At 51.4% G+C, this 66992-nt stretch overlaps 6 protein-coding genes across 10 annotated transcripts; 2 read left to right on the top strand and 4 right to left on the bottom strand.

Moving 5' to 3' along the window:
- Positions 1–3013: 3013 nt before the first annotated feature.
- On the bottom strand, positions 3014–10647 carry CRYGS (crystallin gamma S; the record flags this gene model as incomplete). The annotated part of the gene is made up of 3 exons (XM_082319060.1): positions 10615–10647; positions 5298–5540; positions 3014–3286 (listed from the first exon to the last, which is right to left on the bottom strand). Exons 1-3 carry the CDS (start codon positions 10633–10635, stop codon positions 3014–3016), a joined length of 537 nt encoding a protein of 178 aa, XP_082175186.1. The 5' UTR covers positions 10636–10647.
- On the bottom strand, positions 5523–21470 carry TBCCD1 (TBCC domain containing 1). 2 transcript variants are annotated; one of them, XM_082319104.1, is made up of 7 exons: positions 21035–21470; positions 20804–20953; positions 18692–19058; positions 17523–17709; positions 16875–17372; positions 13633–13796; positions 5523–5540 (listed from the first exon to the last, which is right to left on the bottom strand). In XM_082319104.1, exons 1-6 carry the CDS (start codon positions 21368–21370, stop codon positions 13667–13669), a joined length of 1668 nt encoding a protein of 555 aa, XP_082175230.1. In that variant the 5' UTR covers positions 21371–21470; the 3' UTR covers positions 5523–5540; positions 13633–13666. The 2 variants fall into 2 exon arrangements, with proteins under 2 accessions (XP_082175230.1, XP_082175229.1); XM_082319103.1 differs by lacking the exon at positions 5523–5540 and adding an exon at positions 12900–13037.
- A 313-nt stretch (positions 21471–21783) lies between these two features.
- Positions 21784–36028, top strand: DNAJB11 (DnaJ heat shock protein family (Hsp40) member B11). The gene is made up of 10 exons (XM_082320242.1): positions 21784–21968; positions 22106–22262; positions 25866–25963; positions 27076–27208; positions 28093–28235; positions 28790–28872; positions 29483–29540; positions 30115–30226; positions 30636–30795; positions 35102–36028. Exons 1-10 carry the CDS (start codon positions 21799–21801, stop codon positions 35164–35166), a joined length of 1179 nt encoding a protein of 392 aa, XP_082176368.1. The 5' UTR covers positions 21784–21798; the 3' UTR covers positions 35167–36028.
- Positions 36029–42797: 6769 nt separating this feature from the next.
- On the bottom strand, positions 42798–45037 carry PROCR (protein C receptor). Its single transcript, XM_082320926.1, has 4 exons — positions 44946–45037; positions 44595–44831; positions 43325–43591; positions 42798–43238 (listed from the first exon to the last, which is right to left on the bottom strand). The coding sequence occupies exons 1-4, from the start codon at positions 44998–45000 to the stop codon at positions 43126–43128; spliced, it is 672 nt and encodes a 223-aa protein (XP_082177052.1). The 5' UTR covers positions 45001–45037; the 3' UTR covers positions 42798–43125.
- An 848-nt stretch (positions 45038–45885) lies between these two features.
- On the top strand, positions 45886–52376 carry PFKL (phosphofructokinase, liver type). Of its 3 annotated transcripts, XM_082320749.1 has the most exons (22): positions 45886–45979; positions 46365–46438; positions 46532–46609; positions 46696–46885; positions 47087–47252; positions 47335–47379; positions 47471–47579; positions 47901–47996; positions 48089–48181; positions 48553–48678; positions 48783–48847; positions 49005–49068; positions 49155–49301; positions 49415–49485; positions 49601–49688; positions 49835–49987; positions 50170–50334; positions 50548–50609; positions 50972–51083; positions 51164–51263; positions 51394–51499; positions 51592–52376. In XM_082320749.1, exons 1-22 carry the CDS (start codon positions 45895–45897, stop codon positions 51737–51739), a joined length of 2343 nt encoding a protein of 780 aa, XP_082176875.1. In that variant the 5' UTR covers positions 45886–45894; the 3' UTR covers positions 51740–52376. The 3 variants fall into 3 exon arrangements, with proteins under 3 accessions (XP_082176875.1, XP_082176876.1, XP_082176877.1); XM_082320750.1 differs by lacking the exons at positions 50548–50609; positions 50972–51083; XM_082320751.1 differs by lacking the exons at positions 50972–51083; positions 51592–52376 and having other exon boundaries at positions 51394–51498.
- A 2618-nt stretch (positions 52377–54994) lies between these two features.
- Positions 54995–61202, bottom strand: CFAP410 (cilia and flagella associated protein 410). Of its 2 annotated transcripts, XM_082320701.1 has the most exons (8): positions 61115–61202; positions 60750–60768; positions 59968–60014; positions 59292–59330; positions 58919–59148; positions 58115–58286; positions 57353–57446; positions 54995–56283 (listed from the first exon to the last, which is right to left on the bottom strand). In XM_082320701.1, exons 1-8 carry the CDS (start codon positions 61189–61191, stop codon positions 56158–56160), a joined length of 804 nt encoding a protein of 267 aa, XP_082176827.1. In that variant the 5' UTR covers positions 61192–61202; the 3' UTR covers positions 54995–56157. The 2 variants fall into 2 exon arrangements, with proteins under 2 accessions (XP_082176827.1, XP_082176828.1); XM_082320702.1 differs by lacking the exon at positions 59292–59330.
- Between the last annotated feature and the right edge of the window lie 5790 nt (positions 61203–66992).

Below are 66992 nucleotides of genomic sequence, written 5' to 3' on the forward strand. Positions count from 1 at the left end.
GCAGCTGGAGAAAAAGTTTGGAGAAGAGTGGCGCGGAGAGGAAAAGAGGGAAAAACAGCGGTGAGTCTTTGGGCACCAAGGGGATGGAAACGAAGGTGGCTTCAAGATTTCAAAGCCAGCCTGTGCCCCTCGGTCATGGCCAGCACCGGACGGGCTGAGACACACGCCTGCCCAGCAGTCTGCTTCCAGAAGTCTTCCACACCCGCCAGATTACAGATGATGGAGAGGAATGCCTTACACCAATTAATTCCCAAAGTGTAATTAACATCTGGGCCAGCTCCGTGTGATCCCCAGCTGCTAATGAAGCATGGCACCGCTTTAATTCCTGCTACGCTGCACCATCTTCTTATTAAATCCAGAAGTGTGTTCCATCACATTTCCCTTAAAGGGAAAAAGGAAAGAGAGAGAAATGGAGCAGGATTTGTCTCAATGAAATATGATAGATTAGAGTTTGCCGGATAAAGAAAGTAGGAGTGGGGGGAGGGCACAAAATGTGAAATTTCGTAGGTGTGTGCGTGTGTGCGGGCATCTGTATATTCTCTCTTGCAATGACCTCCTTACGCCCCATCCATCAGCCTGGGGTTGGCTTATTCTAACTAGCAGAGTCTTTTCTCGTGTCTAACAGGCCCATCAGACACAATCTGCATGCCAATTACCAGAGCAGACCCCCTGATACTGAAAAATGGAAATTAGCTGTCAAGCAAAAAACGGCATCAGCAGGCTGGGTTTGGATTGCCTGCGCTCCCCGCTCGCTCTCGCCGCTTCTCATATCCATATGCACTCTGCTTGGCGTGCAGCCGTGACAAGGGAGCCCCCAATGGAAAAAGTAATCTAGAATAATAATAAAATAAAAAATAATAAAAAAACCCACCCAACTAGCATATTTTATTGTTATTTGCATTGGTTGCCAACGTTTGGGGCACAATGCAAAATTCACCAGAGGGCAAGAGCCAGCCAGAGCGGGGGGGGGGGGGGGGGGGAATTGGGATAATTGCATTTTCGCAGTGGGTAGATCAAGCAATGTAAGGGAAGGACGCGGGGAGGAAATGTTACAGTAAGGGCAAACTGGAATCAGGTCTGGTTCCTCTGCTGCTCCAGAGTGGCCATACGCCCACAGCCACGGGGCTGTAGCACCCCAAACCCGCCCGCTGCAGCTCCAGCACCTGCTGCAGGGTGGGACAAATCCCACTGCAGGGGACGTAGGATGAGGAAGCACACTGCCCAGGCAGACACTCCCCAAAATCAGGGTGGGAGGTGGGTGGAAATGCACTGGCCAGAGTATGCCTACCTGCAGGAGATTCTCCTTCCAAAACGGGGACAGCAACAGGCTCCCCACAAAAAATGTCGGCCAGGCAATGCTCGAACTGGTACATTGCACAGTCAGGAGCCGGCAGCCCTCGGAGGCACTTGGAGAGCTTTGCTGAGAGCCAAGGGGAAAAGGGGAGTTGGAGCTGGGTGCTGGCAGGGCTGGTTGATCCTGGGGAAATATTTTGGGGGAAAATGCACTGAGACACAACCATAATGCCGAATCATCTGCATCCTGCTGACCCGTTTTGGAGAGGTGATGGAGGAGAAAGGCAAGGCGGGACAGAAGCTGGTCAAGAAGATGCATCACCCTGTGCAGCAAAGGGCTGAAACAGGGCAGGGGGCCAAGGCTGGAGCGGTGCGGGGTCACAGCAGGAGGAGGAAGATGAGAAGGAGGAAGGTGACTCTCTTCAGCCCACCTTCATACTGGGGGAAGCCCGCAGGGCCGGAGCTGCCCCTCTCGGCAGCCCCTTCCCACTCCCCGCCAGCAGCTACCTTCTCAGGGGGTTGCGGCACCGTGGCTTGACGAGCATCACTTAACCTGCCTCCCTGCTCTGTAATAACCTCATACATCAACCGGGAAGAGACCGCAGAGCATGGCTAGAAGGGCTCTGCATCTACATCCAGCGTCATTATCCCCAGGCCCCTTGGCTCGATATGCAAACGGGCTGCAGGTCCCCGGGGCGCCCGGGAGGAGAGCGCCCTGCGCAGCGGACATCACTTATTCCTGCGCGTCCGGGCGCGGGCCCAGCCTGACACCTAGCGGCACTGGGCAAAATGGGGTGCTCCAGCTGCTGGCAAACTGGGCTGAGTGGGAGCCCTGGGGAGCCCAACAGCCCCCTCTCCTCCCTGCATGTCTCAGGTGCCCAGACAGAGATCTCTTCCTGCCCTTCGAGATCATTCAGCAGCAACCTCGCATCCCCTTACCGCCTCTGTCCACGTCCAGCCTCTTCTTCTTCTCCCAGCTGCCCAGCCTCATGTGGTGCTTAGCCCCATTTTAAGCAGCCGGTCCCCTTGATTCACACCTACAAGTGGCATCCTGAACCTGACACTGTGGGCTGCCGGGGTCCCCAGCATCCCCCATGGAGACTGCAGCCATCTCCCTCCTGCCTGCTCTGGGATCCCTGCCTCTCACCTCCGCTTTCCCCCTAGCTCCATTGCCCCATGCACCATGAGAGGGACGTGCTCTTCCAGCAACAGACGTCTGCTGCCTCCTCAGGCTCCCCGGGGGTGTCTTGCTGCACATGGCATGGATGCAAACCTCATCCCTTCTCCCCAGCCACCAGCAGACCCTTCTCCCGAGCCACCACAGAGCAGCAACACAGCAAGTGGGGACTCCACAGAGTCATGGTAGACTGAGCCACCCACAGCCAGCACTAAAAACTGAAGTCCTGGGGACAGGTGGTCCCACTGCTCCACTGGACTGGCTAAATGCTGGAGCAAAAGCTCCAGCTTTGGGATGGGTTTTCCCTGGAAAGGAGCAGTGGGATGGAGGGGAAGAGATGGGACGAGCCTGGAAGAAGGAAATGACAGCAGAGACGGAGGCAGTCGGGGCTGAAGAAGGGTGTTTTGCTTAGAGAAGGCTCAGCTCCATGCTGGCTCCCCTGGGGCAGGATAACTCACACACAGACCCCAGGAATAAGCAGGACAGGCTGAGCGACTCAGTTGCTTTATTGACGGCCTGTGGCAGCCCAGTCAATGGGCTGCCTCACTTGGAGATGCTGCGGAAGGACTGTACAGCGGGGCTCACCGCTCCCCACTCCACAGGTTTGCGGTACTCCCCCTTGGACAACAGGTACTGCCTGCCCCGGTAGTTGGGATGCTCGTAGAAAATCCAGACACCCTCCAGCACTCTGCAGGCATGGATCTCACGCATGTGCCACTCCTCCATGACAGACGGGCAGTCTTCGGTGGCTTCAAACATCTGCCCACCAAAGTCTCCCTTCTCAAATACCTGGATGTGGCCCCGGCCTCCACTTGGCTAGAAAAAGGGGAGAGAATGACAAAGGGAGGCACCAGCACGTCCCTGGCTCTGACAGTCGCCAGCAGACGGGAGCAGAGCTGAGGCACAGTCAGACTCAGATCAGGTACAAACCGCCCCCCCAGCACACGAGGATAGGGCTGAACAGCTCATGTCAGCCCCTAAAAGTGCAGTGGGGAGGCAGCCAGGGTAACTCTTGACCAAGCATCACGTGCAAAGACGGCACAAAAGCACAGAGCCGGAGCAGAGCAGTTTCAGCTCAAACCCCCACCACAGCCCCAGTTTTGCAGGGAGGAAGGCTGCAGGGAGGAGTAAGGCCAAGTCAGCAAGTGCTGGGCTCTCTATCCCAGGCAGCCTGCCCGTTCCACTGCTAGCTTGAACCCTTCAGCCACTCCACACGAGCATCAGAAGGAGAAACGGACCCCCTCCACTCCCCACTCCTCCGGGCAATGAGGAGTTTAATGAGCTGGTGACCCCAGCTGGGTTGCATTACAGGCGAACACAGCACAGGTATTTTCCACTGTGATTTGAAGTGCTGTGTTGCCCGAAGGCACTGCAGCAGTTTTAATCTGCAGCTGCCTGGACACCGTCTTCCCCCGCCTCCCCCGTTTGCCTGAGCCCACTCACGTTGGCAGCCCCAGCCGAGCTCTGCAGGGATTCGCAGATCCGTGTGCTGCCGCAGCGGCTTCTCCAGGGCACTCTGACCTAACACCTGCAAGCGGCAGGATCCCATGCAACCTCCCCAAGTGCAGGGGGGGAAGCCAGGCACCAGGTGAACCTGCAGGATAAGGCCTCCACATTTCATCTTGATGGAGGAAGCTGTATTGCTGTTATCTCTCCCACATGTTTTGGCTCCATTCCTTATGCCTGATCAGTGCTCTGAACTGGCTGGAAACTCTCCCTGCCCTATGCAAAGGGATTTAGACCTAGCTCAAACCCAGAACAGGCTTAAAGTGGCGTTAGACCTCCAGACATAAAAGCAAAATCCCTTCTCAGCCATGAGACCTGCTCCACACAATGGGAATCCATGGCTGCGCTACTCAAGTCAGCGATGCACAGATCACCAGTGTCTGCCCCACTGCTGGCAAAAACACAGCAGCAGCACCCAGTGTCTCAACCCCAATCCACACTCCATCCACACTCCCATCCCTGCCAGTTTAAAGGGTGCTTCTCCCCACAGGCTTCCCAAAGGGATCTTTCCCTCTGTGCCTTTCTCCCCTCCAGCGCTTCCACAGGGTGTAAACGCTGCTCACTGTCAGTCTGCATTTATCCCATCTCCTGCTGGTGGGTGCAGAAGCATCTCCCCATCATCAGTTAGGAGGGGATGAGCACAGTTCCTGTGCTGCAGTGGGGAGACATGCATTGCCCTATGCTTTTCTAATACCAGGAGACACTGGGCTGCTCCAAGCATGCCCAAGGAGGGCTTCAGGCATCCCCCCAACTCCTGGTCACTCCAGGTCTCCTCCTGGGGCTGTTCTCCCCATGCTCAGAGGGGCTTGGTGATACTGAGATTTGGTTCCCTGTATCAGAAGGGAGCCCTGGCTCGCTAGAGAGGCAAACAAACTGCCTCTCATTCCGAGTGCTCCTGCAAAATCTTCATCCCACTGTTACAAGCCTTGTGCCCACCATCAGATTTCAATCAGTTGGCAGCACACCAGGGGGGAAGGCGAGAGGCAAACCTCGGAGTGACCTGCCCAGATACTGAGATCCCTAGAGGAATGTGCAGATAAAACTACACTGCTGTTCCTATGGAAACTCACCTACAAAGCACTCAAAGGGATCTGCTTTTTCCCATTGCAGTCAAGAGTGGAAGAGATTTACCTTCTCCACTTGCCAGACAAGTGTTGGCCATTCCCAGAGCAGGACTGCAGGATCAAAGCCCCTATAGCCATCCTCTCCAAGGAATCTCCCGTGGGTCCCCAGGAAGATGGGGGCCACCCACGAGCATGCGGAAACCCTTTAATGATAGATGTGTAAATTAAAATGTCCCTTGGGAAGAGGTCACACTTACTATCTCGACAGCTTTGCAGGAGCCGAGGCGGTCGTTGAGGCCCATCCAGTGGTGGTAGTCAGGATACTCCCCATGTGTTAGAACATACATGTTCCCGGAAAAGTTCGGCCTCTCATAGGCCACCCAGGTGCCTCCGTCCACCCGGATGGAGTTGCAGCGGCTCAGGTAGGTGTGAAAATCAGGGCAGTCACTGTCACACTCGTAGCAACGGCCTAGGAAATTCTTGTCTTCATAGAAGGTGACCTGAAACACAAGCAGAGGAAGGAAAGCGGGGAGGTTCCTCATCCCCCAGCACATGCCTACATCCATATTCTAGCCACATCACGGTGTGAAATATCCGAAAACAGAGCCCTCAAGATGTCAAAAAGTCATCAAGCCCAACCATTGAGCAGCTACATCCCAACTAACCCTGGCAGCTGATTCACCAGTCTGGCCCCAACACCTCCAGCTGCTACCAATGTCTTGCCCTTCCCAGCACCTAATTCTGTCCCAATCCAACCCAATGCTCCCTTGGTGAAGTCCCTGTCCTCTTTGCAGCAAAACACTATTAATAAATTTCCCTCCCACCTTCTCTAGATCAGTAGTTACTAAATTATGGCAATGGGAGCCATAAGTAGTCAATCATAGAATTGTTTAGGTTGGAAAAGACCCTTAAGATCATCAAGTCCAACCATTAACTTAGCACTGCCAAGTCCACCACTAAACCACATCCCTAAGCACATGTACCCGTCTTTTAAATACCTCCAGGGATGGGGACTCAACCACTTCCCTGGGCAGCCTGTTCCAGTGCCTGACTACCCTTTCAGTGAAGAAGTTTTTCCTAATACCCAACCTAAACCTTCCCTGGTGCAATGGACTGTACTAAGCAGCATTTCATTTATATGGGCTTGCCAAGTGTTTGCAGTTAGACCTTTACTGATAAGGGGGTGGTGAGGTCATGTCTTCTAGCCCTGCAATCATTCTCTTTGTTCCCAGTCTAATGGTCCAGAGCTTGCTTTCTCAAAAGTCAATGGCAAAAGCTGGACAACACGCAGCTTTACCAGAGCCAAGAAAAACTAAAGGAGCGTTCCATGTACATGGTGGATAGCACAGTTCTTCGGACATCCAAGGATTGCATTTGCGGTTGGCTTCTTCTGCTTTGGTTGCTGCAAGTTTGCAATACAGCTGACAAATTTCAGATCCATCACCACATTTCTTTCCCAAGAGAGCTGCTCTACAGCCAGGCAGCTGACTGCAAAGCACTTTGATTACAGATGCTTTTTCCCTACTTGATCACAACCTGTTTCGAAATGATCTCAAGAGCTGGTGAGCAAATCCCATTCCTCTTGCCCCAGATATCACCAACCCAGCCAGCCCTGGAGAGGCGACATATGCTTTCTTCAAAAAGCCCTTCATGGAAATATTGCCAAGCCCTAGACCCAGACCAGTCCTTTGTACAGCCCCAGTTTTAGATCCTTCCAGATTAAAATTATTCATCAATAGCTGCTCTTCACAATAAGAGTTCCCAAACCATCATGTCTATTTTGTCTATATCCCTTGCTTGCTTATGATACTGTGATGCCAGACCATGCCAAAAATTACATTAGTTTGACCCAAATCGGTCTCAGTAGGTTCCTTTCAGCTGCACCCAATCACCAGCCCATCTTCCATCTTAACAGGAGTTTCATTACTTTACTCCAGTGTCTTCTAGAGCCTTGCACTGAATCAACTAATGTGCAAGTTGATTGATCCAATGCCGTGCATACTCAAGACAACATTTCACCTTTTCCAGCCTTCCAGTATGGCATCAGCCCCATATATGCTGCCGGGTTATTTGGTAGCATTTGAGATTTCTCTCCAGAGCATCTGGGGGAATTGGCTGAGGCATTTTTCTGGCCACAGTGATTTAAACATCTAACATGCAGGACTGTGTAATCCATTTTTCCCATAGTTTTTCCATAGCTTGATTATTAAGAAACACAATCACCTTTTGCTCCTAGCTGGTTGTACTTCACCTGTGTGCTTTGGCTACTTGTACTGATCTAACATCACTGCCGTTAAAAATACTGTTCATTGTCACAGCTTCAACCCAGGAGATAAACTCAAATCTAAGACAACCCGCTCGCTACTTTTTTTCATTCACTTTGTGTTAAAAAATAAGTTAGCCACAGTTTTCCTAGAGCTGGTTGGTCAGTGTGTCCCACCAGCCTGAACAGGTATCTGGGGAGTCAGACTAAACATGCCAGAGGATTTATGTCCTTGGTCTTGTGGCCTGTTAGTAGACCTTTATGAGGATAATGTTATTTCCCTCACATTTTCTTCTTACTTTCAAGAGACTGATCTCCCATTACGAAGTAGTCAGCGCATATAAAGCAACCTGTGCCCACGTCTCTCCCTCCTGAGCAAGCTCTTCCCATCTTCAGTGCAATGGTGAGTTGGGAGATCATTACCGTCTTTCCAGCAAGTGAATAAAGGTTGTAAGAGGTGTGCACTAAAATGTCCAATTCCTGTTTTCCTACACTGCTACTATTGGGTAGTTAACCATGCTGGTCAGCCTTTGCCAGCCACAACCCTGCAGTTGTTTTACAGATCCTGCTTCTGGATCTTTGTCCCTAGAGGTATTACCTGAAAAATCTGCCATCATGAGCCCAGAGGCAACACTGAAAGCCCTGCTCACTGAGGTTTGGCAGTCACTCACCACTAGTAATCCTCTTCTTGAAGCCAGTGGTCAAGGAAGCCACAGCATCCCCGTAAAACCCTCCGCAGGGTGGTACACAGAGGTGCATCTCTTAGCAGCTCAGCCATTACCCTCCACTGGGACAGCTGATTTGCTCTTCCCCTCTTCAACTTCACTCCTCAAGCTCCGCAGCGCCTTCTGATCTGCAGTCCCACTCCTGTCCACACAGTGAGCGTCCAGCACGGTCAATGACGAACTCTGCCTGGTGTCTGTAAGACCACAGGTCTGTGCAGGCAGCACCCCACCCAGGCAGAGGGATGCCTCCCCCTGCCTCACAGCAGAATGATTGGCAGTGGGAAAGGAACAGGTCTCCATCACCTCTGGTCCTGGCTCTGCATAAGCTGCTTTGATTTTGTGGCTGGCATCCAGCAGAATCAGCTCCTCTTGCAATGCCCTATCACAGCAACTGTGCAGGAAGTTGGTTACGTTGGCCATTAATTTTGTACCAGAAAAGAAAAGCTCATTTAATGTTCGTTCCCCACCCAGCCTAACACAACTGAACTTAAATTTGGCAAAGCTACCTGGTGTTCTTAGCAGGCTATTTTCCCTGTACTTATAAAGCCACAAAGCCAAAGAAATCCAACAGCACATTAAGGGTATGGCCATTCCCACAGAACAGTGACCAACTAAAAGTGTTGTTTGTTGTTTAATTCTTAGATCGTTTATAGGAAGACTTAAGGAAAGGGCTCCTGCCCACCCATTCCCCACCACAGGCCTTTGCGCACACCCTCAATTCATTTCAGACCTTCACACTCAGTGCTTCTCAGCTTTCCTCCAATGATTCAGGCGCAAGCAGAGTAGACTGACGTTTTTCACCCCCAGGATAATGACAGGTGAATTACAGATTTCAGTTCCAGATTCGTCAGTTCGTTTCAGTCGCATCTTACTCCAATGCAAATCACCTTCCTTCAGTAAAGCCATCAAATTGCTCTTCTCACAGCACTAACCCGTTAACCGCTTACTGCCCAGACTTTGCTTTTTGGGGGCTTACCTGGCAGATAACAGATTTGCCATAGCAGATCTTCCCTATGGGACTGTAAAACTCTTACTCATTTGGCCACCTCATAGTAGTTATCACATTTCTTCCCAACAGCAGCTGTGTTAGAAGGAAACTTGTAAACAATAACTGTAAGCAATAACCAGTAGTGCCCACTGCTTTGTAAGAAAGCAGCATGGGGGGCAGTGATTCCTTTCCAGGGCAGACCGCTTGCTTAGGTTGTGGGAAATAGTGCCTAATTCTCTCCTTCACCCTTTTCTTCTCCCTGGAATGTGCTAGGCAAGAGCATGGCACAGAGAAAAGATGAGATTTGCACTTTCACTGACTTAACTCCTCTTGGACATTTTGCTGCACCGCAGCAGCACATAATCAACAAATTCCATGTAGCACGCTCACAGGGGACATGGCTTTCAGCAGGGATAAAGGCAGTATATGTTTAAGTCTCTTCAAGCAGACAGGAGACTCAAGCATGAATCAGCTACATTTCCCCAGAACCTTCTTTACACATGGGTACATAAAGACTGTACCACTGCAATCTGACAGCCACCAGGTTAGAAGGAAGCAGCACACCATGTTCAGGTTCTAAAGACTGCCCAGAAATAGCCAAATCACTTTGAGACAAGATCACAGACGAAAGGTGCAGAGGAGCAGAGACTGAATCCAGATCTTCCATAGCATCAGCCAGTGCCTACAAAACCACTCTGCCTCCGAGCGCTCTGCCCCCTTGGGTCTTACAGTCTCCACAGGTTAAAAGGAATGTAACCCAAAAGCAAAACTAACGCAATGGAAAGGTGTACATCTGTCTACAGCCTCTTAACAGTTGTTTAACATTTCACAGGACAAACTGGCCACTAGCCCCAAGTTGTCACCCTCCTTTCCCAGCTGTTTATCCCTGCCCAGTCCCAACCCTGCAACAAGGTCCGCGTGACCAACCAGCTCAGCTCTACTAACTTCAAGACTGAAGAACGCAGCATTAGAGCTGGATCCCCATCTGATGCACGTCACTCTAGCTGAAGTTGACCTTTCTGATCTACCTCCTTCTCCAGTTTAAATTCATCTCTGCCGATTCCACCAAATCACAAGGCCGGTTTGCATCTCTCAGGGAATGCTATTGCCTTCAGCGCTATGGTCATCATTCAGGCATCTTTCTGTCACAGCACACCCTTTGCTCCACCATAGAAGGGGGATGTGGTGGCTGCTGCTGGTGTTAGGACTCAGGTCCTCCCAAGGAAGCCTTCCAGGAGACTCTGCTCTGCAAATGCAGCTTGTCACGTTCACTGCTGGCACAGCAGCCTCTGCCATCAATTTACAAGGCATCAGGTCCTGGTGCATTTTAAAATATCCCCTCACCAGTCACTGTGCTCAACTCTATCCCCTCACAGAGCCACACCTAGAGGAAACAGCCAAGATCTGGGAAAAGACTAGGGAGGGATCAGCTCCAGCTTCCCTCCACTTGAGGAGGGATTTCAAGAATCTCCTCTTGCCGACAGACTGACAGAGGGAGAAGCTGTCAGCAGAACAAAAACAAAAGTTTCTCCATGACTTATCCCTGATAAATTCTGTACTCCTAGCCACAATCACGAATAGGCTGCAAATAAACTTACCTTGGTTCCAGCTCTGGACATTTTCTGTTCCAGCCAAGCTCCCCAGTGCTGGAGGAACGTCAGAAGCTGTTACAAACAGCCAGGATCCGAGGCACCCTTTTTATAGCGGGCTTGTTTTAAACCAGACAGCCGCTTTGTCATGAGAATAGGATCCAAAAATTGAGTCAGTGATTCCGAGGCTATAGCCAGTTTCCAGAAAAGCAAACAGGATTATGGAATAAAGGCAGGCTTCGCCATCCTCCCTTTGTTACCATTTGCTGAGTCAGAACACCAAAACTCTGCCAAACGCAGTTAAAACACGCAGCCCCCTGCCAAGTCCTAGAGGACAGGGGGCCATTTGGCTGCTTTCTCCCTTTCAAGCATGTTAAACAAGAAGGCATCCTCACCAGTTCTAAAAGCCCATCCCCATTTGTAAGGAAGAGACACAATATTTATCAGAGAACATTCCCACGCAGCGAAGGATGCAGCTAGGAAATGGTCAACACGTGCTCAGAGCAGCCACCACAGGCTTGCAAAGAACAACCTCCATGTAGAGGCTCTGCTTCAAAAGCTCCCAATGGAAACATCTGTGTGGCAAAGAGGCCGTGTATTTTTATAGCACACCTTCAGCTTGAGCTATATTGCTCCAAATGGTGCCTGACATAGAGGAAAAGAAGTATGTCTGGCTACACACCCCCAAAGTGAGTGATTTCACACATCAAATAGTAAAGAATGTGCCCAAATTTCTGACAAAATCACAAATTGTGACAAAATCACAAATTCAACTCAAAACTCTTACACCATTGTCTGAGGTTTAAGCAAAAGTCTTTCTTTTAGCCACACTCTGGCCCACTGAGTAGAGAGGGCGAGGATTGCTGGCTTATGTACACTCACACCCCACTGCCCATGCATTATGAAAAAACACCTCTGCAGCTATTCACTGCACCAGCCCAAAGGCTTAGTGAAACAAAGGGAAATTAATTTGGCACAGCAGTGCCTGAAACACACAGACCCTCTTTTCAAATCTGTCAGGACAAGCAGTCTCACAACAGCAGCTCTGCGTGTCACCCCATGTGCACTGCTGCAACTCTGCTAAATACAGTCAGATATGACAGCCTGAGATGGACATGCTCAGCAGCTTCTCATCCTCTTTCCATTTTAGGTGTCTTGAACTGTCTAGTGCTGCTGCTTACAGCTCTTACTGCTAGAAAGCTGTGAGGCCACTTAGATTTTTTTTTTTTTTTTTTTTTTTTTTAAATTCAAATGCTGTCTTATGAAGATCAGAGTCCAACCACAATCTAGGTCCTATTGAAAGGCAAGTCAGCAGGTTCACTAGGACATCTCAAAGCTCCACTGTGGTCACTTTGCACATACCTCCTTTAAAAGTCAGTTAAATATAATAAACTCGCCTTATATTGCATCACCTGCCCCCCCCCCCAGGAGCCAAGAGAGACCTCCAGAAAAATTCTAGCATCACAACAGCTGTGTACACCAGAGCACTAAATGCCCCTGCCTTCCTCTTACTCTCAGGTTGGACAGCTCTTCACAAGTCACATATGGCTGCTGCCCTCAGTCATCCATGCAACACCTTTGCCTATTTTGCCTAGCTTATTTAGGTGCTGAGCTACGAGCACGTCTCCCCAAGACGGGTTCCACTAGCACACAAGAATGGTACTCCTTCAAGTTGATACTCTTTACAAGAAATATTAAAGATAGGAAACAGTGTTTGTATCAAAAAGCTGTGCTAAGGCAGTCTTCAAAACCTTCAACTCCATGGCTTTTAATAGATTAGCACTTTTCTCTCAGCTGACCGGTTCACATTTCATTAAGCAGGAAAGATGTTGTGTCCCTCTAGCACCCACTGTACAGGTAAAACCCTTTCCCTAGGATGTGTGCCAGACTTATCTGAGAACTCTGTTTTATTGACATTTGTCAAAACAATGCAAACGTGTAAGAAAGCTAATTCCATAAAATCACATTGCTTAAGTGCCATCTTTGTATAAAAAAATCCATTGAATTTCATTCATTAAAAAAAAACCCAAACATTTCTTTTTCACATTTATAAAAACAGTGCAGCTGGCTCGTACCATAAAGATGCACGCGATGGCCAGGGCCCTATGCCCAGCTCTGCACCAGGAAGGGCTCCTTTGCTAGATACTTGCACACCACAGACGCTAACCATGATGACAACCTCCCCACTAAAGGATCTGCAACAAGCCGTACTTGTTCATCATCCTCTAGTGACATGCACTTTTTCAGTTACCAACAGAATAGTTACAGCACATTCCTAGGAAAGTGGTAGTGATGAGAAATCCTAAAGCAGACAAACAGTCCAATCCACGCCGAGGCTGGGCATCAAGTCCACATAAAGTATGTTCAGGCAGGATGGCTGCAAATTCTTAATGAAAACTGTTTTCAGTGTATTGCTGCTTGTTCCCAGAACTCTGTAACGAAATAGAGGAGCAAATTTTACTCCCAACACTAGCAAAGAAAAAGCAACTCAAGACTAAAGACAAAGGAAAAAAACCCAACTTTCTAATGGTTTGAAACATGCAATGGCAGAAAAGCATGGTAAGGGCTTGTCTCCAGCTCCTAAACCACTTCTACTTGGGAAGAGAAAGACAACGCAAAGTAAGAATTATTTGAAGTCTCACTTGATTCTCTTAAGCAAGAAGAGAGACAGGTACATAGAGACATTAATACACACAGCCTCTTTGTAAGAGCAGCTGTTCAAATAAGTTTTTACATCAGATTATGTACAATATGCCTATCTGCCTTTAGAGGTGGACACAGATGTCCCTGACAAATCAAACAGAACACCTGCAGAGAACAGGGGAGGTGCTGAGTACACAGGGAACAGATTCAAATTCAGAAGAGGTTTTGACTGCAAAATAAGACCTAAAACCAAATGCAAGGCTCTTGGGACAACGTCCACTGAACAGCCTCCTACTTCTTCCAGCTCTGCCTAGGCTGTGCATACAAACACGGGACAATTCTTCTAGGTAGAGAAGAATCAAGAGAAACAGGCCTTCTACTCACCCTTCCTTTCCTTTTGCAGTACAGGAACATGATGCTATCCTGCTGCTTGCTTGGAGCCTACTGCAGGAGGGACAAGGCTATCTAGCTGCTGACGGTTCCCTGTCTGAACCAGCCATTCGTAGAATTTGTTTTCTACCAGCATCTGGAACTGTTTCCTCTGATCCCTGAAACCAAAAGAAGATCAGTAGGAAAGTGTGTAAAGGTCACATTTATTTATAGTATTATACTTCTAAACCTCACCTTCACTACCAAAACAAGCCTCCATATATATCGGCTAAGAGCTGGGCTTGGTTCATGACCTGCCTGTGCCAGGAAGAGGTTTTTACCACGTGAATATGACTATAATGAACCCCAAAAGCAGAACTCATCATGCAAACTTCCCCATCCCACTAGCACAGCAACCCTGCTCCACAGGGCTGCCTCTGCTTTACTCTTAAGGGCACAGATTAAGAACTGTCTGAAAAGGGAGAAAAAGAAGATTAGTAACCAGCATTTAACACTGAAGACACAAAATTCTGTTCTGACAGCATCTGAAAGAGAGAGGATGGAGATCAGGAAAAAAAATGTGCGTATAAACAGCACTCCTCATACAGTTCCCATTACTGGCAAATAACTTTTGGGGTGTTTTTGGTAAGACCAGCAATAACAGTGTATACCGCTTAGCTCAGGCTCTCTGTCTCTGGCACTGGTTAGGTGTCCAAGAGCAGCGCAGGCTCATGGCAGTATTTCTCCAGAACAGCATCCCAGCCATCTGGGATCAGCTCAGCTCCAGAATTTCTTAAGCCAAAGATGGCAGGAGTATTGAGTAACTCCTGCTGCACTTTTTTTCCTATGAGCTTATGCAATTCCTTTCAGAACCCACGTAAAACATGAACATTTTCAATACCTTGTGGAGATTTTATGTGGTTGTGCTTTGAACTCATTCCTAATTCGATGTGCTGATCCCATCCTGTACTGGGAAAAGCAGCAAATGAGCCCTATTCATTTTTGTGCCACTCTGTTTCAGAGAGGCTCAGCGTACCCAGACCCTTTATTCAAGTTAAAGGCTCTTCTTTGTACTGTTGCTTCCATTTGAGATATTCCCCAGAAAGCAGGGTTCTAGGACAGAAACTAACCTAAATTCCTCTCCCCAGTGAACGTGAACACAAAGGCAGTCACTTCTTTCTTCTCTTAGGGTTTTATCTTCTCCAAGTGCTTTTTATATACCTTGATCTGCTACTGACCCTGAAAGACTTTGTCTGATATGCTCGGAAAATGAATAAACAGGATTTTATGCTTTTGCAAGTTGTTCCTCAAGCTGTCTTATTGGTCCCGTCTTATGGGGTTTTTACTTTCAGTCTGGCAGGATTTACATTCTTTTTTTGCCCCACTTTCCTCATTCAGACAACTTCAACTTCTTGAAAGAGGTCTTCTTATTTCTAACATTCTCTTTCACCTCCCCATTCAAGCATGGCAGCTTTTTTCTTTCTACAAGCCTGATATCCTGTTTGCTCTAAGCTTCCTAGTTGTCTCCCTAGTTGTTTCCCTGCCTGCAGGAGACAGAAACATTTTACACTGTCAGCTCCCCAGTTTCTTTTCAGCAAGCCTCTAAACTTGGCACAGCTTTCCCCCTTTTATGAAATAAGCCACTCCAGTACCGAGCTCTTGCCTCCTGTGACTGCTGTAGAGGATGTTAAATCTAAGCTCATCATCCATATTGCCTCACATTTCTTTAACAGTAAGATCTTGACAGGGTTGAGAAGCAGCAGCCCTGGGAGGACAGTGGCTGGAGGGGGGAAGAAGCACCTTAGATGAGGTTGACAGACACAACGGATGACTCTAGCACAAGGGCTGCAGTTATAACTTTCCTCTCTGCTGCCCTTCAAGACTCAAGGACTGAGTTTTGAAGGTTTTTACACCTCTGTCACCACCACTACTACTCAGCCACCCTCCACCTGTAGCAAAATCCTGTCCCAGAATCCTTTCTCCCTCCCAGTCTAGAGCTCTTTCAAACTGCAAGCTCCTCCATGCTCGGCACAGAGGTGCCTGGATTTCAGAAAGGAACAAGGGAAACAGAGGGAGCTCCCCCAAAACAAGGAACCATCAAATGGACTAGAACCCCTCAGTTTGGTATGATGGGAAGTGTGGACAGTTTGACCCAGGAGGAAGTTTTCATATTCTGTGTTCCCCACGGGATAAACCCCTCCGAGATCACTGCTTATCAGCACCCAGTTACATGCCCATTGCAAGTCATCGACTGAGCACAGAACAGAAAGAAAATCTATACAGCTCAAGCGCAGCTTAGGAAACAAAAGTTGTTCTCATCTCTTCAGGCCTTTAAAGTTTAATATCTGGGTTTCTATCCCCATTCTGTACTTGCAAAGGAAGCCAGGTCCTTCAGGTTGCTGCATCAAAATATTTCACAAAACGATAAATGCAGCTGAACTGAAGTCAGAAGAGATTTGTACCCTTGCCCAGTCTGGCTGGCTGCAGAAGAAAGCACATTGACAAAGGAAGCAAGGTGAACTTTTTCAGAACTCTGCAACAGGCGCTGAGAAAGCAAACAGACGCGCATCAGTACATAGGATGGGCTAGGACAGGCTTAGCTAGCACAGTAAAAGCTGGGCAGAGGATTCGATGTGATATGATAAAGATGACTTTAAAAGCTACTGTCCACGAGGTGCTCTACTGTAATGGTCCACATGCACATTCTTAGCTCACCTCCGCAATGGATGGGACAGTATTTTAAAGCTTCAATCTCAATGTAAAGGTTGGGCTAAGAGTGACCACCAATCAGCTGCAGGCCAATAATTAATTGAGCTGTTGTCCAGGGTACGTGCCCAGATCTCGCCCACGGCAGCATGCGACACTGGAAGCAGAACAGAGACAGCAGACAGAGAGTACCCAGTGTGAGGTAAGCTGTAAACTCTTACTGCCAGGGTGGATCCCTCACCTCAGCCCTCAACAGTATCTAGGCATGCTTCTCCTTGAGTCTTGCAAGCTAAGAAAATACAGTCATGACAAAGCACCTCCTTCAGAGTTAGGATTGTGAGCATTATTCTTCTCACTATATTAATAGCAAAGACCAGGATCCCAAGATTGTTAATTACTAATGCTCTAGAAATGGCATGCAAGACATGGCTCATGCAAATTAACCCATTCTTAAAGCATTTTTGTTGAATCACATCAAATGAATCTTCTGTTTGTATGTCTGAGCTGAGCTTCACGCAGCTCACACATTCCTGTCCAGATGCAGCACTCACTTGGTCAGGCCTGCCTCCTTCACAGTTTTCTGCCAGATCTGCACCTTCTGCTCTCGCTGACTCAGCGCCTTCTGATACGCGTGGGGAAGCCCACCCGGTGTCTCCGTGGTGTCTCCTTCCATCTCAAAAGGAATCACGAAGGTGTAGAAGTCCGAGGGCGGCAGGAGGCGGAAGACACTCGTGTCACTGCTCTCCTTGCACACCAGCATGGGGCTGTCCCAGTAGTTTGGCAGAGTGGCCAAGCCCACCTGAGCCATGTGGTCTTCAAGCATCGGATAATGGGTGTGGAAAGGGGCAAAGCTGACTGCTTGGTTCCCCGAGAGGATGAGAGGCTGGGTAGGCGTGAGAATGTAAAAAGTACAGCCAGCGGTAGAAGAAAGGCATAAACGATGGCAAACCACAATGACCTTGACATTGTCACAGCTGTGGACATGAACAGATGCCTGCACAGGACCAAGGATAAAAGTGCTATTCCGACACTTCTCGATGGTCACAGATCTGAGAAAGAACAAGAGAGTGAGGACACAGTGAGCAGGAAAGAGCAAAACCAGGACTTTTTCACTGCTTAGTCCATCTAACAAGAACTTAGCGCTTGAACAAACTTGCTGAAAAGACATCTAGCTGTGTCCCAGGAGAACAAAAACTCACCGGAGAGGAGAGAGGAGATAAATGAAGGACTCGTTGCAGCGATGAATTCTTACATGAGCCCCCACCAGGGTGTCTGAGCTCTTGGCCAGCGTTTGCTTGTACACTTGACTCATTATCACCATGGGGAACACCTCAGGCACCACACAAGTATTGCAGGCAATCTTTGCTCTCCTGGTTGTTCCTTCAACTGCAAAATAAAGTTCATTAATGCATTTAAAATTACAAAAAGCACAGAAAGCTTTTGTGATTGTGATTCCTACAGGGACACAGACACGATGGGTCACTGTCCACATCACTCAGCAATCCTTCAAGAAAATAATCAGCCCAAAACTTCAAGGGTGGTACCACCAAACTGCGTCACTTCACGCACCAGTCATACCATCCACTGATGCCTACTGGGCAGGTCAGCAGTACGTAGCAGTCAGAAGCTCCATAAGTCAGGGCGCATTGAAAGATCAAAAACACTGCAAGGTTATTCAGGGGCAGCCAAAGCCTCCCACAAGCTACAGACAGCCCTGACCTAGGCATCTCCGTTTCCAGAATTCTGTTCCTGAACACAAGACTTAACTTGGCAGGAAGATCCTTAGGGCAAGTTTTATGTTGAAAGCAGGAACTGTACACTTTAAGACAGTGAAATGCTCCCTCTACAGTACAGTCCTTGAGCAACCTCACTGTCCTACCTAACGCACTGCCACTCGTACGATCATGCAGTCACAGGAAACAAAACAGTCATCTGAATTTTTTTCTCGTAAGGTGGAAGGTGCGTTGGCTCCACTGCCATGTCCCTGCAGGCGAGGGGCTGCAATTCAAGGCAAGGAAACCTAGATCAGTAATCAGCTTTGCCACAAACACATCACATTATCTATTCTCTGCGTCCAGCTGTAAGTGAATAATGAGGATAGTAATACTGACCTCACTCAGAGAGGCCTCTGAAAATGAAGTCACTAATGTTTGCTCACAAAAGTGATCCAAGGACTGGAAAAATACACACAGATGTCATACAGCACCCTCTAGTCCCCCAGATGCCTCTAAGCTGTCATTTTGCCAGTCTCCACTGACAGTAGGAGGAAAAGGAGGCAAGCCCCCACGCCATTGCCAGATCACTGATCAGCAAGAGAAGCTGGGACTGGAAAGTTAGTTCTAAAAATAAAGGCAAGGCCTGCAGCTACCTTGCTGTGCCCATGCGAGCTTCTTCCCGGACTTGAGGCAGGCAGTCATTCCAAAAGGGTTTGTCATCAGGCAAGACCGCAGCCAGCTCTCTAGCTTGGGGAAAGAGAAAGCTTTGGAGACCTTTGAGTAGCCGTTCTGCCCGTGACAGGGCTGCCAGAGGGCAAGCTCGTGCAGAGGATGGACCATCATGGATTTGTTCACGGTCCCTTCAATAAGAAAGCTGAGGGCACAGACAGCTTCATAGGACACCAAGCTACTGTGGGTGGCATGGGAGGAGGCAGTGAGCTGCTCCGGCTCCAGCAGCAGTTCCAGCATATCCGAGAGGTGGCTCTGCACAAAGGCGTGGTGGTCCTGATCATTCCAGTTCTTAGCAGGCAGAAAAACACAGAAGAACGAGGTGAGTTCTCACAGACCTGACAAGCTCCACCGACAGTATACAATGCATCCTTGCTTACACTTGTTCTAAAAGAGGGAAAGCAAGTCAAATGGGGTGCTCTCTCCTGCTTACCGCTTCTGCTCTTCTGCTCTTCCAAAACACAGAAGGGAAACTAGACTTATCAGCAACCTCCCCCCAAAAATAAAAAAACCATTTCATTCTAACTCCAAGTATCAAATATTTCATTCTAGAAAGCAGAAACAGACTCTCCTACAATCTTTCCCACACAAATTCAGCCAGCTGCTGCTGGCAATTGAAGGTAGGAAACAAATCAATAACTGACAGTCAAGGTCTTGCAATTGCTCTATTGGAAAATCGCTGCATCTGTTCCAGACCTTCAGATATGATTAAGTGCCGCCTCCCACACCACGGCGGGGAAAAAGCAGAGGGTCATTTCTTCCTAGTAAGCAGACCAATAAACCAAACGACCTCTGAAAGAATCATTATTTCAAATTCTAAAGGGCTGCATACCAAAAAAAAAAAAAAAGCTGAAGTCTGGAATTATGGCAGACATTAATAAAGACAACCTTCGCTGGCCTGCGAATGGCAGAACAAGCAGTACTCGGCTGTGATTACACATTGGCCTCACCACCTGCATGGGCTGTAGCCCAAGGGGTGTTAACAAGCAGCTGTGAGCATCCTGTCTCGCAGCTGGAGATCCCTGCCCTGTGGCAGAGACCCTCTCACACCGGACAAGCCTCACTACACCATTTCAAAAGGGGACGTGGTTCACATCAGACATTGCTGAAGCTGGGGGAATCTCTCCTGATCGCCCAGGGAAAAGTAACACCAGTGGCAACAGCTCCAGTCCTGCCGGAATCAAAACCTCTGGGAGGCGTACAGCAGCAGCCAAGATGCATCTCCTTCCTGTCCCGAGTTTTATGTAATGGCTACAGTTAAGGAAAACATCAGCTTTTAAATAACACTGGATGCTCCACAGCCACTCAACTCACAGCCCTGTACCAGTTCCTCTCATTTCTTTTTTCATTTGTTCAATCTTTCAGTATAAAGTTACCCAGTCCCCATTTTTCATTATTTCAGGTTGTCCCAAGCTACATTTCACTAGCTCATACAGCTCACAACATCATAGTCGGGACACAAATCCACTGAGCCTTTATAACGATATTGCCAATCTGTAATTCACTCTCAAATACAGAGCTGCCCACAGGCTGCACCAGACACATCTAACTCGCTTCTTTCAAAACACTTCTAAAAGGAAACATCAGCATTTCCACATGGTTGATCTACAGCTGACCAACCAACTCCCCTCTCTGAGATATAACTTAATGCTAGGGACCATCCTGGGATCCTAATACTCTACAGTGGATCAGGGGAAAGCAGCCTCCAACATACAAAAAACTTTCCGTTTGGTTAATAGAAAAAGCAAAGAGGCAGTTCCTTCTTAAAAGGAGAATTGCCGAGACTCTGAGAGAACTCTCACAGTTGGTCTCAGACTCTAGGAAATTCCTGTGGACAACTTTTGCTGGTAAAGCTGCAGAGAATACACCAATTTCATTTAATCTACCATTGAGCAAACTACCTCCAATTTGACTCCAGCTTAGGCTTTACCGTAGGCAAGGTTACACCCTCCCAAGAACAAACCAGCCACTTTTCAACCCACCTCAAGGCAGGACTTTGCAGTTTCCCACAAGGAGAATTCTACAGCCACAAATACCTTATTCTCACTGGTGGATTTTCCGGTCAGGCTGGGAGACTTGGTCCTGGGGCTGGGCCATTCCTCCCCAATCAGGGACGTTCGCAGAGAGACCTTGTTCACCTGCTGGACGTACAGGAAGAGCAGGAACTGCAGAGTGTCTACCGACAGCTAGCCGAAAGGGGAGAAAAACAGGCATTAGGCTAGGCTGGGCTCTCCCCACGCCCGCTCGGCCCGGGATGGGGCTCCTGCCTTGCTCCGCTCCTGCTCCAGCTCGTCGGCGCTGGCGCACGCCGCCTCGGCCTCGGCCCACTCTAGACGACGCGGCGGGTCCCGCCGGAGGAGGCTATGGAAGAGCTCGAAGTAGAGCCAGGCCAGGCCGCGGCCCAGCTGCAGCTTCCCGCAGGCGATGTGCCGCCAGCGGGGCCACCACAGCCGCGGGAAGCAGCCCTCGGCCGCCCGCGCCCGGGCGTACGCCGCCATCTTCCGCAGGTAGTGGGGACTGAGGCGGGCAGGCGGCGGGGCGGGCAGGGCCCCCACCAGGAACGGCTCCGTCTTCACCCACAGCCGCACCGGGGCCGCCGCCATGGCGACCGCCGCCGCCACCCGCTTCCGGTACCCGACGAGGCGCTACGCAGAGCGGCGGCAGCGCGGACCAACGAGACGGCCCTTCCCTCACGCTGTGGAGGACTCCGCCTGCGCGGAGGAGCCGGTTTCGATTGGCTACTTGAGGCATCGCGGAGGCGGGAATAAACGACACGCCCTCTAACTGGCTGCCGCCGGGCCAGCTCGTACTTCTGTGCGGCCTGGAGCAGCGATAGGGCAGGGTGCGGCGTGACGCCCAGAGTCGTGATTGGACCGGCAAGCTCAGAGCCGACGTTCTGGCAGCCGATTGGCTGGCGGCGTCGAACCGGTGGTGAAGTGTGAGCAGCTGATAGGCTGGCGGCACGCAGCGCGCGGGGCTGCGCCGCGCTCCCATTGGCCGGCGGCCGTCGCCGGGCTCTGCTTCGCGTCTAATGGTGGCCGGGCTGGAACGGGCGGCTGCGGCGCTGCGGACCCGCCCGGAGAGCGCCGCTCCCTCTGCCCGCCGCCCCCCGGGCAGGTCCGGCCGCCGCGCCATGGCCCCCGGCTGGCTCGGCCGCCTCTGCCTCCTCCTGCTCTGCCTCTGCGGGGAGGCCGCCGCCGGGTGAGTGCGCTGGGCCGCGCCGCCGGGCCTGTGTTCCCCCTCCCGCCTCAGCGTCGGGCCTGCCCCCCCGGCTCGGCGGCCGCGGCGCTGACGGGGCCCCGCTCCCTTCCCCTCTTTCTCTCGCCCCCCCCCGGCAGGAGGGACTTCTACAAGATCCTGGGGGTGTCCCGCGGCGCTTCCATCAAGGACATTAAGAAGGCCTACCGCAAACTGGCGCTGCAGCTCCACCCCGACAGGAACCCCGACGACCCCCGGGCGCAGGAGAAGTTCCAGGACCTGGGAGCTGCCTACGAGGTGAGGCCGGGGGCCGCGGGCTCCCCCCTGCCCTGCCTGAGCGGCAGCAGTACCTGTGGTGTGGGGCAGGGTGTAGCGAGGCCTGGTGTGGCTGCTGGGAAAGGAGAGGGGTGAAGTCCTGCTGCTTGTTGTAAAGATCTCAGAGAACCTTAAGTTCTCCTATCCCTTTTCAGACTGTGGAGGGTGGATGGGGTTCATGGTAAGACATGCTGAGAGCGTGAAGCTGAGCTTGGCCAACAAGCTGTCTTGTGAGGCTTCCTCCTGTAACACTCAGGGGAACAAGAAAGGAGGGCTTCTAGGAAGTGCAAAGGCCCTTCTGTAAGGTGTAGTTCCTCCTCCCCATGATTATATTGAATTTCAGACATTCTACCAAATGAAAAACAAAGGTAGAGAGGCTGTCAGGCTGATTAGAGAGCTTCTTTGTCAGAGGACAATTAGAGACCTTAGTTCACTTAGCCAGGAGAAAGTGAAGACAGCAAGTTAAAATTATGTCGTATTTATTAAGAATTTTTTGAGGAAGAAATAGAGTTACATCAGCTGTAAGTAGTGGCACAGGAGCAAGTGTGCCTATGTATAGGGCCTGACTGTGACTAAGTCTGATCTAATAGAACATGAAAAGTGTTGGTTTGCCTTTTATATAAGGCATTAAGGTAAGAGAAATGAGTGTTAAGTCACATATACATGAGGATTCCTGTCGTTTCCATGATACTATAGTAGCATACAAATGATACCTGAGACTAATAGCACAGTGCATTATATAAATCACATATAGATTATTTACTTAGCCAAATGTTTTAAGTCAAAGCCTGCTTTCTCTGCCATGTACATACATGTTAATGTATTTTAGGCAGGGTGATGAAATCTGTTTCTTCTACATTCTCTGTCCTTTTTGTCTCCCTTCTGTCACTGTTGGTTTCCATCTGCTCTTGCCGTCCCCTGTGGAGCAGAGAGCCCCCGAGGAAGATGGTGTTGACCAGCAAGAATTCATAGCAGTGGTTCTACCAGGAGCTTGCCTACACCGGTGGGCTGTTTGGGTGGGAGGTTTGTGTCCTCTTTGAGGACCTGAGCCTGAGAAGGAAAGGGTTTGTGTTCCTGCTGCAGTCTGGTGGTGCTGCTCAGCCTGCAGCTGTAGTGTGGCTCCTGCTTCCATCCCTGGTGCTCCTCTGCTCTTCAGATATGCAAATATAAAATGAATGAAGAAGTGAGAGAAACAGTTTTGAACTCATTCCTCTTTGGTGAGGAAAAAAAAAAACACATTAACTTTATTTTTGTATCAGAGCTCGGACCTCTTTTTAGTTCAGACTTATCTATTTTTAAATAAACTGGCTGAACTCTCACAGGTAAACCAGTGAATGTAAAGAATTTTTTTTGTGGAAAAAAGTATTTGTTACCTGTGATTTGCAGCATCTGAAGATTGATGCATGTGGTTTACTGTGAAGCTGTGAGTTTGTCATTTCTGTGAGTTGGGATCTTGTCACGTTTGACAGTATTTTATGCACAGGAAGCATTTCTCTACCTCTTCCCGAAGTCCCAGTTTATTTAAGTCTTTACAATAGTAACAGTTGAGGGTACTTCTTCTATTAAAAGTGTTGGGGAGAAAATGGTTGTAAAATCAAATCAGCAGGGGATGTGGTGGCAGGAGTAGTTAAATGTTAACTTTTACGAGCAGTGACTGAGTCTGTCTCCCCCTAACCAGGGTATTATTGAAGCCCAGCAGTGTCCTTGTTCAACATAAAATGTGGAGTTCTAGTGCTAACACAGACAGTACGAATGCAATGTGCTCTCACTGGGTGAAAATTAAACTAGGAAATCTCCCTTCAAAGTCTTCCCTCGTGTGCTTCTTGCTGAAGAGACATGCATCGGAATATTGAAATCCAGTATTGACATACATGGTTTTGAAAATAGGTTTGGAAGAAGTAACGTTTTGATGTCCTGCAAGGTCTTTGTCTCTTTGGTTAGCCAGTACAGCTTGCAAATCCTTCTGCTAAACTAGCTGTGAGATGCAGTGTGTTGATTTGATTGTTTTGGGCAAAAGGGAGCTAGAATTATTTCCCTTATAAACTAAACCAGGATGTTTTTTGCCATAAAGCAACAGCCTCTGTTAGTAGTACCACTGCTCAGGGTTTGGGTAGCTGACTAACTGTAGCAAAGTCTTCAGAAAAATTGTGGGGAAAGTAGGTTAATGAAACCACTCGGTCTCCTTCATTTTAACAGCCTAAGTGATTTCCACCCTGGAAAACACCCCTAGGTGTGTGGTCTGAACATTGTTTCGCGTAGAAAGGAGACTGATCCCATGTGAGGGAACTGAGACTCCTCTATGTCATTAGTCATTATGTCATTAGTCATTATCACTATGTCATTAGTCTCAGGATGGTTTGGGGGTGGAGTTTCCATAGGCTTTTTTTCTCTAAGCTTATTCATGGTAGTTCCCTTGCTTTCAAGGCAACCTAACATAACAAACGAACTCTCTTCACAGTACTTGAAATTGTGTTCTTCGAGTTGTGTTCTCCAACAGCCTGCAGAAAGAAGGAAACTGAATGGAAAGGCAAATATTTTGTGGTGTTAATTCCTTTCTTATTGCTCATGGTATTGTCAGTACTGTGCAGTACTCTACCAGAAGAATTTTACTCCAACACAAACAGATCACAAAATGGAAAGCTTATCCCTGTTTTAGGAAATGTGTGTTTTAATGCAAAATTTGAAGTGACAAAAGGAGAATTGAACTCTTGCCTACTAGATGACGCTAGTAAAATCACTGTTGTTTTTTTTCCCTGTTGCTAGCATTTATCACTGGTCACAGTTTTAGGCTGGTTTTCATCTTTTAGCCAGCTTCTCCACCTGTTTAGTTGCTTCTTTACCTGTTTCCACTCCTCTCTAGCCTTCTGAAAGCTAACCTGGCACTTTTAACCTTCCAAAATATGATCAACAGGGGAGGAAGGGGAAGGAAGACTAAACATGACTGGAATCTTCTGTATCTCTGGGATAGGAAAGAGCAAAGATCAATACTTAGGAATTAAAATTGAAGCTTTACAGTCTTGAAAGTCATGTGTGTTGGGATGTGTTATTCTGCCTCAGTACTGAAGTTACTTTAACTTTTGCTGCCCTTAGGAATGAAGGCCAGCATTCAAACTGGTGCAGAGTTACCATACTTGTCAGGTTCAGCTTGGTAGGCAAACTTGCCATCATTGCTAAATGTTACAAAATAGTAGGTGGAGAAATATACATTCTGTGTGCTTGAAGAACAAACTGAGAAACAGGGGTGGTGGTATGTGGGTTTTCAGTATGTCCTGCTTTGTAGGAACCAATTTGAATTATTCCTTCTGATTCTTTTTTAATCCTTAAGATAAACTCAGTATTGTATATATTTTCTGTGTTGCTTCTGCTGGTTTAATAAACTAACTGTACTTTTTATGGGTTTAACTGATAAATGTTTAACTTTTCTAGTCCATTGCAGAAAGCAAATTCTAGCCAGTGCTTCTGTAATGTAAAGTATTGCTGTGTGTCCCCAGTGAAGCGTACTTGTGAGCTTCTTCTCAGAGCCTTGTTTAAATAACTCAGCTCAGCTGTGGGTGACTGTCTTATTGGCTTGCATCCCTTTGCCAGGTGCTGTCGGATGAGGAGAAGAGGAAGCAGTATGACACGTATGGTGAGGAGGGATTGAAGGATGGGCACCAGAGCTCCCATGGAGACATCTTCTCACAGTAAGGAGATTTTGCGACTTTAGGCTATTCTGCAGTTGATGCTCTAATTTTGTGATGCTTATGCACATGTTTGATGTGGGCAAATTCTATGTTAAGGTCTTTTACCCAGTCAGTAGGCACTGATCTGAAGTGACAGTTGAGAATTTGAAGAAATACGTTTACAGTGGATATCCCATGTGCAGTTTTCAGTTGTCTGTCTTGCATCAGTCCTTGCTTCAAGAGCAGTGAGTAGGAACCAGTGGTGTCTTCCCACATGGGCAGCTCTTGCTCACTTGGCAAGCTGTGTTGCCAATGTCAGTGATGTGTAGGGTGCTGCAGCTGCATTAAACATGTAGGAACTTTCTTGTGTTATCTGGTACAGGATTGATGTTTAACCTGTTGTCTCAGATCATGTGTGCACTTTGGGGATCGCTTTTTCTTTTGCGAAGTAATGCTGTAGGGACTTATGCTACATTTCAGAGCAACTGTAGAATTTGGGTCATTAAAATCTGAAGGTGCTTGCATGTTGCTCAGAGAACCTGATTTTCTGTTTAAGGCCCCTGTGGTTCTGCTAGGCACAAGTTTACTAAAACAATTCCTGAAGTTGCTCACCTTGTGTAATCCTCTGGGTGAGAACTCATACCATCTGCTGGTCTGTTTTGAGGAAAAATACACAGGCTTGCTAGGAAGTTTTTTCTCATCCCCATTGTCCTCAAACTACTGAAAACCAACCTGCTAGCATTGATGTGCAGTGCCGGAGATGGAGTGCTACTCAGTTTTGCACCTTGTGGTGATGGTGGCTGAGCAGCAGTGCAGTACGGAGAGGACTTCCATTAGGCAGTCATCAGATTTTGAGGTGTTGGCATTCAACTCCTGCTCCAAAACTTGTTTTCTTTGGTACAAAAAACACTTCCGAAGTGACCACTTTATTTGACAGCATTAGCTTGTGTCCTGCAGGAGCAAAAAGAGGTATCTGGATTTACTATGGTGCTTTTGTACTGTAAGGAGGCTGTTCTCTGGGGGACTAGAAGCATTTGCCGAGCAGGACGTTGCTGCTGCCTTGGGTGGCTCTGGTCATCAGAGCCTCATTTGATCAGAATTCCTTCCTGAACTAATTGATGTGCTTACTTCAGCTTCTTTGGGGACTTTGGATTCATGTTTGGAGGTAACCCTCGCCAACAAGACAGGAACATTCCCCGAGGAAGCGACATCATTGTGGACCTGGAGGTTACACTGGAGGAGGTGTATTCAGGAAACTTTGTAGAAGTAAGTTTGACTGCTTGCATGTTCGTCTCTGCAGTGTGTTACCAGGTTTGAGATGCCTGGCCTCTGCTCAGCCTGGTATCTTCTCCCAAAGAATAGAACTAAAATAGGTGCTTGTTTTCTCAGTATCTGGCAGTGACAGTGGAGGATGTTGTGATGCTATTTGCTAGTAGTTAACTGAAGAAACAATACATTTCTTCATCTTTGCCATCTGGCAATTTCTCTATAAAGGGGTGCTTCTTGTGATAATAGCTTATTTATTGGCTGTCAGTGACTAGCTGTAGCTTTTTTTAATTGCAGTACCCCCACTGGAAAGGGTGTAAGTGGTTTGTCTCTAGAATTTAGTTATATTTGATGGCCCATTCATAAGCCTCAAACTCATTTTCCAATTCTTGCAAAACCACACTGAGGATTTTTCATAGCCTTTTTATATGACCAAATATGTCACTGCAAATTTCTGGTGCTGACAGTCCCTGCTATTCTGCATGTTAGAATTTGCATTGATTGAGTCTGTGTTGTGAGTGTCTGGGTAAATGGGGAACTCTGACTAACTTTGCCCATTGTGTGGGACAAACAATCTATCATAACCAAAGTGTGAGGTGTTTCATCGTAGCATTACCTTTCCTATTTAGAAAGGCATGCAGGAAAAAGAAAGGAAATGGTGATAGTGGTGTCAGAGGGAGTTTTCCTGGTATTTAATGTGTGATCAGCAAGACACACAAGGTGAAAACCGTTGTCAGAATGTTTTGCTGAGGCCATTTGGAGCTACTGTGGAGGCAGCACACAAAACCAAATTGTATTCAGGCTGTTTGAGAAATCCAGACCTTTGTGGAGACCCAAGAGTGCTGGCTTGTGTGCTGGTGTCAACCTCTTTCTCTTCCATGCAGGTTGTCAGGAACAAGCCAGTGGCAAGACAGGCACCTGGCAAACGGAAATGCAATTGCCGGCAGGAGATGAGGACCACCCAGTTGGGTCCTGGACGCTTCCAGATGACTCAAGAAGTTGTTTGTGATGAATGTCCAAATGTCAAGTGAGTTTTATGCTCTTTACTGCTATATGGATGTTTGTTCAAAACCTGCCACTAGGTGGAGGAAAGTGCCTGTACTACCAGTAAGACCTGGGGAATTTGGAAAAACGCAACGCAGGTTTCTCATTTCCAAGGAGCCAGTCTTCATTCTTACAGTAGAGATGTCCATCTCTATTAGATGTAGAGCTCCCCAGTTTGCTCTTTCATCCTCTTATTCCTTGAACAATCAGTCATACTACAGCGGAAGTTCCACAACTAAATCTGAATAAAGAAAGTCAAGGAAGCCCACAGTTTCCAGCTGGGAACAGTTGGACATGGAATATGTGTTGTAGTCACACATCCAGATGCTGACTGTGCATTTAGGAGCTTAACTTCATCTTCTCTAGTAGATGAGTATCAGCACACAAGACAGGCAGCACTCACCCTCCAGTTTTAAATGGGAGCAAGGAGGGAGGATGTGTTAACTTGTGGGGGTGTTGTCATTACCCTAGTAATATAAGTAGGTGCTACCACCTACTGTTGAAAACTTAGAGTTTGCTTGCTCTTCCCCTTTGCAGGCTTGTGAATGAGGAGCGAACACTAGAAGTGGAGATAGAGCCAGGTGTGAGGGATGGTATGGAGTATCCCTTCATTGGTGAAGGTATGTATATGGGTGCTGCCCTGCTGCTCAGCTTTGACTTGCTCCTTTTCCATGATGCAAGGCTGGTCTTCATGGCAGTGAAAGTGTCCAAGCCCTGCTTTGGGTAACTGATCAGCACATGTGGTTTTAAGTGCTGTGTCCTCTGCATACTGCTGAAATCCAGGAGCATACTCTTTGCTAAGTCTGGATAACACTCTGAGTTCCACTCCCTTTGCTGGTACTGAGGGCACACACAGGAAAAAAAAAAAGCTCTAAATCTGATGTTTTGGATAACTTTTGAGTAGGAGCATCTGTTCCAGGCCTGAGTATGTGAGGGAATCCCCTCTGCCCAAGGAGATGAAGTCCTTCAACAAGTAAAGGACATCATTAACATGCAGGCAAGTCTTTCAGAACAGCAGAGAGGTATGAGATCATTGAGGCAATACTCAGAAAGTCCTAGCCTCTTTAATAACAAATATGTGTAAGCAGGCTTTTAGTCATGTGAAGATCAACTAGGTTTTTTTTTCCTTTAACATGTGAGCTGCAGATCTCTTGTGTTTAATATGTTCCTTGTTTCTTCAGTTGTAACTAACTAGCTCCTTTAAACAGAGTTTTTCTTTCTTTGTCACAGGTGAACCCCATGTGGATGGAGAGCCAGGTGATTTGCGCTTCCGAATAAAAGTTCTTAAGTAAGTAACTGGCCTAGGTGACCACTCTTTCTGGTTACTATAAAGGAAGCTTGCAAGCAATTTTCTGCCCAGTGTTGCCTGCCTGGCTAGCATGTAGCTTCCCCTTTGGCAGAGTTGGTACAGCCAGGGGTCTGGTACTCAGGGCTGTGCAGGATGTTCAACCCTGATGATGCTAGAGTAGCTGGATTCGCCACTGTTAAGATGCTCTGATAATTCCACTTTTATTTCCTTTGGCTTGAATTCTCACATGAATTAGTAGCTTCTGTGTGAATCACATGAAATATCTCCTTTTTCCATAAACATACTACCTCCCTATTTTAAGGAAATGCACTACTGAGAAGATTGTTTTATGAGTCACAACTTCTTGACACGCCTCACCACTTATTGCCCTAGAAATAGAAAGGTTATTTAGTAGTGCATACCTTGCACAGGAAAATGAAGCTAAATTGCATTCATTCTTCACTTCCTTTCTGACTTGCAAATTCTCTAAGCTCACAAATAGAGGGGAGGAAGCTAGAGGACCTATTTCCCCACTGGGGAAGGAGAAAAGTTCCAATGTCTTTTGTTTCCACAGGCACCCAGTCTTTGAAAGAAGAGGAGATGACTTGTATACAAATGTGACAATCTCGCTGGTCGAGGCACTTACAGGCTTTGAAATGGATTTTGCCCACTTGGATGGGCACAAGGTGAGGCAAGGGTTTGCTTTCTTGCTGTGTGTAAACAAAATTTAACTGCAGCCCTCTGCTGAGGATTAGCTTGCTTGGGGTCTGTGCAGCTTCTGGTTGTATACAGTATCCCCTCTGCTAGAGCCTTCCCGGCCAATTCCCATGGAGCCAAAACAGGCTCTGTACAAGGGGTGCACTGTGTGGGTCTCGGTTCCAGGCTGTCACAGCAGTTACTGCATGTGCTGTCTTGGGTGGTGTTCGTTCTGGCATGTGTCCTGGCAGTAGTAGTGCCTAGACCCCCTGAATATCACTGACTTTGGCAAAGAATCAGTATCAGTTGAAGCTTTCCAGTAGGTTGGGCAAGAGCATTGGAGTCTTGGGGTACGCAAACAGAACACTAGTAACATTCTGAAATTTCTTTTGTCTCTAGGTTCACATTGCTCGGGATAAAATTACGAAACCTGGGGCCAAACTGTGGAAGAAAGGAGAAGGTCTTCCAAATTTTGATAACAATAATATCAAAGGCTCACTAATAATAACATTTGATGTGGAGTTCCCCAAAGAGCAACTGACAAACAAACAGCGGGAAGGTGCGTGTTTTAAAGGTCTGTCATGGCAGCGGGCTGCACAGACCTCTCACCAAAGCTGATACGAAGTTGGAACAACTGAACCAGTGGCCTGTAGCGATCAGGAGGGGCTTTCCTTTCCCCGTGCCCCTTGTACAACATAACACAGTTGGACGATGCCCTGTGATTAGCTTCCATTTCCCTTTGAAGCAAGTGAGCTTGGCTGCTGCAGGTGTAGGGAACCAGATTAGGTTGGGATGTGCCACTGCTGGGATGTAGCACTTGGCAAGTTTGCAGGTGCTTTGTTTTGTAGCTGGCCATCTGTCTGAACTGAAAGACTTGCTGGGCTTAGCCTTTGTCTGCTTTGCCTCTGCTGGAATGAGATCACAAGTCCCTGCTTCTGCTTTCTTGGAGGCAAGACTTATGAAAATCCCTCTACTGTCAAGGGTGAAGAGTGTCATACAGCATCAGAAGGATTGTTCCTATCTACATCTCCTTCTACCCTAAGTTCTTTGTGGCTGTATAGGGAAGAAGGGTACAATGTAGATATTTCACAGGAGAGATCTGCTTCTCAGCTTCAGTGCTCAAATGGAAACTTGATGAACCATGTGGAAATCCTAAAATTGACCAGTGGGTAAATGCTATACTCCTAGCTGGAAATTCCTCTTTGCTTCAGCAGCCTCTGTGGTAGGTTCTGCTGCTCTGCCCAAGGTATCAAGAGTAGGCATCAAGGGTCCCATCCTCTGTTATGGGGCAAAGAAGTTCCTGGCATGTACTAGTGCAGCTCTTCAGAAAATTCACATCCCCAGAACTTCTTCCCGCTGGTCAGGGCTATCATACTTGCTTCTTCTGAAGGTGCCCTTTTAGTGGATTCTGGCAGCTGTCCTGGTAGAATGAGGCAAATGTGCAGCTTTCCTGGACTCTTCAAGCTTGTAAAGGGAAGTCAAGCCCTGAGTCGGCTTTTGTCAGCCCTACGGCACTTACTGCTGTGTTGACAACACTGTGCTAGCTACTACCACTTGGAGCCCAGTCGGTAGCTGCAGCCCCAGGGCTGACTGATGTTCTGGGGCTCTTTCTGCAGCTGTTTGGGCTGTGAGGTCTGTGCCTCTGGGCTGTGCTTTGAATGAACCTGTTTTGTGTTTTGACCCCTGTGCTTTTCTGCTTGTTGCAAGTGTGTTGTGTCCAGTGAGGACTGCAGAGCACAGTGACTGTGTCAGTGTGAAGTCTCATTCCAGGCTCCGCTGCCTTTCTTGAAGCTTTGTAAGGTGACAGCACCTCTCGAACAGGCGTGAGGTTTTTCCAGCTGTTGCTCTTGGCAGTTTGTGAAGAGACTGGGCAAAGAGCAGCAACAGCAGCCTCCACGTTTGTCAGAATTGCTCGCGCACCTTTACGAATATCTGGGGAACAGAGAGGTGATGATACTGGAATGAGTGTGTTTGGGCATGGGGCCTTTGGGTGTTTCACTCCCTCCTAAAGCAATTCCATGCTTCCCAGGGGAAAGTGACTGGGTAGGCAGTCAGATGCATTTCTGTGTGCTAGAATATCTCCAAACATCCAGTGATTTAAGGAGTTTTATGAGGGAATAGGTCTATTCATGTTGTGTGGCAGCAGTTCAGTGTACACATTCAAAGGAAGACTGTAGGCTTCAGAATTCAAAACATCCCTTTTTTTCTTATTGTTGGCGGTGGTCCTAATTTCTTATCTCATAACCATATGTACAGCTCCTGGGGCAGTCAGAAGATACTCTAACCCCGAGAGTACCACTCTGGTCAGTCTAAGCTTTAGAGTCAGAGAAATAATATGCTTTCTTTCCTGCCAGTGTGACATCAGGGAATTTATTGCCTGTTGATAAGAGGTGACTTTCTCTTTGAAATATCTCTCATTCATCTCTACTGACACTTTTTTATTGTCTGTTTTGGAGCTTTGGATCCCATGCTTTAACTCTGGAGTGCTCAGAGAGCAACAGTAGGCAGCAAAGTGCCCAGCTTGTGTTGTAACCTGTCACCTGTTGGTGGTGTCAGAAAAATCTCGAAGTTGGATCTATAAAAAAAAAAAAATGCCTGAGGTGCAATAGCACCAAATGTCAGGGTTTCTGGCTGGAATTCCTGATTGAACATCAGAGATGTGTTGAAATATCCTGCATGCTAATGAGGGTGTCCTTTAGGCCAGCAGGCAGCTGCCTAGAGCTAGCTAGCAGGAAATGAGGTATGGGAATGGTGCTAATCGCACTTTTTTCAGGGTTACTGGAGCACACCTTTCTCAGCCATGTCCTTCCTTTCAAAGAACTACACATCCAGGAGGCATATCCTCTTACCCGTCAGCCAGGAAGTGGCTTTGAGCCTGCTTTGGCTGTGGAGGGGAAGTGAACTTGCCTTGCATCCCCCTGGAGAATGACCTGTCCTTAATGATTAGCAGCTCCTGTATAGGGGCTCACTTTACCCTGCTGTTGAGGACACTTCTGAGTGTAGAAAAGAGTTCAGGATTCTCTGGGCAGCAAGCAAGAGGCGTGAATAGTTCTTGCCTGGCAGAGAGCCATCTCGGTTCCAGTTACTACTTCGAGGACAGTTTTCCAGTATTTTAACAAGGCTACTGTAACCCTTATGCATCAAATCACCAGTCTTAAAGGACAGTAGTATTTGTAGGCAGAATGATTTAAAGGGTAGATAAGCAAGACAAGGCTTGCAGGGAGACATACTCTTTCAGCTGGATTTCCTGAAGAAGGACTTGCATGCCTGAAAGGCTGGGTTTTTTTCTATGCAAGTAAATTGGTTGATTTAATTACTGATCCTCCCTCTCCCTGCCTATTTACCTCACTGAAAGTGGTTAACAACTACTGTGGTATTTTCTAGACAGCCTAATCTGGCCTGTTGTACAAACACGTAAAGCATCCAGACCCCCTTCACCATGACTCTGGCTTCAGTGGAGCAGCAGAGCAAGCTGATCTGAGGCAGGACTGCAATCCTGTATTCTGTCATGTTGAGGTGCAAGCCAGCTGCTTGTGTGCTTTGTTGCAAGACCAGTGCTGTTTTGGAGATATCAAACGGCAGAATTATAGCAGGGGTTTTTTTATTATTATTTGAAAGTTATCCATGGTGTGGGGAGTTTTCCTCTCTGTTTTGGGTCCCGACAGCCCCTCTTCAGGCTCAATGGTCTCTGGTGCTGGCCAGAGCAGAGATGATGCCGTGCCCTGCAGGGCCCCATGGCCAGGGCAGTGGGAGTCCTGCCAGTGTGTGACCAGGCTGACTTTAAAGAGGGAGTCCCCTCTGATTATCTCTGGAAAAAGTGTCACACATCTGTTCTTGCCAGTCCACTTCCTCTGTTTTGTGTGGACTTGCCCTTTGAGTAACAGTGAAGCCCTGCCAGTCTTTCCCTGCTGACCCCAGTAGATGAGTAGTTATGCTTTTAAGGGCTGAGTCACTCTTATCTTGCTCTGATAAGAATTTGATACTGACAGGACCTCAGAGCAGTCAGTTCTTTGAAATGTTTTATGAGTGGGCTTTCAGGGCTGGGGAAGATGGTGTTTGAAAAGTCATCTAGACTCCTTTGTGAAACAGTGGGTTTCAAAAAAACTTAAGATTTTCAGGCCTTCAGTAGGATACTTAAGCCCACAGATAACAAGTTTGCTTCTCTTACTTGCCTGCAGGGACTACTTCTAGTGGACAGTAGTGTCCCAAGGAACCACATACCAGTGTGAAAACCTCTGCTTTCTAATTGCTCATGTGGGTTTCTGTAGCTGGCAAGTCCAGAAGGACTCAAACATAGCCCTCCCAAGCCTGCTGCTAGCAGATTTCTCTTGGGCTGTAGAGGCAGCCTGGGAAGATGAGCTTAGATGAATTAAACTCTGTAAATGCTCAGCAAGTTGTTTGTTGTTGCATTTGTACTTAAGATGACAAAATTGTTGTCAACTTAAACAGCAAAGCAGCTCAGGGAGTCAGCTTTATCCCTTGCAGAGGTGTGAGGATCTTGAGGTGATGCGCTGGGCTTTGAGTCTGTAGCAGAAGAGGCTTTCTCCCCGGAACCACTGGCCTTGTGTGGTCCCAAGAGTGCATGAAAGCACTGTTACAGCATCACTAACTTCAGTCCCATTTTTCCTTTTAGGGATGCTGAAGGAGCAGGAGTAAAGCTGTCGCATCACTGGGTTTGGGGGGATTTTTCTTTCTTTTTTTTTAATGATGCTCTCAGAGTACCAGTGTTTTCATTATTCAGATACATCGGCTCAGCCTTGAAAGGCTGGTGCCACAGGGCCTACAAGCCAAATGCAGCAGGAACAGCAAATGCAGAGTCCTCCTCCTGTTTGTGCTGTGCAGTAACACTTTCCTTTCTCTTGCAGGTCTCAAACAGTTGTTGAAACAAGGATCGGTGCAGAAAGTGTACAATGGATTGCAGGGATATTGATGTGTGGAAAAATTTGGACTTAACTGAAAATGAAGAGTCAGATTTGTTTGCAGTCTTTTCTCCTGTCCACTGTAGAATGGAAAAGAGGGAGGGTGGGGCAATTGTTGAGGTATATATATGATTGTTTTTCTTTGTAAATGATGGAAGTGCTCAGACAAGTTGGGGGGAATACTGCCCTTTTCAGGACATAACTGGTGCTGCCTATCATGTTCCACGTCCTGGAACAACAAAGAGACTCCTTGAGCAGGAAAAAAAGGTGGGGAAAGGAGTTTTAAATTCCACGCAGATTGGAATTTCTGGTTTTGAAATATATTTTGATGTGATTTTTCTTGACCATCTCAACATATTTTCATAGCTTCTCCTGCTTTTTATGATGTCCTTTGTGTCAGTCTCGTCTGAGTTCCTGTTGTTTTGGTTTTTTTTTTAATCCCAGCCCTTCCTCCTCTTCCCCTCTGAATCCAGAGTGTGGTATTGCTTCAGAGTCTGTGTTTCTGGGGCAGGAGTACAGGTGCTGTTGGGAGTGGACTGGCAGGAGAGCCTTTACAGGCTATGTTAGGCCCCACATAGGGTTGATAAAGCAGGGGAAAAGAGTCTCTTAAGGCTTCTGTGGACTCTTAACTACCAAGTAGTCCTCTTGTCCCAAAAGTTAATGCTTGGTTTTAAATTTGAAGCCACAACAGCTTAGCAAAGACTCCTCAGACTTCCATGGTGGGATTTTGGAAAATAATGGGAATGGCTCCTCGTGGCCTTGATTCTTCCTCATTGCCCCCAAATGTAACCAACAACTTGTCTGGAAAAGTTCACTTACCTCCTGCACTCTGTCCTCTGTGAGGATGGGTGAAGCTAACAGCACAGAAATAAAGATGTTTGAGTTGGAATGGCAAAACCTACCTGGTTATGTATTTCAGCAGCCCTTACCCTGGGACAGCTGCAAGTCGTTGGACTAACAAGGAATGTTCCCTTCAGTGATCTAAGCTGTGAGCTGCTGTAAAGGGTGAAACTACAGCTGCTAATACCAGCAAAAGCTCTGTAGCTGCTTTATTTGAACCGAGGACCTGGTAACCTGGCAGGGAGGTACCTGTCCTGCTCTGGTCTCTGTCATGAAGACCCTGCTGCTTTAAGTGTCCCCATCAGAGACTCTCGTCTCCACATGTTCTTCAGGAGTAGTAGCTAAACAATTTCTCAGAGGTGCCTGTGTCAGTCAGACTTGTGCTTCACTGTGACAGGGACACAGGCAGCAAGAGAAATGAGTCAGTTGTTCATGTAGGACAGTGTTCTACTCCTTCCCTCTAGGCTCTTAGGGGCTGTAAAGTGAGATCCTTACAGCTGCTGCCTTATACCTCATCCCCTGCCTGGGAAGGGGATGAGATCTGGTTTTTCTACATGGAATGTTTGCTGGGGAGCAGCAGCAGGAGACTCATGGTTGTTTTGATTTTTGTTGTTTGTTTTTTCTTCATTGTGAACTTTTAAGTGGCCCAGATCTGAGCTTGGGAGAGGTGGAGAGCAGCTCTGGCCCAGCCCTTGTGTGCTGTCCTTGGTCGAGCAATGTCCCACCCAACCCTTTAAACTCTAGCGGGAGCTGACGCAGCGGAAGCAGCAGCACTGGGAAGGTTTCCTGTTGGATCGTTTGTACATTTGCCTTGGCAGAGCAAAGCGGGGGCTTCAGGAACAGCTGAGAGAGGGGCGCAAGACAAACCTGGGATGCCAGACCCTTGGTCTCAATGCTTGTCTTCCTCAAAATCCATAAGCATAAGCCGTTAATCCTAGCTGAGGCTGCTACCTTGAGTGTCTGCCCATGATGACCAGCTCTTTCCAGGTGCCTGTAGGCAGCTCTGCCCCTGCTTCTCCCCTTAGCCTAGATTTCTGAGAAAACTCAGATTTCAAAGAAACTCTCCTTCTGATATCCCTGTGCATGGGGCTGGTTCCTGTTATCTCAGCCCCTCAAGGGTCTGTTTGATGATTGTCTTTCTGCCTTCCTGTTCCACTGGCGCACAACCATGCTGCCAGTGCTCGCCTGTAGCAATAAAGCCAAAAAGCTGGGACTTCACGCCAAATTCTCAACTTCTCCACAGGAGGAGGTGGTGTAAGCTTTCCTACCTGCACACCTAGCAGCAGGCAGTGCGTTTATTTCAGGCATGAGTACTTCTGCTGCTGCTGCTTTTCCTTTCCCTGGTAATTCTTTTCCTTCCTGTGGCTTTTTGTTGTTCTTTTTTTCATTGTGGGTCTGTACTCCTCTGAGAGGCCAGTGCTATGTAAAACAGCAACAATAGCTGCAAAGGCCCAGCTTTTTACAAGGGTGAGAAGAAAAACAGAAAGGAAAGCCCCAAACTGTACCAAGCAGCCCTGCTTCCTTCCATCTTCCTTTCCCCCCTCCCCCCCTCCCCCCCCTCTGTGGGGTATGTGCAGAGCTGGGGTCCCCGGCTTTTGCCACCTTCAGGCAAAGCTTCCAGGGTTTCCGTGCTTTCTCTGCAGGCAGCAGTGTACATCAGTGCTTGCCAGGGTCTGGTTCAAACATTTACACTTCTTTTGGTTTTGGTCCGCTTGCCTGAGGAAAGTTGTGCTGCTTCTAGGATCGTGGGGAGGTATTTGTCCTCCAGCGGCCCCAGGGTGTCTGGCCAAGGGGATGTAGCAGCTGTTCAGTGTCTGTGACATCCTGTGTCCCCTATTTCAGTAACATTCAACCGCTGTGAGTGAGTCATAGTGTGCATGGACTCCTTTATCTCATAAATGCTTCTTACGAGGCTTAGATGTTCACATCACCTCTTCCTGGTTTGGGACCAAGCAAGTATCCTGAAGGTGCAAACCTCTGAGCTGGGAATCCTGTAATGCACAGTCTTAATTTCCAGCCCCTTCTAAGCAATGCTGTTGTTCCCAAATTGGATCAAATGAACAAAAAAAAAAATAATAATTTCCTGGTCCCCTTTTACCCTATGTGCTTGCACAACTCAAGGATTGTTGAGGGTTTAGATATAGGCATGCTGTTCATTTCTTCTAGCAAAATACTTGACCTTGAAACATGTTTCTGGAAGCCCTTGCTGTTTTGAGAAGGGGGTGTTTAAACAAGCATATGGTCCTTGCCTGGCTAAAATGGGATCCTGATTTATTTCTGAAGTGAATGGTTTTGATGGCCTCCAGAAGTTGTGTGTGTTCCTCCAGGGCCTCACCACAGGCTCACCTTAAGCTATCATTGCCTCTGTCAGTGCTATGTTACCACCCTTTGGCTGGATCCCTCCCATCCCAGGAGGGGTGAAGGAGCAGATGGGGTGAGGACTCTATAGCAAGTAGAAGATGGGGATGAAAACAGGGTTCAGATCTGCTTTTCCAGAAAGCATTGTGCCCTGGCAGCCTTGTCTGCTTCTCCTGTCCTTCCACAGTCTGGGCTTGCTGCATTTAAAGTCATATTGCCCATCCCAGACCAGTTGTTGAAGTTTTGGAGCTGCTGAGGAGCAGTCTGGCCCAAGGGGGTGGCTTGTTCCTGATGGCTTCAGCCGTGCAGAGGGCCACTGCTGCCTTATTTCTTGACACAGCAAGTGTTGCTGCTTGCACAGAGCATCTCTGAGTCCAGGCAGGAGGTGAAAGTGTTCCCAAACAGCTGTTTCATCTCCCTGGACACTTCTCTGCAAGTACAGTGCAGGCGGGCTTGCTTTTTTTTTCCCAAAGAGCTTGTTATTTTAAAGTTTTTATCTGTATCTAAACTTTTCTGCTTCTGAGAGACGGGCAGTGGAGATAGGAGGGGAGAAGTGACTGGTGCCAGAAGATTGCTCTGAAGACACATAGATTTGCAATGTTCCTGAATACATCTGCTCAAATGTCTGAAGACCACAGGGGCCTCTGGCTGGGAAGGGAAGGTGAAGAGATGATTCCTTGCTGCAGTCTTTAATGTGATTTCTAGATAGCAGCCCCCATCTCTGCTCTGGTCCCATCAGGCTGATGAGCAGCATTGCAGGAGCAGTGGTGGAGCATCTTGTAGGGCATGGCTTGCTCAGACCCAAGCGGTCCCCAGGGAGGGGACAGCCCAGCTGGGGCAGGGTAGGAGGTGTGGTGGGACTGGTGGTATCCTGCTGTCCAGAAACCTCCCTTCATCCCGGCTGCCACGTAGCCCTGCTCAGTGTTGACTGTGGCTAGCAGCCAGCTTTCTCCTCCTGTTTGCTCTGGCTCAGTCAGGCACACTGACCTGGGAGGCGAGAGGAAAGGGAAGAGGGCAGTGATGGGTCCTGGGCACCCGTATGCCCTACAAGGAGGGACTTGCCAGCACAGCCCTTTCCTCTGCTGTTAAATATTTCCAGGGACCTGCCTGCTGCTAGAAAGTGGATACTGAGCCTCCACCCCCAAAACTATGTTGCCCAAAAAAAAGCATCCCTTGTTCAGGGAGGGCTGGCCAGAGGCTGCACATGTTGCAAATCCCCTCACCCCAGTGCAGCTCCTGGGTTAAAAAGGATGCTTGAAAACTGGCAATGCCAGAAATGAAAACATCTGGGCTGTGACAATGTGACATCTGGGGGAATTCAGAAGAACAGCTAGTTTAGTCCAGAAAACTGGCCATGACACCAGCGCAGTCACTGATTGTGTAAGGGATGTTTATAAGGATAATCCCCTCTTCCTGTCCCCAGAGACTTAAATCTGGTGCTAGCCATTTTCACGATAAACACTATCAGACCAACTCTTTTTTTCCCAGCTGCTGCCTTCCCCACCCCACCTGAGCAGGTGCTGGAGCCCATCACTGTGTTTTCGGGCAGCTCCTGGAGCTGTCCAGCCCTTTGCCCCTGGGGACAGCCACGGCACTGCGGCTGCCAGCTGGGGCATGGAGCCAAGGAGGGGCTCCGGTGAGTGGCTGGAGGCTCCCCAAGGACACGGCTGGGGATGCTGGCCTTGCAGCAGGAGCTGATGTCCAAAAGGCAGCGGGGGGACTGCGTGTCCCTGCTAGGCAGGAGGGGAACGTGCCCACCTCATCTGAAGTACCCATGGGACGTGGGCACAAGGGAAAGCCGGTTCTTAGCACGTTGGCATCGTCTCACTCACTGGAACAACGTTCAAGGCTAGGCGTCTTATCTCAACCTTATCCAAACCAGTGCTAGCAGAGCTGAGTGATGGAAACCATGTGGTGCATGGAAAGCGAAGCCTTACATGGCGATCAGTGCGGATGACCAGGATGGCTTGCTTTGAGGGAGAAGCTGTGTAGGGGCGTTGGTTAAAGCCTCCAAAGGTATGCGTGCAGGTTCGTTTACCTGCTTGCAGAAAGAAAAAAAAAAAAAAAAAAAAAAGGCAAATTAAAAACAACCCTTGGTTGACAGGATACGCAGTTAAGTGTTGGTACCTGTCCCAAGCTGTAATCAAGGGTGAAAGAATAGCCAAACTGGGGAGAGGATTGGCCATGTATGTGGCTACCAGCTGCTGGAGAGATGCTACATGTTGGAGTAGTAGTGGGGAAGGAGCCTGGCTAATGGGCTGGGGCAGCCAGGCCACGTGTGCCCCATCAGGGCAGGCGTTGGTGGCCCCGTGATGAGGCAGTTTGGGGTTTTGGGATGAGGAAGAGAAGTTTTGGGGCTGCGATGTGCTGGGGGTGGATGCTATTGCTATAACCCCTCTCATCTTGGCCACTGTGCCCATGTTCGGCACAGGTGCTGGTCGCCACGAGGGAGGTGGCCCTGGGATGGGGTGGGCGGCAGCTTCAGGTGCGTTGCCCACAGGCACAGTTTGAGATGAGGCTGTTTCTTGGGATCCTGCAGTTTTGGGGGGGATCCCCACTGCTGGGCACTGCCCCATCCCCTTGTGATCGCTGGAGGAGACTCAAGAGACCAGCAGCAAAGTTGGCTCCTTTCCGGAGCGCTCTCCTGTTGCGACCGACATGCACGGAAGGCCTGGGGGCAGGAAGAAGGCTTTTCCAGAGCTGTTTAAAGCAGAGACTTCCTCATCTGTCCAAAAGATGACACATTTCAGAAGCAAAAAGCAAAACAAGCCTTGTTGTTCCAGGCCACCTCAGTTTCTCTAGCCTGGGTCTCTCCTGGGTGCCATCCCTGCTGCCAACCAACGGTCCATGGACCGTTGCAGTCTTAGGGCATTGCTCTTCCGCAGGATACACACTCTGCTCTCCCAGTCACAGCAAGGAGCTGCAGCCCAGGGTGGGACTTGGCATGAGAATCGCTCTGGGTCTTGGGACCATGGCGCAATATCTGCCTCCACGTGCAAGCAGCAGAGGTGCCCCAAGTCTGCAAACCAAAGCAGAGCTTCCCTGCTGGGAGCTGGCTACAAGTGTTTTTATCCCTTCGTGGGGAGCAAACCTACCGTGTTTGACCTTCAGCATCAGCCTCATGTCCCCTGATGCCTGCCGCAGGGATGTGCAGTGTTCGGCCTGCAGCAGAGCTCCTGCCAAGGACGCTTCTTTAGAAGCCGAGCAATCTGTCTCAGCCTTGTTGTTTTGGATCCTCCAGCCTCTTGGCTGCCATTTCCCTTTTGCAATGGAGCCCGCTGAAGGGTGGGGAGCACCCCAGCCCCTGCCCCGGGAGGCTGGTGGAGGCGGGGGCTGCTCGGGGGGTGGCCGGCAGCCAGGGTGATGAGATGTGGTCTTTGGAGACGACCTCCTCCTCCATCCCTCCTTAGGGACAACCACGATGTCATCTTCCCATCCCCTTTCTGTCCTGTATTCCTTTTCCCTCTTCCCCCGTGTGTGTGTCGTCGTCCCCCCCTTTCTTTCTTGCTTTGAGCTGCAGGGAAGGGTATTTAGAAAGGAATGAGCTGGAAGTTAATTCAGGAAAGGTCCTTGCTCCTGTGCTGTCCCCTCTTTTGGTGGCCCAAGCCAGCTCCTGGCTCATTCCCAGCCCTTCCCACCCTGGGGCAGCAGAGACCAGGACAGATTTTCATGCTGAAAATCTTGCTGTGGGTGAAAGGGAAACACAGCCAAGAATTTATTAGTAATATAGCCGAAGTCTAAACAGTCAAAGAGTGGTTTTTAGCTCAGATCTACATTCCAGAAAAGGAAAATGAAGCAATGAATGCTGTTGTACAGTACTAGTAATACAGCTCTGCATTTGTTTAGCTGGTCCTTGGAGAGCGGTTTCTCGCCCCGTGCCTGCCCTGCCCCTCACCTGGCGTCCCCACGCTCCTGGACTCCTCTGGGCAGCATCCTTACGGGAGAGCGGTGAACGTGTTCACCTGCTCACAAAAACTGTCCCGTTACAGCTGTCTGTACTCAACCTCGGTGCCTCATACGAAGATGAGGAAATGAAAAATAAATGAAGCATCGCCACTTGGCCATTGGAAAAATGACTTAATTGAGTCAAACCAAAGCTGCAAGCAGACTGAAATGGGCTCAGGAGGCGCAAACCCCACCAGCCTCTCTCCAGAGGCCTTGCAAATTCAGTGCACGGCCCGGGGTCCGACGCAGGGCTGGCAACACCGACAAGCCCACCCAGCACCGGCAAACGCGGCCCCACTGTGCCTGCCCCCATGATGGGTCTGCAGCCCCACGGAGGTGCTGCTGGAGGGAAATGAGAGCAACCAAATGCGCCATGAGAGCTCGTGGGCGGTTTTATTACAGGACATCTTGAAGCAGCGCCACAAAGGTGTGACATCCTCCCTACCGGGCATTTATCCCCACTGGAATAAGGATAAATGAGGGTTTCCATGCCATCCTTTTAACCCTTTCTTGGCTGTTTCTCCTGCCACTTTCCCCACACACACCCCTTCCCCATTTTTTCCATCCATGCCAAGCATATTTCTGCACTGTCTCAATGCACCGTGCCAGCCCGGCCTGAGGACCATCCTCGGGCAGGGTGCTGCTTCTGGGGGGGTCAACCCAGCTGGGACCGGGCAGGGAAGCCACCAGTGTCCTTTGGGAGCAAAGCCTGTGGCGCTGGGGAGGTGCATCCTTTACGGGGCACGGGCTCGGTCCCTGCCTCCACGGGGCAATGATGGGTCCGTCCCCTGCCTCCACGGGGTGATGTGGGACAGCTGCCGCCTCTGCTAGCATCTGCCTCCCGTGCACAAGAAGATCCCCACGGCCATGCCCAACAAGGCGAAGGTCCCCAGGATCAGGCCCAGCACCAGCGGGGCGTACGACTGGCTGCTCTGTTTTCCTGCAAGAGGCAAGAGGGATGAAGATGACGACTGGGGTCACCCCCACCATGCCACCGTGTCCCCCCACCCCAGCCCCAGCACAGACCCGTCCAGGCACTCTGAGCTCGCAGGATGCCAATGCAGGTGGTGTTGAGGAAATGCTGGAGGTCCCGGGTGGTCTTGGGATACTTCATCAGCTCACTCTCAGCAAAGGTGGCCACCGCATCCCTGCCGGGCCAGCGCCGCTCCCAGGTGGCGTTGGGGACATGGAAGCTGAGGAAAGCCGTCCCATTGAGGGTCACCTCATAGAAGCTGTGGGCTGTGCCATTAGGGAAGAGGCGGCAGCCCAGGTGGCAGCACAGGCTCTGGGTGTCTGTGGGGACAGAGGGAGGGGGTCGGGGTCAGCACGTTCCCACCCTCAGCAGCCCATTGCTATCACCAGCATCAAGCTGTGCACTGAGTTTGCAAGGCCTCAGCCTTGCGCTGCTCGACCCACCCACAGCTTTGTATTCGCTCGGTTTAGCTGCAGTGGTGACTTTTCCAATAGCTGGGCGGCCATGCTTATTTTTCCCTTCCTTATCTGCATACAGCACAGCTTCAGTTTTGTAGAGATGGGAGATTTTTGGGCTCAGAGCAAGCTATTCATCGCTTTTGCGGAAGGATGCAGCACAGGGAGCGTGGGGCAAGGGGAGGTGTGGGGCTCACACCAAGGACCCCAAGGTGAGAAAGTGTTCCCCAAGGGCCAGGTAAAGAAATGCAGAGCTGGGGCAAAACTGGTAGGAGGGTAACAAAGAAAACGAAGGTAAAACACACCCTGCGCAGGAACGTTGGCGGTACCATGGGCTTGTGGAGCAATGCGGGCAGGAACACAAAACCATCGCCCTCAGCATCCCACACCTCCCACAAAGGCTGCGGGGGCAGGTGGAGTGCAGGCAGGGTGCAGCTGGAATGAAGGCAGGGTGCAGGCAGGATGAAGGTGGGGTGCAAGTGGGGTGCAGGCAGGGTGCAGGTGGGATGAAGGCAGGCTACAGGTGGGGTGAAAGTGGGGTGCAGGCAGGGTGCAGGCAGGATGCCTACACCTCACCGTGCCCCACGGGCTGCAGCCCTCAGCCCTGCTCCCCAAGGGGCAGCAGGAGGTTGAGCATCACCCTGTTCCTGGGGTAAGGTACCTTCAGGTAAGAAATTCCTGGCTCCACAGAAGGGCTCCTTTTGCCCAGAGTGAGGTTTTGCATGTGGCCGTGTCCCCATCCCTTTGCCCAGCTGTCCCTGGAGAGCCATCCACATGCCCAGGCAGTGCAGGGGGGGCTCCCCTTCCCCAATGGGACCTGTCCCCCACCGGGCCATGCATCCCCATGCCCCCTCGGGGTACCACTCACAGTTGATGGGCCTCTCCTTGCTGAAGAGCTCTACCAGCTGGCGGAAGTAGAGCAGGTAGGTGGTCACGTCCTGCTGCCGCCTGGCCCAGACGTCCGGGGGCTCCAGCGGCAGCACCTGGGTGACATTAAGCCCCTCCAGGAGATGGCTGAGCTGCCCGTCCAGGCTGGCGTTCCCCGAGAAGACAGAGATGCCCTTGGAGACACGGGTCTGTTGCAGCATGGTGAAGGCAAGCGGGGCTGCAAGAGATGCTGAACTTCACCCACCGCCCCGTCCCCTTCCCATAAGCTGTGTCCCCCCCAATGCCAACCCCAAATCTCTCCAACCCCATCGCCACCATGTCCTTGCCTTACCTGCCTGCTCTGCCCTGCAGCCCAGGGCCCCGCAGAGCAGCAGCAACCAGAGCATCGTGGGGACAGGGAGGGGATGGGAATGGTGGCCACACAGCTGGCCTGGCAGGCAGTTAAGCGGGACTGGGGAGGTGGGGCAGCGGGGCGGCGGGAGGAGGAGAGCGGGAGTCCAGCCAGGTCTCTCCCATTTCCTTAGCCTGAGCCACCCACACCCCTTCCCTGCCGGACGAGCCAGGGGGGCCCAGCCCTGCAGCATCCGGGGATGGAGATGTGAGATGAGGCTCCGAGCTCAGCCTGGGGCCTGCAGGACCGTAAGGCACCGCTCCAGCCAGCGCGGGAGAGAGCAGCCAGCGCCTGCCTCAGTTTCCCCATGCCTTGGCTAGGCAGTGGCCTCAGCCAGGTGATGCGGGAGACCAATGGGGTCACAGCAGTGGGGGACCACTCCAGGAGGAGAAGGGACAGAGGGAGGGAGGGAGGGAAGCAACCTCACAGAATCACGCTGCACCCATCAGGGCATCCAGTGCCGTTGTTTCCGCAAGCACTGGTGTGATGGGACTCCCATCCTTGGAGGGATGCGACCCTCGAGATGCCGCATGCCCCGTAATGGGCTGGCCAGGGGGGCTGGGACCGAGAAAACCCTGGCTGGGCTTCCTCTGTATGTTTATTTTTCAATTACACCTAAAATAATTATAGATTAAAATTTTAAAAATATAAAATTTATATTAAAATATCCAGCTCGACCCGCTGGCACAGCGTGGCACAGCCTGGGGGGCCCCACGTACCGGCACCGCACCGCCTGCCATGGCGCGGTACGGCGCGGTACGGCGCGCCACGGCTGCGGGGAGGGGCGTGGCCACGCGGGCGAAGGGGCGTGGCCTCATCGGGAGGGGCGTGGCCTTATACGGGGCGTGTCTCCGCGGGGGGCGTGGCCGGCGGCGCCGGGAGCGCAGCGATGGCGGCGGCGGAGCTGGAGCGGCTGCGGATGGCGGGGGCCGGCATGGCCATCGCCGTCCTCACCAGCGGCGGGGACGCGCAAGGTGGGGCCCGGCGGGAGGCGTGGGGGGCCCGGTCCCGCCCCGTGGGGGCTGCGTGTCCGTGTCCGCTCGACCCCGCGGGAGTGGCGGGGGCAGAGTACGTGGGGCCTCGGGGAGCGCAGCGGGGACGCGGCCCGGGCGGCCCACCCGTTTCCCCCCGCCCCACGGGGGAAGGGTCGGTGCGTCCCACCCGCGGCGTTTCCCTGTCCCATCACACCTGGAGCACCCTCCGTGGGAGGTCATGGGCCCCACGGGGGAACCCCCACGGTGGGCCCCCCCGACTCGAGAGGACACTTCGAGGTCACCTGTAGGACCCGGTCCCCTGTGGGGCACCCACCCTAGCGTGGGGTCCCTGGGGGCCTCCCCGCCTCACGTCTCGCCTTTCCAGGGATGAACGCAGCCGTCCGCGCCGTCACCCGCATGGGGATATACGTGGGAGCCAAGGTCTTCCTCATCCACGAGGTTGGGGTACCCCCCTGCTCCCCGCCACGGGTGGGGGGAACTGTCCCCCCTGTGCCGGGGTACCCCTCACCTCCGCTCCCCACTTCTCTGCAGGGCTACGAGGGGCTGGTGGAGGGGGGAGACAACATCAAGCAAGCCAACTGGCTCAGCGTCTCCAACATCATCCAGCTGGTGAGGCTTCACCAGTGGAGCCGTGGGACCCCCAAATCCCTCCCTAAATCTGCATGACGAGCCGTGTCCCCCCCTTATCTCTCCAGGGCGGGACGGTGATCGGCAGTGCCCGCTGCAAAGACTTCACCACCCGTGCGGGCCGGCTGCGGGCTGCCCGTAACCTGGTGGAACACGGCATCACCAACCTCTGCGTCATCGGTGGGGATGGCAGCCTGACGGGCGCCGACATCTTCCGCTCCGAGTGGGGCGGGCTGCTGGAGGAGCTGGCCCGGGATGGTGCGTGAACCCCCCTCCCCAAAATCCCTGCTGTGGGTAGAGTGAAAGCATTCAAGGGGTGTTGAGGTCCTGAGGTCCACTCCATCACTGTGACCCCCAGGGAGGGCTGGGCTCTGTTGCTGCTCCGCAGGATCCGGCCTGATGCTGGGGTGGGACAGGAGCACCCTAAAATAACCGGTGGCATGGCCATCCGCCCTGCAGGGCAGATCAGCGAGGAGGTGATGCGAAAGAACTGCCGCCTGAACATCGTGGGGCTGGTGGGCTCCATCGACAACGACTTCTGTGGCACTGACATGACCATTGGCACTGACTCGGCGCTGCACCGCATCATGGAGGTGATTGATGCCATCACCACCACGGCACAGAGGTGAGTGGTCTGGGTGCTGGGTGCCGACTGACGGTGGGGCATCGCACTCACTCTCCTTCTCCTCCCACCTGTGTCCTTGCAGCCACCAGCGGACGTTCGTGCTGGAGGTGATGGGCCGCCACTGTGGGTAAGCCCCTGCAGGTGGGGAAGCCCATCCGCGGGCTGGGATGTTGCGTTCTGGGGCCTGGGCCAGCACTGCCACCACCGTGTCTCGCCAGGTACCTGGCACTGGTGTCCGGCTTGGCCTCGGGTGCCGACTGGCTCTTCATCCCCGAATCCCCTCCGGAAGACGGCTGGGAGGATCTCATGTGCGAGAGGCTTGGGGAGGTGAGTAGGGGGGTTCCTACGGTGCCATCCCCCTTTTTTCCCTGGAGAGTCCCTGCAGGGACCTGGGCTGAGCCCCGTGGACGGTGCCTGGTCCCTGCGAAGCTTCGGGAGCTCCCACCATTGTCCCTGTGAAACGGGGCACTCAGCCGAGTGCAAATCCAGCCCTTGCGTGCCAGGGGCAGCGCTGGCTCGGGGGCTTGGCTGCCCAGAACCTGAGCCACCCTGCCCTGGGCTATGGCCGGTGGGAGCAAAGGATGCTCGGGCTCAGCCACCAGCAAATTTTGGCTAAGCCGCAGCAGCTGTTTTCCTCCCTCGCGCCAGACGCGCAGCAGAGGGTCGCGGCTCAACATCATCATCATCGCCGAGGGTGCCATTGACCGCAGCGGCAAACCCATCTCCTCCAACTACGTGAAGGACGTAAGCGCTCGCTCCGGCGCTCGCTCCGGCACCCGCTCCGGCACCTGCAGTGACCAGCGGGTCCCCGGCGTGACGTCCTCTCTGCTCCGCAGTTGGTGGTGCAACGCCTGGGCTTCGACACGCGGGTCACCGTCCTCGGCCACGTGCAGCGCGGAGGGACGCCGTCAGCCTTTGACCGCGTGCTGGTAGGTCTTTTGGGGGAGCACGGGGGGGGGTCACCCTGCAGAAAGAAGCAGGCAGCTGGGGAACTGCACTCCTGCCTTCCCTCTGCCTGTTGCAAAGGACTTGCCAGCTGGGATGAGGCACAGACAGTCCCTGTAGGCTCAGCCCCGCTGTGCCAGGCAGAGCCGTGCACCCATTTCCCCTCATTTGCTGCAAATTTCATGGGGTTTTAAATAAAACCAGCAGCTCTCTGGCTGTAAATTAGGCATGCAAGCAGCCGCGCAGTTTCCCAGCCCACGGGAGCATCCCTGTGTGAGCCCAGGAGAGCGTCCCACCCGGCTGGCATGGGTGGCCCCGGTGTTAGGGGGCGGTGGGTGCCCCTTTCCCTTTGTAGAGCAGCAAGATGGGGATGGAGGCGGTGATGGCGCTGCTGGAGGCCACGCCGGACACCCCTGCCTGCGTGGTGAGCCTCTCGGGGAACCAGTCAGTGCGGCTGCCGCTCATGGAGTGCGTCCAGGTGGTGAGTACCAGGAGGAATCAGGCATGCCAGCCCACTGGGTCGGGGTCCCACTCCTCTCCCCACAAGTGCAGGCATCATGGTGCTGCATCTTTTCCCCCCGCAAGACGAAGGATGTGCAGAAGGCCATGGATGAGAAGAGGTTTGAGGAGGCCATCCAGCTCCGTGGGAGGTGAGGAGCAGGGACCAGGGTGGGGGGAGAAATCCCTGTGGGGTGGCCAAAAGGACATGCTGGGATGGGGGCTTCTCCCTGGGGGGAAACCAGCTGCTCCTTCAGCCGCGGAAGGGCCTCCCCCACACCCTGGGGCCACACCGCCTTGTCCTTGCAGGAGCTTTGAGAACAACTGGAACATCTACAAGCTGCTGGCACACCAGAAACCGGCACAGGAGAAGGTGAGGAGGGATGGGGGAGTGGCAGGGGACACTGTCCCTGCCTTGGGGACACGCACCGACATGCCACTCCATCCCTGTCCCTGCAGAGCCCCTTCAGCCTGGCTATCCTGAACGTGGGTGCCCCCGCTGCTGGCATGAATGCCGCTGTCAGGTCAGCCGTGCGGATTGGCATCTGCCAGGGACACACTGTCTACGTGGTGAACGACGGCTTCGAGGGCTTGTCCAAGGGGCAGGTAAGGGGGATGGCAATCCTGCGTGCCATGGGTTTCCCAGGGGGACGGGTTTGGGCTTGGAGGGGGGTGGTAGGGTGCTTCCCCACCCCAAAACTGAGTGCTGCTGCTTGCAGATCCGTGAGGTGGGCTGGCACGACGTGGCAGGCTGGCTGGGACGCGGCGGGTCCATGCTGGGCACCAAGCGGTAAGCACATCCCTTGGGGGGCTGGGCGATGTAGCAGAGGGGACACCACTGTCCCCAGGGATCGTGGGGACCCCCTGTCCTCACCCTGCGGTCTCCCCTCTCCTCCCTGCCGCAGGACACTGCCCAAGACCTGCATGGAAAAGATTGTGGAGAACGTGCGGAAATTCAACATCCAGGGGCTGCTGGTGATCGGGGGGTTCGAGGTGCGGGGAAAATCCTGAGCCCTGTTTTGGTGGGGGCCGGGGCAGGCTGTCGGCATCCCAGGTGGTGCAGGCACCCTGGGCCATCTCTTTTGGGATGCAGATCTGGCCCTGCGGCCGGCATTTCCCCAGCCCTCGGCTGCTTGCAGGCCTACGAGGGGGTGCTGCAGCTGGTGGAGGCCCGCGGGCAGTATGAGGAGCTCTGCATCATCATGTGTGTCATCCCCGCCACCATCAGCAACAACGTGCCCGGGACCGACTTCAGCCTGGGCTCGGACACGGCCGTCAACGCAGCCATGGAGGTGAGGGTCAGGGCAGGGGGCAGCTCATGGGGCCATCCCGCTCCACCAGGTCCCATCATGTTTTGGGATGACATGCGGGAATGAACCAGCATCCCGTCGCAGGCAGCAAAGATGGGTTTTCCTGGTGTGACCCTCACCCTGGCATTTAACGAGCATCTGGTCCCCGCCTTCTCCTGGCACAGAGTTGTGACCGCATCAAGCAGTCGGCCTCAGGCACCAAGCGCCGTGTCTTCATCGTGGAGACGATGGGGGGCTACTGTGGGTACTTGTCGACCGTCACCGGCATCGCGGTGGGCGCCGACGCCGCCTACGTCTATGAAGATCCTTTCACCATCCATGACCTGAAGGTGAGTGGGGCAGGGGGCTGCTTTCTGGCAGCATTGTTTGGGTAAAATAAGAAGGAAAACCAGGGAAGAGAGGGCTCTGGGGCAGGACAGGATTTGGAGGAGCATGGCCAAGCCCCATGAAGCTGCTAGGTTGATGTTAGTGGCACTTGGGTCCAAATGAGAGGACCAGAGGGACCCAGGATGGCTGCTGGCATCCTGGCATTCATCTTGCAGGCTAACGTGGAGCACTTGACTGACAAAATGAAGACAGATATCCAAAGAGGGCTGGTGCTGCGGTGAGTTGGGGACCCCTGGGGATGCTCACTGAAAAACCCAGCCCCATGGCAGGGAGCGAGGCCAGAGCTGAGCCCTTCATGTGGCTGGAGAGGGTCCCTGGGGGCAGCAGTGTTTGGCATGGTGGGCACACCGCATCCTGCCCAAGGATGCCACGCTCGGCCAGGGGGACAGTCCTGCGCTGGACACATCTGCTGCTGTCCCCACCCCAGCCCCAGGGTCCTGCTGGGGAGATGGGCTGGGGCTCTGGGCCTCAGGGAGAACAAAACAGCAAAAGAAACGTGTTTAGGGGAGCACGGAGGGGCCTCCTGGGGATGCCAGATTAAGGAACAGCCCCCCAATCCCTCCCCTCTGCTCCCTCCAGCAATGAGAAGTGCCATGAGCACTACACCACCGAGTTTCTCTACAACCTCTACTCCTCTGAGGGCAAAGGCATCTTTGACTGCAGGATTAATGTCCTGGGCCACCTCCAGCAGGTACAGGGAACAGGGCCACATGGGCCACCATTGTCCCCAAGAGCTGGGCAGGTTTGACATCACCATTTCTTTGTCCCCAGGGGGGAGCCCCAACCCCCTTTGACCGCAACTACGGGACCAAGCTGGGAGTGAAGGCGGTGCTGTGGATGTCGGAGAAGCTGCAGGAGGTCTACCGCAAGGGTGAGCTGAGGGCTGGGGGTCCCGCGGTGAGGTGGAGGAAGGCTGGTGGCAGTCGGCAGCCCCTGCTGCTCTGGGCTCAGCCACTCGGCCCCTGGCAAGGTGGCCATGGTCAGCTGTGTCCCCCTCCCAGGACGTGTGTTTGCCAACTCAGGCGACTCTGCCTGCGTGATCGGGCTCAGGAAGAAGGTGGTGGCCTTCAGCCCCGTGACGGAGCTCAAGAAAGTCACTGATTTTGAGTAAGTTTCTGTCTCCATGCTCTGCCAGGTCCCGGGGGACCTTTCCAGATTTCCCCTGGTGCCACTTGAGAGCCATGTTTCCCCCTGCGCAGGCACAGGCTGCCCCAGGAGCAGTGGTGGCTGAACCTGCGGCTGATGCTGAAGATGCTCGCCAACTACCAGATCAGCTTGACCGAGTACATCTCGGGGACGATGGAGCACGTCACCCGCCGCACGCTCAGCATCGAGAAGGGCTTCTAGTCCCACCAGCCTGAGCCGTAGCCCCCCTCCGCATCCTTTCCCTCCCCACATGCTGCTCAGGGAGCATCGGGTCCCCCCTGTTCTCACTCCTGTAGCTTTGCCACCAACCTCTTAAAGCAGGCAGAGCCTGGTCCCGGCTCCCAAAACAGCACACTCCTATCCCAAATCATTGGTCCAGGGTCTGGTCCCTGTGCAGATGCAGAAAAGAGGTGTTGCTAGAGCCAAGCTGCACAGCCCAGACCCTTAATCTTCCCTTAATAGTTTATTCCTGTTATTTAATGATGAGGTATCTTGATTCCTTATTTAGCGGCTTGACCGCCTGAGCCAACTGCTGCTTTTAGTTGCCAGCCCTGTGTGTGGGAGGGATGCTGAGGAGGATGCAGTGCCGTCCCGGAGCAGGTAGGGGCTGGTCCTGGGGGCTTTCGGCTGCCCCATGAGCCCTGGTAAAGCTCCATCCTCCTGTGGCGTTTGCCTGGTGAGGCATCTCAAGGGCTCAGCGCAGAGCACCGGTCCTGGCAAGCCCCTCTTCCCCGGCCACCTTGCATGACTTGGCTGCGACCGTCACTGCGCAGCCCTCGGTGCTGTGCCCGTCATCTCACTGCTACTCTGTGACCCCCGAAATCCTGTACTGTTCGTGGCGCTGCTCTCCTCCTCTAGAGATAAAACCTGCTGGAGCCAAACCTGCCTTGCTGGAGAGTGGTCATTGCCCGCCGAGTCCCTGCGGGGAGGGAAGTGGGGGCAGACGTGGGGTGAGGACGGGGGACAGTCCCCCTGAACAAAGCCAGACAGTTTGCTGGAGCCGGATTAATGCCGGGCCAGAGGGTTTCCCTGCTTCATGCATCCTCAAAGCCTGGGAGAGTGGGACTGCGGGCAGCCTCTCCCTGGCCGGGCTGCGGTGGGTGCAAGGTCAGCACCCCTCTGCAGACAGACTTCGCAATCCCAGAGAAAAATTACTTCTCCCTTGTTTTGGTTCCCACCTTCAAAGAAAGTGCAGAAGTGATTTATCAAGGCAATGTGTGTGTTTGTTAATGGAGTTTCTCAGGGTGGCTGCCAAGCGTGCCGGCTCCTGCATGCAGCCCTCAGGCTTGACTGATGCCAGACGGCTGCACGTAGCCCCTTTCCCAGGCCAGTTTCCTCCTGGGGCTTTCAGCTGACGGCTTCAGCTTCTGGGACATCGCCAGCACCAGGATGCATCACAGTCTTTTGGATAAAACATGCAGTTATTTTTTCCTCCCCACAGAGTTGTCCCCAAATGACAAGTCCCCTCTGATTTCAGTGCTTTTCCCCTAGCTGGCCACGTTACTTGTTTTAGGCTCTGGATGAAGATGGTAATTATTGTATCTTCCCTGCCAGAGCTGGACGCAGGGAGAAACAGTGTTTTCCTTGCTGATGGAGGCAGCAGCGCTGCTCTTGCTGGGCGAGTATCTGGGGACCCTGGGCAGAGACCTGGCTGCTCCTCCCAGAGTTGGTGGGCTCTTCCACCATCCCGTGTGCCACTTTTGAGGAGCCCCATCCAGCTCCCAGGTGAGACACCACGCCCCCCTTCAGCCACGGACCCCTGTGCCGCGGTGGTCCCGCACACCTGACTCACCGTTGGCCTCCGAGAGTCCCCAAGGATGCTTTGAACGTGAGTTGCGCTGGATCTGCCCCTGCGGGCAGACAGCTGCTGGCATTTTCCATGACCGGGAAAAATGTCTGCCCTCGCTGCTCGATATCCCCCGCTGAGGCAGGTCAGGGCGAAAGCAAGTCATGCCAAAAAGCCCTGCGGTTGTACCATAGCCCAGGTGGGGCCTCGTGCCCAGGCGCAGCTGGCAGGCCCCGGGCATTCAGCTCCTCTCCAGCACACGTTTTTCTCCAGCCTGGCGCTCTCGGCAGCAGGCAGGGCACCAGAGGGGCTGGCACGGCACCGCAGCCCTCCAGCAGCCAGGTTTAGGGTATCAATGGGGAAGGAGGTGTCTCCACACTCAGACCAGCTGCACACTTGGGGACAGGGGTCACTGCAGCCCAAACACCTCATTTCCACACAAAAAAAGCCTGGAGTGCCAAATTCCTGAGGGGGAGACCAACAGGCACATGACCCCCATGGGGGTGCCCTGCCAGGATGAGCAGGAGGGGACGTGGCGACTGTGCACCCAGGCTCCCCGACACATCCAGCCCAGCCCCAGCTTCCCCCGCATCCCTGAAGAGAGGGCAGAGCACAAAGCCACAAGCATTTTGCAGCAGAAGGCAGGCTGCCACGTCCCCGGAGCAAAGAGGCCTGAGCCGAAGGCGCCAGCCTCCCCCTGGGCTGTGCCGAGAGCGAGTGGGATGCTGTGGGGTCACCCTGCAATGAATGGTCAGGAGAATGAAGGGCAGCTTGCCCAGCAGCGGGAGCACCGGCAGCAAAGTGTGATGAGCATGGCACGTAGGCGGCAAGCTCTGCTCAGGGATAGTCATGCTGTCCAGTTGGGGATTAACAGCTCAACTTCTCCAGCGGAGAGAGGAGGAATTGTGCCAGAGCAGCCTCAGGCCATGGCGATTGCTCCATTAACCACCTTCACCAATAACAAGCTCTGATGAGAAACCCTGACTCTTGCTTTGATCGCTCTCCTCCCAGCAAAGCTGGGGGGTCCAGCACGCCCAAACGGCAGCTCCCCGTTCCCAACGCGGACAGGCACAACTTCTGCCAAGGAGCAGGCTGTCAAGACAGCCTGGGAGAGGGCTTGCCCTCAGCGCAAGAGCAAGATCCAAACAAGATGACGGGTAAGTCTCTCGGGCCCTGGCTGTCAAGGGAAGTCTGGTATATTATAAATCAAACTGGCCATTTAAATGCAGCTGGGTTTAATGCAGAAGGCAAGAACTAGGTCATTTGAGGAGTAAAAGGCATCAGCAATCTTCACCCAAGTGACGAGGGTCAAACTGTGCCCCCTCCCACCAAGGTCAAGTAAACAGGCTTGTGGACACAGGGCTGTCACCATCCCCGAAGAGTGCTTCTTGCCAGCAGCACGACCCAGCACACGGGGGCTCCGACACCTGTACGAATAGGGAGCGTGGGGACACAGAAAGGCCACGCTGCCCTGCACAGCACCACGCCCGCAGCTGAGCCGCACAGAGGGCTTCTGTCGTATGTCTCAGGGGCCATCGTCCTGCCCAGGCAGGCTTTGCACCTCTGCACAAGCAAGCAAGCGTTGCTTACCATCTCTTTTGCTTCCTGTGCTCGGTGTGGACTTGTGGCTGCGAGAAGGTTCCCAAATAGCACAGCACTTTTGAAAAGCAGCCCTGCAGCCGCTCAGTGGAGTATCAAACAGCACCGGAGGCGGGTGAGCCATTTCACGGGTCCAGTGAAGCGGGAGGGCACGGGGGCCCACAGCCCTCCTCCTGCTCCACAGGGCTGACAATGCAAGCCGTGAACCAGATGTAATGGAGCAATGCCCAGAGTCAGTTGTTCTACGTTTGCTGAACCCCAGCCACAACTTAGACATCCTAGAGGGATAACTGGTTTTATTTGGTATGTCACAATGTTTTAGTTTGTATTTAACAGCTCTATAAAAATCTTAGTAAATGCAGCTTTTTCGGTTAAAGAGAAATGTCACCCTTGATGCCTGCGCAAACCGGACAGTAACCCTTGGCTGTTTTCTCCTAACTGCAATACACGCAGGCGCTTTTCACTCTGACGTTAAATTTCCTTAAGCCGCTCTAATGCCTGCAGGGGCATGTGGGGGTGAGAGTAGAGCTGAGCATTCAGGATCTGGGAGAGAGTAATTTCTGTTTCACCTAGGCTGCATAGAGCTTTTCTTTGGGCCACCTGACCGCCAAGTCAGATGCTTCATGCACTAACAAGGACCAGAAGAAGTCAGGAGTTGAAGATAAATTAAGAATTTGACATTGACCTTCACAATCTGCACCAGACAGCTCTCGGTGATCATTTCAGGAACCATCTCCCTGACAGACTTCACAAAACCAAATCTTTGTGGTAGAAGCCGCCTTCAGAGTCTGCTACACACAAGCAGAGGCTGGCAGAGGGTTAGTCTGACAGGGAGCCACCGACAAGCAGCGACCTTTCTAGCCATCATCAGGCTTTGCCATCCCCCTTCGATTGCACCGCACAGCAGCCCTGCTCACTTTTGCTTTGCTGATTCCCCTGCAGCTCCCATCAAACAGCCCTGGCAACACGAGATACAAATGTTAACGGAGACTGCTACGCAAGCAGGAAAGCTCCCGAGAGCCAGATTGGGTGCTGCCAGCCCCAGCATGATGTGCACAGCCAGGGGAGATGTCAGGAGCTACAGGGGCAGCCAGCAGCCCCCATCCCAGCCCCTCCACAGGGGAAACGCAGTGGAAAACGCTGATGCTTTGGCTGTAGCCAGGTATGTGTGGGAAGAACGGCGCTGTGGGTCTGGGGCTGGCTGGTGCTCCAGGGAGGTTTGTACTGGGCGCCATCACTCCTCCTGCAGCTCCTTCTTCTGAAAGGCCTGGAGCCTCCTCCCCACCGTCTGCTGGACTATCTCCAGACCCTCTGCATCCAGTTCCTTCATGAGAAGCAGGATGGCATTCAGGACATTGTTCTGTTGGGAGGAGACAGACACTGCTTTATACAAGCATGTTAATGCCAGCCTGGAAAAGGACACTTGATTTTCAAAGAGCTGCTCTTTCTAGGAACTCCACCACCACCAGCAGAGGTTTGCAACAGCCACCTGCAGCTACAGGGACAGATCACCCAAGCCCTCGGGGCAAACATGGGCAGAGACTGCAAGTGACAAGGCTAACTGGAACGCAGGACAAACCCGTCCACCCAGTCCTGCACAGACTGCCCACATGACTCCAGCTCCCGCCCACCCTCCCAACTGGCTTCTGTAAGGAAAGGCGCGTTCAGGAGCAGCTGCCCTCTCTCTCCAGTGTGACCACATGTGACGGGAAAGGACAGGAACCCTCTGATCAGAGGAATAAGAAGAACTGGCAGAATTGCGAAAGCACAAGCTGGAAAGAACCCTTGAAGGTCCTCAGCCCAACCTCCCACTAACACAAGACTACTGCCAACACCAGACCATGGCTCTGTCAAATCACGCCTTGAAAAACTCCAGGGAGAGATTCCGCAGCCTCTCCAAATAACTGTCCTTCTAGAGAAAAATCTTTTTCCTGATGTCCAACCCAAACCTCCCCTTGTTTAATATTTTCTTTTCCCAAAGGCCAGAGCCTGCAGTACTGGTGGTGCAAAGCAATACACTCAAGTACGTTTAAAACATGAACAAAAGAGAGATCGCAGGCAACCAGTATCAGAATGAGGCAGAACGTGGTCTAGATCTCACCCTGCCGATTGAAGTGATGGCACTGAGCCCAGCAGACAGGAATTCCCAGCTGAACAGCCAAGATCCATGAGGTTCATCTGAGGCTACACCATGGAGGGCTCTGAGGAACCACCTAAGCTTTCCATTCAGCAGTCCTGTCCGCCAGGCCAACAGCCTGCCAGCTACATTTCAGCTGCTGCCCAAGTATCACATGTTCTCAGCACAAGCCCAGTGAAGGGACACCCATGCCCGTGTGCAGACAGATCAAGAGGACAAACCCCATCAGGCTTTCTTTACATTGCATGATGTCTTAAAGATGGAAAGCAATTTGGTCTTTAAAGATACTCACTCTCTTCTTTCGGTTGCAGTCTGTCTCTCGAGGTGAAAAGGAGGAAAATTTATCCCTGGGAACAGGCTTCATACCAAGCTCCTCTCGAATTTTGCTAAAGAAGGGGAGGAAGAGCAAATGTTATTATGACCAGCTGGCAGAACCTTCCTTTGCCAGGCCAATCCTTTCTAATCACGGGCAACCACACAAGAAGTATCTAGCTGAAGGACTCAAGGCACATCTGTTCACACACCACCACTGCCTGCAGACCACAACACCCCAAGCAAAACTCCCATAGGTAGTAAGAGCCTTACAGCTGTAAAATGTAAAAGAGCATGCTGCTATGAGGTGTCTGCTCACAGCCCCACCTGGGATGACAGATTCCCATGCCCAATGCCAGCTGGGACTACAGACCACGTAACACTGCACTTGAACAACACACAGTGCCGCAGTGCTGACATGCGCCAAAGCATGTCGCAGAAGCAGAGCTTAGTGGGAATGGACTGGAGCTCACACTTCAGAGAGGATCCATCTCTGTCTGCACATGCAGCTGACATGCTTGAGAGTAAGTACCCACCTACAGAAGAGCCTGTTTTGCAGATACAGAACCAGACCCACAAGTGGTATTAAACCAGCACAGCTCCACCACAGTAACTGGAACAACGGGAATTTGCACCAGCTGCAGGCCCAGCCCACAGAATATCAGGGTTGGCTGGCAGGGTCCTTTCATGCTACACGCAAGTTCAGCCCAGAAATCCTAAGAGCTCACGAGCAAGCCCTCACTTTGTCTCCTCCAAACTGAAGTTCAGCAGCTCACTCTGAGTCTCCCTTGTGGATTCAGCACCACTGGATTCAGTGGACTCGGGACAGCCGTTCTCCATGCTCCTCCTGGCTGGTGGGGCTGTGATCTCCTCACCATCGATCAGGGCCTGGGACAGTTCTTCCTCTGTCACAGCTACAAAAGCCAAAACAAAACCCTGCTGCAATGAATGCCAGCAGCCCAGGAAGACAGAATCTGCAACGGGGCATGTACTGCTCCTGCAGAGCTATACTGCACAGGTTTGGTCCAAAAATTGTCCTTTGTACTGGCCTTTTGCTTTCATCCTGCTCCTACAGTAAAAGCTGTGCAGGAGATCGCCAGCAGCTGTCACCAGTCTCTCAAAGTGGGAAAGATATCAGGGAGGGATGCAAACATGCTTTGCCATTTCTTGCCTCTGGAGAAGGTTCCAAAAGCCACCAAATTACTGCTACCAGACGGAAAAGCTTCTCTTTTTTTTACAACAGCATATCCAATTACAGAATCTTTACTTTGCCACAGCAAAGGAGAGAGGTCTAAAAAAAATCACTAATTAGTGGTACTGTCTCAGCTATAATGAGGCGCTCTCAGCTAGTGTTAACTCTGGCACTGTAAGGAAGGGAGAAAACAGCTTAGAAGCAGTGGATCTTGCAGTGGGAACGCTCAACCTCTAACAGATCCTGACTCAAGAAGAGTCAAAGGACACCCTAACAAGAGGAACTAACATGTCACTGGTTTCCAGTTCACCCCGCCCATGGCTTGGGGCTGTTCGTTTACTGGCAAACACCCACCTTGGTTATCAAGCTTCTGCAGGCTGGGTAGGTTACGCAGCACCGTCATTCGGTAGCGGTGGGGGTCCGACCCACAACAGGGATTTTCAGACAGCCACAGGACCCTCAGCCGGGGTAGGTTTTTGAGGTAGAAGAGCTCATTGAGGCTTGCAATGTTGTTCTTCCTCAGATAGAGTTCACTCAGATTCTGGCACTGATTCAGCGGCTCAAGGTCCGAGATGCCATTCACACTGAAGAGAGATTGCGGGATCAGAGACCAGCGAGCCCATCCCTCCCTCACTGTACCGTTCAGGTGGGAGCACAGCAGCCCCTGGAGCACAGCGGCTTTCCAGCCCTCTTTCCTGCAACAGCTTCATTGATTGAGGAGCCTCACCTTGGCACAGCACAGCAAGGGGCGTTCAGGGGCCTATGGCTTTGCACAGAACAAAAATATAGCATTTCATCTTTTTAAACAGAGGAAAGGATTAAAAAAGCAGGCTCTCCTCTCCACTCAAGAGGACAAACAGCTTTTGCTTATCCCAAACACCCATCACACTTGCACCCTTTTCTGTAGCAGTTTCTCAAACTCCCTGAAGGAAATCCCATATAAGATTCCCAAGCTAAAAAGCTCAAATTCGCAGACAGCATTGGCTCCGTGGGATCCCCAGGACAGGTGAAGGATGGGTGTGTTGGGAGGAGGCTTATGGAAACAAAAAGCTTTGTAAGATCCAAGAAGCATTTCAACAAGCATTCTGCAAAATGGCCCTATACGGAGGCCCAGAAGATCCCATCCAAACTATGGAATAGGACCGAGGGAGCAACAATCCTAAGAGTTTTTAGCACTTCTCAAAACAATGATTATTTTCTCAAGTAGCAAAGGAAAAGGTGCAGAGGAGCCAGCAGAAGAATAATCATTTCTGCATCTCTGCCGCTTGAGAAATCAGGCATGAAGCAGCCTGGCAGCTCATACACACAACCACAGAAATGCGGTAAGAAACCAGGGCAAGCCGCAGCCCTACGAGAAAGGCGATTTCCCCTGCTTTCTCCAAGGCTGGCAGCTTGACATTCACCTGAACGTGATCACCTCGATGTTGGGCAAATCCCGGCATATCGATATCTGGGCAGGAAGAGACAGAAACAGCAAGTTGGCACTCCCAGGAAAAAATATAAATAAAAGCAATTTAAATCACAAATAAAGAAGATAAAAGCAAGAACAGGAATTTAAGTTTGCTTCAGCCTACACCCAAGCTTAACACCACCAGAGAGATTTGCTGCCACAGCCAGTGCAGAGTCAGCAGCTCCTCCGCCCTCTCCGCCCAGGAGTGGAAGCGCAGACACCAGCCAGCATCACGTCGCTCTTCTGCTCCAGCAACTCTGCAGTCTCTGAGACGGTCTTCCAGCCACCGCACACAAGAAGGGATCCCTCTTACCCCAGACAGCCCTCTCCTAATGGCAGTACGTCATCCAAAGTCACGAATAGATGAGGTAGGGCTCAGGGTCCTGCTCTCCAAGGGTCCGCACAGGGCCTCGGAGAGGAATTTTCCAAGTGCTCTCTGGAAACATCATCAACCCCTTTTTTTTTTTTTTTTTTTTTTTGGTATGAGATGCTAATCAATCCTGAAAAGCTCTGCAGCTCGCTGGTACCCAGCCAGCCCAAACACAGGCCTGTGCCTTCCTCACTGCCTCATCAACCCCATCCCCTCCCCATTCCGGCTGCCAGCCCAGGCTAAGGCTTCCTCCGGTAGCACTGCGCAGGCCGCAGGCTGGGGCTTGACGATGGCAGCCGGGAGCTGTGGGCCCCCTCCTCGCTGGCTCGTCCTGGCAGGGTGGGAGCAGGCTGTGCGGTACTTACATCCGTCAGGTGGCTGCCCCTGGGGGAGGAAAGCAAGGGGTCACTGGGAGCATGGCAGGGCCCAGCCGCCCACCCACTGGCCCCATGCCCGGGCTGCAAAGCCCCGGCCCTGCACCCCCACCGCTTCCATCTGCCAAAGCTGCTCTGACACATCCCACCACGGGCCTCGTTGTTCCCCCTCCCAGCCCTGCCTGCTCCCCCCCTCCCCAGCCCTGCCTGCCCCCCTAACCCCAGCCCTGCCTGACCCTGCAGCCCTGGGCTTCCCTGCCCCCCACCCAGGCCTGCCTGTCCCCGCAGCCCCGGCCCCCCCGGCCCGGCCCCCCCGGCCCGGCTGCCCGCCCGGCCCCGGCCCGGCCGGCGCCCACCAGCAGTTGAGGCGGCGGACGCCGTCGAGCGCGGCGGCCTTGGCCCGCGCCAGCACGGCCGCCCGCGTCAGCCTCATGGCCGGGCCGGGCCGGGCCCCGCCGCCGCCGCCGCCGTCGCCAGGGGCGGGACCCGCCGCCTGCGCAGGCTCCTCCCGGCCGGGGCGGGCCGGGCCGGGCCGGGCCCTGGCACCGGAGCTGGCGGGGCATTGCCCAGCCTTCCCCGGGGGCCGGCGGCGGGGCGGGCCGGCAGCCGGGGAGCGGCAGCAGCATCCGGGCGGCCCCGGCGCTGCTGCTCGGGCTCTGCCCGCGCTGGATTCAGCTGTCTTACCTGCACCGGGCTGCGTGCCCTGAAGCTCCCCGAGGTGCAGTTTTATTTAATGGCTTCATATTTACGTGTAAATTTTATTATTCATTTCGTTACATCTTATTAGAGAATGTTTTGTACATACAGCAACACCTTTATGGATATATATTTATATCTAACCTTACACGGGAGTATAATCCCTATATCTGTGTATATATATATATATATGAAGTGTGCATAAACAAAATACCTATTTATACATATTTCTACACCACCCTATATATTAATATATAGAAATACAGGTAGCACTGCTAACTGCACCCACACCAGGAGCCCCGAGGCCAGTCCTCCTCCATCACGTTTTGGGGCGAAATTGTTGTGTTGTGCCCCGGTTTGTATCTTCGGGGGCTCAACATGCAGCTGCGGTGGTTGGGTGGGGATAGCTGAAAAGGCCTGGAGAAGCGGTGTGGTTAGCACAGACTTACAGTCCAAAATAAGGGGTTAATGCAGAGTTTCCTGGTGGTTTTCTGCACGTTTCTGCCTTATCCAGCAACAGAAACAGCTGCAGGATGGAGGATGGTGGTTATTTAGTTGTTTACACTGGTGTTTCTTGGGTAAGCAAAAGGCCAAGAGATGCATTTATTGGGATTAATTGGCATGTGCTTTTTAGGAAAAATGTGGGATAAGCAGGTTAGGCAGATCATCCCTCTGCATTTTCTTCTTTCTGTCTCTGGGCTCTGGGCTGCCGTCACACCCGTGGACAGCCAGCCGGGACCTCGGCCTGGGAGGCCAGAGCGCAGGAGTTGCACTGAAGATCTGAGAGTTGGATATACAAGCACTTGGAGGCAGTTGAAGCGATTTTTGGAGTTCTTGACTTTTGTGCTGTTTGCAGGCCAGCTGGCATGAGGTGGCTACTGAGACACAGGATTTGGCCGCTTGGGCCATGTGTCAGCGAAGGCAGCTGCAGGATCCGAATCCTCAGCATTGCGGGAGGAACAGCAACGTACACAGCTTTGCTGTACTTTCGTTCTCCAAATCCTGAGCTGTTTTCACTTCCAGTGGAATATGGAAACACCCAAGCATGCTTTCAACTGCCCGGCTGCACAGTCCCAGCCCCAGCCATGCTTTGCTGCACTGTTGGCCCTGAAGCCTGTCCCTGAAACAGGCTAAGGAGATTAAGGAATCTTCTCTAGGTGACACAGAGAGATTTTCATACTCATCTCACTGACAAAAGTACAGTTCAGTCAGTTTAAACATCCACAGCCTCCTCTCTCTGCTCTGACACCTCTGCTGCGACTGAAACATGCACAAAAAATTGTTTCATTCAGGTTAATTAAATAAAATCGATTTTAACCCCCAGTTTAATATTGCAAGTAGTATCAATAATAATCTCAGGCAAACATCCTCCCTGGTCTTGTAAAAAGGAGAGAGCTTAAATAATGCATATAGACTTGTAAAGTGCATTAAAGTAGCAGCCTGGAGAGAAGAACAAAAGAACCACTGAGGTCTATGGCCACATGGCCTTGTAAGGCCACGTAGGATCCCCTACAATCCCTGGCATGTCCACCTCCCACTCACAGCCCTGCAGTGTCGCCTAACAGATCTTTCAAGGCTCCAGTGCAGAGACTGAACCTCCCCACTGTGAGCTCCCCAGGCTCTCGGCTCGTCTCATACTCAGCCGTGATGAGGCCCGAATCGCCCATTAATTCCTGGTGGTGGGTTGTGCTTGCTTCTCGGCTCCATGTGAGCAAGAGAGCGAAAAGCTCTTCGTACACTTGGGCTCATATCTGGAGTATCTTCGGTTTGGTCTGTGCTAAGTGGTAGCCACATGTTCTCTTCCCAGCTCTGTCTCAGTGTTCTATATAATGAATCTATTATCGCTTGTTCAGTTGCTGTGTGGAGGGTCCAGGAAAGCCACTTCTTTCACATAATCCTTATGTGTATTTTCTCATTTCAGAAAAGCTCTTTTTACTGATCACTAGCTTTTGCTGTGACCTGTGATTCTTTCACGCAGGGTCTCACACCTTACTTGTAATGCCCACAGCAGCTTCAGAAAGAGGTGTTTTGAACCCCCGAGCATCCTAGCTACTAAACTGAACCTTCCCTGGACGTGCTATGGGATTGCTGTTGGTGTGTGAGCCACGGCAAAGAGAATTTGAAGGAGCTGCTACTGATGATTGTGACAAGAAGTGCTGCAGAGTGTCATTGTTGCTGCCAGGATCAGCACCTGCCCCTGCTGCCTGTAACAGTCACACCTCCGCACCGCTCTTCATGCTTGTCACCACCATCACCCATGGGGTGTCTGCCGTCATAGTTACCAGCGGTTACTTCCACTGTTGGCCACAGCGGTACTCGCTAACATCCCCGTGCAGATGGCCCTGCCTGTATGGACACCCTCCTCTTGAGCCTTGGCAGTAGGCAGCCTCACTGCTGCAGGTGGGAAGGCAACCAGAGCCACCTCTCTTGGTGCTACCCCACTTCTAACGGTGATATCTGCTGACAGCAGTTTTATGTAGTCCAGAAGCTGATCCCTACCAAGCACCATCCTGGTTAGGAAGAGCTGTTAAATGGGGTAGAAGGAGCCAGATGGATTTGGGGGAGGCATTCAGAGAACCTGTTTTATCCTCCTGGTATCACCAGAGAGGTGCTCAGCACTCCTGGAGATGGGCTCTGCACCCTCCCCTCCTGTGTGGTGTGCAGCAGGAAAGGGCGAGCACACCTTCAGGGCAGCTGCTAGGCTGTTCTCGGAAAAGCCCCACTTGCTTGGGAATATCTCAGCAGTTGTTCCTGTAACTGCTCCAGCGTAGCTTAGCATCATGGCAAGCTTGACCATGTTGTGGTTCAGAGGATGCTCTGCTCATGGCAGCCCTCCAGCAGCTATTCCACCCACAGGACATTCCCTCTGTGCAACTGTCACTGCTCCGGGTTCAGCAACACCAGATGGGATCACTGTTTAGATGTTGTCAGGAAATGACGTCATTTGGTAAGAGCTAATAAAAAAATCTTGTCATCATGGAGACAGGCATGTCACCATAGACCTATGCAGGCTCCATCAGAGGCTCGGTTTTCTCTTTGGGAAGCATCCCATTCAGTCCCTCTGAAGAGCCAGCCAAGAGGAACACCAATGTCCACAAGACACTGCCAGAGCCAGTGAAGGAGATGAGCACTCCTGGGTCGCTGCTTGTGCCAAGTTCACAGAGGAGTGTTGTGGTTTAACCCCAGTCAGCAACTAAGCACCACACAGCTCGCTTCCCCCCCGTGGGATGGGGGAGAGAATTGGAAGAGTAAAAGTGAGAACATGTACTGGGTTGAGATAAAGGCAGTTTAATAAGTAAAGCAAAAGCTGCACACACAAACAAAACAAAGCAAGGAATTCATTCACTGCTTCCCATCGGCAGGCAGGTGTTTAGCCATCTCCAGGAAAGCCAAGATCCATCACGTGTAACGGTTACTTGGGAAGACAAACGCCATCACTCTGAACGTCCCCCCCTTCCTTCTTCTTCCCCCAGCTTTATATGCTGAGCATGACGTCATATGGTATGGGATATCCCTTTGGTCATTTGAGGTCAGCTGTCCCAGCTGTGTCCCCTCCCAACTTCTTGTGCACCCCCAACCTCCTCACTGGTGGGGTGGGGTGAGAAGCAGAAAAGGCCTTGACTCTGTGCAAGCACTGCTCAGCAATAACGAAAACATCCCTGTGTTATCAACACTGTTTCCAGCACAAATCCAAAACATAGCCCCCTACTAGCTACTATGAAGAAAATTAACTCTACCCCAGCCAAAACCAGCACAGCAGCTTCTGCAGAAATTCTGGAAAAGATCTTTGGAGAGGACTTCCAGGAAAGCTCCTGCTACCTACAACCTCTACCTGCAGAGATTTTCCTGTATGATCACACCAGCACAAGCACTGTTTCACTGGAGAGCTGTATGGACACCACAGCAAGGGCTCCTGAAGCCACCCTGGGACATCACATAGGTCCAGTGATCTGACAAGGACAAGGGATTTCACAACAGCCAAAACCCGTCTAACCTGACAAACACGAGTTCTCAAGACAGCCATCCACAGTAAAAGGAAATTAAACCAGGCCTCTTCAATAAACAATAGCTTAAAATTACATTCCCATCATGTCAAGCTAACTAAAACACAGAAAGCATTAAATTGAGAACTTGCAAGTTATTTATATAGCAAATCACTATATTATTAAAAGCTAATCTCATCAGAGCAGTTTGCTGTCCTTACAGCCAATTGCATAGAACAAGTATTCAATTTGCTGTGCAGACTACGAAATTAAGAGTGAAGAGGCAAAGGCCACCAGATGTGTGGAAGACTTCTTTCTTCAGACTCTTCTTTGCTCCTGTGCAGGAGCTCTGTCAGTATTTCTTTCCTTTGTTTTATACACTGTCATTATACCAAGACAGAGATGGCACAGCAGCATCCCTGTGCTGTTGCAGTCCGGCTTTTAGCGCTTTGTGGTGTCAACAGAGCTAGTCCCTGGTCACAGCTGAAATGCCAAAATAAGGAGCATCTGCAATTTCCACTGCTCACAGTGCTCTGCAGAGACTATTATTATCAGTTCCTTTTGTCAATAATACACATCATATGAATACATTTACATGGGAATTGGGATCCTGCTGATTTGCATATAATCAAAGTAAAATATTACACTTCTTTCTGCAGAGCGTGTGATGCTGTGAGATTCACAGGAAGGAGCCTGAAGGAAGGGATCAGGTTGATATGTCCCTCCCTTATAAAGAGACCAAAAACCATGCAAAAAGGGCAGAACATGAGACTTAAGGTGGATCAGAAAGCTCCCTCTTGCCTTTCTCCTTTCTGAAGAAAAAACCCCACAGAATTAGTGAAGCAGAGCAAAAGGAGCAAAACCACAGCAGAACCTGTAGTGAACCAACTGCAGTTAACTTACTGCAAGGAGGGTGAATAAAATAACAGGTATTGGGGAAGAGAGAAAAGGAAAAAAAGCAGAGAAATCCTTCAAAAGGGTTTATTGATCATTGCAGACATGGGTGGATTACAGCACCAGCACTACAGCCACACATAATACTCTAGATTTTGAAGTCACAACCAAGTGGCAAATCTGGTAGTTTTTTAAATTACATTTTAAAAAGGATCTGGAGAAGAGCACAAGGAGGTACCAGGAGGTAAAGGGAGTTTAAGTGGCACTGTCTTCTTCACCCAGATCTGCCAAGGACAATGCCACTTTGCAGGGGAAATGTCCCTTGCAGCCCAGTTGTTTTACCTCTCAATCCTGCTCCTTCCTCACATCCCCCATTAGGAGGTCAGTGTCATGGGAGAACAAAGATTAAGTGAAGATTGAGAACATTTAAGTGAAGATTAAAGATTAAGTGAAAAGTCCTGAGTAGAAAACACCCGTTTGTGGCAAGGAGCTGCTGTAATAGCTCCCAGAACAGCACTTTCACCCTGTCCAGCAGCAGGAGTTATGTATAATCCCCAAAACTGATCCCGAGTGGAGCAGAGTGGCTCAGGTCTCTGGATCAGACAGGGCTGCTCTTGCTGCTTCAAAATCATCTCTTGCTGGTAACTTTTCGGCTGTTCCC

The sequence above is a fragment of the Platalea leucorodia genome (genome assembly GCF_965183815.1).
Source record: "Platalea leucorodia genome assembly, chromosome: 8".
NCBI lineage: Eukaryota > Metazoa > Chordata > Aves > Pelecaniformes > Threskiornithidae > Platalea > Platalea leucorodia.

What these genes read in the sequence shown, in the direction of transcription:
- TBCCD1 (XM_082319104.1), bottom strand. Translation starts at nt 21,370, where the DNA reads ATGGCGGCGGCCCCGGTGCGGCTGTGGGTGAAGACGGAGCCGTTCCTG. An exon ending in GCTCGCATGGGCACAGCAAG is followed by an intron (nt 17,710 to 18,691) that starts GTAGCTGCAGGC and finishes TTTATTTTGCAG; the next exon opens with TTGAAGGAACAACCAGGAGA. An exon ending in AAGGAGGCAGGCCTGACCAA is followed by an intron (nt 13,797 to 16,874) that starts GTGAGTGCTGCA and finishes TTTTGGTTTCAG; the next exon opens with GGATCAGAGGAAACAGTTCC.
- CFAP410 (XM_082320701.1), bottom strand. Translation starts at nt 61,191, where the DNA reads ATGAGGCTGACGCGGGCGGCCGTGCTGGCGCGGGCCAAGGCCGCCGCG. An exon ending in ATCGAGGTGATCACGTTCAG is followed by an intron (nt 59,331 to 59,967) that starts GTGAATGTCAAG and finishes TTCTGTGCAAAG; the next exon opens with CCATAGGCCCCTGAACGCCC. An exon ending in GCAGAAGCTTGATAACCAAG is followed by an intron (nt 58,287 to 58,918) that starts GTGGGTGTTTGC and finishes TGGCTTTTGTAG; the next exon opens with CTGTGACAGAGGAAGAACTG.
- PROCR (XM_082320926.1), bottom strand. Translation starts at nt 45,000, where the DNA reads ATGCTCTGGTTGCTGCTGCTCTGCGGGGCCCTGGGCTGCAGGGCAGAG. An exon ending in CTGCAGGGCAGAGCAGGCAG is followed by an intron (nt 44,832 to 44,945) that starts GTAAGGCAAGGA and finishes CATCTCTTGCAG; the next exon opens with CCCCGCTTGCCTTCACCATG. An exon ending in CAAGGAGAGGCCCATCAACT is followed by an intron (nt 43,592 to 44,594) that starts GTGAGTGGTACC and finishes CTGTCCCCACAG; the next exon opens with ACACCCAGAGCCTGTGCTGC.
- DNAJB11 (XM_082320242.1), top strand. Translation starts at nt 21,799, where the DNA reads ATGGTGGCCGGGCTGGAACGGGCGGCTGCGGCGCTGCGGACCCGCCCG. An exon ending in ATTCAGGAAACTTTGTAGAA is followed by an intron (nt 27,209 to 28,092) that starts GTAAGTTTGACT and finishes TCTTCCATGCAG; the next exon opens with GTTGTCAGGAACAAGCCAGT. An exon ending in GATGAATGTCCAAATGTCAA is followed by an intron (nt 28,236 to 28,789) that starts GTGAGTTTTATG and finishes TCCCCTTTGCAG; the next exon opens with GCTTGTGAATGAGGAGCGAA.
- PFKL (XM_082320749.1), top strand. Translation starts at nt 45,895, where the DNA reads ATGGCGGCGGCGGAGCTGGAGCGGCTGCGGATGGCGGGGGCCGGCATG. An exon ending in AGGGCTTGTCCAAGGGGCAG is followed by an intron (nt 49,302 to 49,414) that starts GTAAGGGGGATG and finishes TGCTGCTTGCAG; the next exon opens with ATCCGTGAGGTGGGCTGGCA. An exon ending in CCGTCAACGCAGCCATGGAG is followed by an intron (nt 49,988 to 50,169) that starts GTGAGGGTCAGG and finishes CTCCTGGCACAG; the next exon opens with AGTTGTGACCGCATCAAGCA.